Consider the following 58,464-nt stretch of genomic DNA (forward strand, 5'->3'; position numbering starts at 1 on the left):
AACAAATATAATACAAATAATAATGTCAAGCCCCATGTCACATTTCAAAATGAAATATAAAACAATCTTCAAATTGTCTCAGAATATCACTACCTACATCATACTAAACGTTAACTGAAAGGTAAACACCCCCTTTAAAGGCAAATAAAAAGATACAACCTTCTAAGTGCATATTGGCAATAGTGAGAAATCTCAGGAAGGGCACAACCAGCACTGAATATTGTACTGTCTTGCCTTTCACGGATGATTTCTTTTTTTTTAACCAAACCAAAAAACACTTTGGATTATTAACCCTAAACCTTGGACAGGCCGTAAAATCCACCTGAAAAAAAAATGTAGAAGCCAGAAATCAGAATGGTGTTTTGTTTCATATATAGAGTAACAAGCGATTAAAGGGGTAGCTTACCTTTAAGTTAACTTTTAGTAATGTATAATTTAAATACATTTATAATAATACATAATTCATAATCATCATACTTGTTGTTTTTTTAATTATTTGCTTTCTACTTCTGAATCTTTCCACCTTTTGAACAGGTCACTGATCCCAGGAGCCAAAAGACTATTGCTCGGAGAGGCTCCAATATTATTGTTACTTTATATCAGTGAGCATGTTGGATAAGTTGCAGATCCCCATACAGAACTGATATCGGCTTATTATAGCACAGGTGTGCAACGTAACACAATAAAATACTCCACCTTCTGAGCTTCCCATATTTGCTTGGGCAGTGGCTTAGTGACATTCAGCATATTCTCCTCCGTCATAGAAGTAGGGTAAGAGAAAGCTGAAAGAAAAAAAACATGTCACCATGTCGGCACACTGTTTTATACAATTAGAATTATAAGCACAGAATAATTATGCACGCTAGTCCAATATCATCAGTGTATAATGAAGTAGAATATCTGTGTTAAAGGAAAACTATACCCCCAAAATGAACACTTAAAGGAAAACTATACCCCCCAAACAATGTATGTCTCTATAAAAAGATATTGCATAAAACAGCTCATATGTAAAATCCGTCTTCATGTAAATAAACCATTTTCATAATAATATACTTTTCTAGTAGTATGTGCCATTGGCTAATCATGGTATGTTTGTGAGTACAGTGAATCCTACGATCCCAGGGGGCGGCCCTTATTATTTAAAATGGCAATTTTCTATTTATGATTACCCAATGGCACATACTATATTATTATGAAAATGGTTTATTTACATGAACAGGATTTTACATATGAGCTGTTTTATGCAATATCTTTTTATAGAGACCTACATTGTTTGGGGGGTATAGTTTTCCTTTAAGACGACACATGAATGCTAAAATACAATATGGAATCACTAAATAAAAAATGCCTTGAACAGCAAGACAGAACCTCCTCCAGTACATGATCCCATCTATATGTGCTGTTGTGTAGGATGCAGTCTCATCCCATGTTCATTCATCAGCAACTACATCTGGCATTGACCCACTAGTTATACACAGAATATACGCAAAAATGCTCACAAAGGGGTACAGAAGGCTAAATAAATGGGGTACATTTGCTTTGTGAAAGTAATGGAGACATTGGAATGGTGTGTCTACTGTGCAGCATTTTTCTTTTATAAAAAGTTTTTGAATTGTGCAATTATTAACATTAGATATTTAATTGGTTTAAATAGTCAGGGGCCACATGTGAGTCCTATCATTTATATATGGCCCAAGAACTGATAATTAGATTTAGCAAATATTCACCAGTTAAAGGAAAATTATACCCCCAAAATAAATACTTAAAGGGGGTTGTTCACCTTCCAAACACTTTTTTGGAAGGTGTACAACCCCTTTAAAGCTTCAGTTAAGCTTTAGTTCTCCTTTACCCACTAAGGATACAAGAAGATTATAAGCGAACCAGGACACCTACCAATCTTAAAGCCTTTCTTTAACTTACTACTTGTAAGTATGATCACTGCTAAACTCACTAGGAAATTGGATTGTGGGCTCTTGTGGAACTAAAGCTAGACACCACGGGTGCAATTTCTACTTTTCAATACCCTTTGTTTATAGGGGATTGTATTCCACAGAATGCATATGTATTAAGGTGGCATGCAACAAAAAATGTGGGAGTGAACTTAGAACAACTTTTAGAGTATATGTGGACATTTTACTCATAAGTACTACACTATATTATTTGTCTGTTTTTCCCCCTCAATGGTTTTTACCTTTGAGGTATACAGAAATCTTGAAAAGCTCTAACTGTAACAAGAAGTGTGGAAGTAAAAATGTATAAAAGGGATATAAATTTTCCTTTTATAAACTTTCCCTTGAGCCCCCTTTTATGTTATTCTCTATGCCATATTCTCTATGCTGCCTCGGAGGTCACCTGACCACAAATACTGCAGCTCTAACTGTAACAAGAAGTGTGGAAGTAAAAGACAGAACTTTGTCTGTTAATTGGTTCATGTGACCTAACATGTATGGTTTGTGTGGTTTGTTTGTTTGCACCGTGAATCCTAGGATCCCAGGGGGTGCCTGTTATTTCTTAAAATGGCAATTCTCAATTCGAGATTATCCAATGGCACATACTACTAAAAAAGTATATTTGTAATAATAAAATGTTATTAAGATGAAGTAGGGTTTTACATATGAGCTGTTTTATCCAATATATATTTAGAGACCTACATTGTCAGGGGTATCGTTTTCCTTTAACCAGGGCTTATATTTTGAAGTGAACATATGTGCACATACTATTGGTTTCATATAGTCAGACTCTTTCCAGTAAGATTATGTAGATATCGAATAGTTTTATCAGCTTTACTCAACAATTGCTGCTTTATATTCTAATTTTAATAAAAGTTGGACTGGGTCTAATATGTGAATAGGGTATTCCTGTGTGTAACAGATGTTGCTTGTCTGAGCAAGCAGGGCACTGAAAGATGATAAGGCCACAAAACAAAGAACTTATATGCAAACTGCACCTTCTCCAAAGTTGTTCATTTCACCATCTTGTAAACTTGCTGCAAAGAGAATGAAAATGAAATTAAACGTTGATTAAGCACATTCATACACTTCACTGTGAGGACATTGTGTAGCCCTTATTATTCTAGCTGCATTAGACTAGTAAAAGCCAACTGTTGATTCACTATGATGAGTTACAGGAAAGGGGCAAATGTTTTCTTTGTCAATAAATGCCCAGAACCTTTAAGTTAACTTCTACTATGTTATAGAATGTTTTAATTATATGCCTTCCTTTGTCTAGCTTTCAAATGGGCTGCTTTGTGGTTGCTAGGGTAAGTTGGACCCTAGCAACCAGAAATCTGCTCATGTTCCAAGTCCTGCTGAACAAAAAGCTAAGTAACCACAAAAAACGGACTGTCTATATCATGCTAAAACTTAATTTAAAGGTGAACTGCCCCTTTAATAGCCAAAAGAATAAACTGAAGCAGGGATGTCAAAAATGTGGCTTTATGATTCATGGCTGCGGTTGGCAATAGAATGTTAGGCTGTGCAAATGTGCGACAATGGTTTCACAAAAGGTTAGCTAAAAATAACAGTAGCTGTGCAAAATGCAAATTAAGGCAGATATGAGTAAAAACATGACATCACTAACAGGTTATACTAGAATTTAACACTTGTGCAGAATTCGGAGCCAACACTAGAGGGGGCAAGTGCTAAGAACTTTCCATAGCAACAGGACAGGAACCATAATATATCAAATATTACTACAAATATCTCACCAAAAAAAAAAAAAGGAAATCTTTGAGTGTATGGCTACCTAAGAAGTGCTGATAAGGCACCAGTGATTTTCTTTATCCGTACAGGTATGGGATCTATTATCCAAAAACCTGTTATCCATAAAGCTCCAAATTATGGAAAAGCCATCTTCCATAAGACTCCATTTTATCCAAATAATCCATTTTTAAAAATGATTTCCTTTTCTCTGTAATAATAAAACAGTAGCTTGTACTTGATCCTAACTAAGATACAATTAATCCTTATTGGAAGCAAAACCAGGGTTTATTTAATGTTTACATGATTATCTAGTAGACTTAAGGTATGAAGACCCATATTACAGAAAGATCCATTATCTGGAAACCCCCAGGTATCAGCATTCTGGATTATAGGTCCCATACCTGTACTAAAACAAATTATTTCTGTGCCCATACATTTAAGATGCTAATCTCTCCTCCAGCACCACACTTACCTCTGGGAGAACTGTCTCACACAAACACACACAGTGAAACAAGTTATATTTCTGTTATCTAGGGTGAGTTTATACACATATAATACACAAAAGCCATGAATACTTTGTAAATTATATCCTTATAAACAGTGAGTAGTGATGTCATCAGTTATAAACGGTGAGTAATGATGTCATTTCTGTCACATGACTCACTGAAACTTGTGTATTAAAATAAATAAAGTACCCCCAGTTGCAAAATATGAGGATATTAGAAGTTACCTCGGAGTTATATGACCTTCGGCCGCTTGCTTTTATATGGTCATGAAACTCCTCGGTAACTTATAATATCCTTATATTTTACAAGAGGGGGTACTTTATTCACTATATAATTCACAAGAGGGGTTACTTTATTCACTATATCTCACACTTGGGCATTACTGGATTATACTTCCACACACTGACATTCAATGCCACAAAGACTTTCTCTCACTAGAAAAAGTAAGCGCATATGTTCTATAAAGCTGATTAAGACTGTGTAGTATGCTTGTGCTCCATGTAAATCTTCTCTATACTACAATAGAATGCTTTTCTTGCAGGGAAACATCAAAATTCTAGAAAGCCAAAAATACTGGCTCCCAAAAACCCAACTGGAAAGCTAAGCACACACCTGTCTAGTAAGGCATGTGCTAATGTCATTCAATAGGATTTTTGCATGGCACATACAAAATGTAACAATGCTAAAGAATCTGATCCAGCTTACGGTTTCGTTGCGGGGGTTTTGGGGCGCGCAGCATAGCTTGGTTTCCTCCCATAAAAGCATCTTGCAATTTGCTACTTGAGGCGCTGGTGTGAAGGGCTGAATCAGAATTTGTTCTGAGAAAGAAAGAAATAGGTCACTGAGATAGAGAATACAATCTGTTTGAGAGATTAACTGGAGGGAGGTCAACATGATGCAATAAGACCCCAATGTAAAGCCATTTTCTATATTAATAGATTTCTACTACACAGCCATTTCTAACCAAAAACACTTCCACATTGGGATTCAAACTGTGAATATAATGGTCTCATGATAATCGTATCCATTTACTTTACAGTCTTTGCACTTCTACTGACAACAGAAGCAGACTCACTGAATAACTATTCATGGTTACCATGTTCCATCCCCTTCTCACCAAAAGAATAAGAATAATAAAAGAAGCCATTATAAAAGGAAATAATAAAACACACACATAAACAGTTTCCTTTGTGTATTAGTGTTAAATGAAAAATATAGAACAATAAAAGTTGGGCTAATGGTCGAAAAATGGGGAGCTGCTGCCATCAAGAAGCTTCTTCAGTGATGTATCTGATGGAGATCACATGCTTTTAGCTCAAATATATCCCTCTCTTTATATCTAGCCAACCCTTGAGGAAAACATTAGATGCAACAAAACTATAACTGGCTAAAGGGGTTTTTCACCTTTAAAGGAATAGTTCAGTGTGGAAATAAAAACTGGGTAAATAAATAGGCTGTGCAAAATAAAAAATGTTTCTAATATAGTTAGTTAGCCAAGAATGTAATGTATAAAGGCTGGAGTGAACAGATGTCTAATAAAACAGCCAGAATCCAACTTCCTGCTTTTCAGCTCTATAACTCTGAGTTAGTCAGCGACTTGAAGGGGGGGCCACATGGTACATTTCTGTTCAGTGAGTTTGTAATTGACCCTCAGCATTCAGCTCAGATTCAAAAGCAACAGATATGACCCATGTGGCCCCCACTCAAGTCTCTGATTGGTTACTGCCTGGTAACCAGGGCAACCAGTCAGTGTAAACCAAGAGAGCTGAAAAGTAGTGTTCTGACTGACATGTTCAAATCAAATCACTCCAGCCTTTATACATTACATTTTTGGCTAACTAACTATATTAGAAACATTTTTTATTTTGCACAGCCTTTCTATTTACCCAGTTTTTATTTTTACACTGAACAATTGCTTTAAGACTGCATGTGGCTTGATTCTGGTGTTCATGTCATGCAGTATCATATTGGATTTTTTACAGGCTTTCTGTATAATATAGAGTGATAATCTGAGACAATTTGCAGTTGATTTTCATTTATTTTATTTGTGGCTTTTAAGTTATTTAGCTTTTTTTTCAGCAGCTCTCCAGTTTGCAATTTCAGCAATCTGGTTGCCAGGGTCCCAATTACCCTAGCAACCATGCACTGATGGTAACAATAACCATAAATGTATAGCCTAAGAAGGCATTTGTTTTTGAGATGGGGTCAGTGACCCCCATTTGAAAGCTGGAAAGATTCAGAAGAAGAAGGCAAATAACTCAAACTATAAAAATGTAAAAGTTGCTTAGAATTCACCATACCAAAAGGGTGAAACACACCTTTACAGGATCAATGAATTTGAATTTGCTATACAGCCTGTGTTTTAAGTACAAGTGAAATCTTTTATTTGACAGTAAATGCATAAACATTACAAGAAAAGGACATATTTTGTTAAGCGTTTCCGGAGAATGACACTTGTTGAAGCTTTATCCTCTTCATAACTGAAGGAGCAGGTATTCAGCATCATCCTTCCAGTCCAACAGAAGCAAACTGCTCTCAGTAGCATTCCTTACATAAGGCAATCCCATCTATTCACTAGCAGGATGTGGTACCACAAGGAATACAATTATGCCCTAAAAGGACCGAAATTCTTGGGAGTTTTATCAAATTGCTGCCGAACGTCAACTACATTCAATACCTTACATCAAAAATTGCACTACATGGAATTAAACACACACATGGAGTAATACATACCAAATGGCATTTGAGGCTGAATATGGTTGAGGCGAATGTGCTGGATTGAAAAGCAAGGTTTTTTTTTTGAGATAAAGGATATTTTTTATATATATATAGCAAGAAAAATCTTCAGCTTTTACACTACAAAAAACATGGGAGACTATATGGGCTAGAAAACAAAGATATTCCATCTGAGCAATGGATAGAAATAATTCACCTGTTAAGAGCAGATAAAAGTCTAAATCCTGGCCGTTTCTCTTCGTTCCAAGGTGGCTGCTGCCTTCAGAGACAGAAGTAAAGAAGGGGAGAGGGGACATGTTTGACATCAGTTGTGTAATCCCATTAAAAAAAGACTCAACATCTGCACATTGTGTTGATCTCAGGTAGTTAAGAGTTCTGGCAAGAAAAAGGTACCAGAAAGAAGAGTTAATAAAGAAGAAGAAATGGGAATGATTTGAAAGAGGGTGGCACATAGGACCAATGAAGCTGAGTCCATGTGCTTGATTTGAAGGCGGATGGTTTCAAGTCAGGGAAGAGAATGTTATTGGAGGGTCTTCCAATGCAATGAAGTACATTACAAGCTTCTGCGCTGAAAGGAGAGCGTTAGGCAAGTCTGATATTCATATTAGTAGCAGTGATTAAGGAGAAGGATGTATATTCAACATTGTTTTTCTCATCCAATTTGCCTCTTCTGAAGTCATGGATTGTACAACCATCATACTGAAGCCATCCATTATACAACCAAGATACTGAAGCTAGCCATTTTACAACCATCATACTGATGCTAGCCATTGTACAACCATCATACTGAAGCCATCCATTGAACAAACATCATACTGAAGCTATCCATTGTACAACCATCATTCTGATGCTAGCCATTGTACAACCATCATACTGAAGCCATACATTGTACAACCAAGATACTGAAGCCATCCATTGTACAACCATCATACTGAAGCCATCCATTGAACAAACATCATATTGAAGCGATCCATTGTACAACCATCATACTGAAGCCATACATTGTACAACAATCATACTGAAGCCATCCATTGAACAAACATCATACTGAAGCTATCCATTGTACAACCATCATACTGAAGCTAGCCATTGTACAACCATCATACTGAAGCCATCCATTGTACAACCATCATAATGAAGCTAGCCACTGTACAACCATCATACTGAAGCTAGCCATTATATAACCATCATACTGAAGCCATCCATTGTACAACCATCATACTGAAGCTAGCCATTATACAAACATCATACTGAAACCATCCATTGTACAACCATCATACTGAAGCTAATCACTGTACAACCATTATACTGAAGCTAACCATTGTGTAACCATCATACTGAAACCATCCATTGTACAACCATCATACCTAAGCTAGCCATTGTACAACCATCATACTGAAGCCATCCATTGTACAACCAATATAATGAAGCCATCAATTGTACAACCATCATACTGAAACCATCCATTGTACAACCATCATACTGAAACCATCCATTGTACAACCATCATACTGAAACCATCCATTGTACAACCATCATACTGAAGCCATCCATTGTACAACCATCATACTGAAACCATCCATTGTACAAACATCATACTGAAACCATTCATTGTACAACCATCATACTGAAGCCACCCATTGTACAACCATCATACTGAAGCCACCCATTGTACAACCATCATACTGAAGCCACCCATTGTACAACCATCATACTGAAGCTAGTCACTGTACAACCATCATACTGAAGCTAACCATTGTACAACCATCATGCTGAAGCTAGTCACTGTACAACCATCATACTGAAGCTAGTCACTGTACAACCATCATACTGAAGCTAACCATTGTACAACCATCATAATGAAGCTAGCCATTGTATAACTACCACACCGAATGTCAAAAGGATGCATTTTGCTTCTGAGCTGCATTATCAGTTCCAAGGAAAAGAGCCAAGAGCTTCCAGTGGCCCAAAGCAGTCAACATATGCTTAATGAACTTTAACAGAAGGTTCCAGCACCATCCCTACCTTCCACTTATTTTTCCTGAATTGATTAAAAAAGAACAAAGTGTCTCCATGCTTATCAATGTGGTCTCTTATACTACACACAATGGAAAAGGCAACCAAATTACTACAAATTAAATGTGCTTACAAAAGTGGCTTTTGCCAGAATGAGTGTAAGAAGAGCAACATGATTGAAGAGACCGATTTAATTATTATTATATTATTCATCCAACAGCCTGTTTCAATAGAGAAAAGATCAGTTTAAGCTTAATGAGGGCCTGTCTTTGTAGCAGGGTGATACTAGTAGGCCTGGGGATCTTACAGAAGCACTTTCTTCTTCTGGTGTTGATTTATTTTCTCTGTAAGTTCTTTGGCAAAGACACAGTTTCCAGTGGGAACAAGTGACACTAGGCATTGAGAGCGTGGGACATAGAGCCACTTGTCCAGACCAGTTGCACTACTGACCTCTTCACTGGAAATCATTAGATTGCAAGAGTTCACTTGCCAGGGACACTGGCTTTTACCATCCAGAGCCAGGTAACAGCAGGGATCTTCTATCTTTACTCACATTTAACTCTATGTAGGACCAATTTCCACTAAATGTGTTCAAGTCCCTTAGAAGAGGGAGAGGGCTTACTGTAAAATATCATTTCATTGTACTGAATTATCAGGCTTATGGCATGTCTCCCCAAAAAAACAAAACAGGGTTTGCAAAGACAAGTACCTAAAAGCCCCTGATTCTCGGAGTAAAATGGGAGTTGTTCAAACAGTTCAATAGCTAGGCAAGGCACTTAACATTCAGAAAAGTTTTCTTTATTGTTTGAATACCTGATCAGAACTGATTATTTATACTTATATACACACATGCAACTTGGGTCACAACAATGAAGATACAAAGCAGTAGTAGAAACTGCTATAAGTGGAAAATAAAAATGGCTATAAAATAAGAACAGATGACGGGAAAAGAGAAAAGAAAAAGGAAGGATGGAGAGACATATTATGCAGGAAATATAATAGGGGGAAGGAGAGTGGGGATTCCTGTTTATGTTTTGGTTATTACTTTGATGATTGAATAGAATCTCCCAAACCAACATGCTAGCGTTGGGGACTGCCACAATGAAATTTGGGATATCCTATACATTTGGAGAACAATTAAGAACACCTTTCCCAAAGGCATAAATGTAAGGGCTCAAACTCATTTATAGACCTTATGCATTGCTTTTTCTTTAAGCAGGTAATACCTTTCTGACCTTCCCAATAGTAATGTAAAATATTGTACATAAGAAATACTATTTCACTGGGAAAGAAGATTGTACTTTAGCTATAATTTGTATACTTGACTGACTGTAAGCCTGAGGTAGCAGGTTTTGGGATGCCACTGTAAAGATCTTATAGGCTGTCGACATTGCGAAAGCACTTTAGTAAGAAATCATATATTCTGCACAACTCGCCTCTAGCTTTAAAGAACTAAGAAAGCTCTTCCGACTTCTTGCATTACAATATTTTAGGTTGTGTGCAACACTCCAGACTAGCCCCTGCTCACCCTATTTTTCCCTCAAGTCAACATCAAGCTGCCAAATTGAAGCCACAGTCACCTCTGTACTATACATCCCTGCACACACAAACACATTCCAAGTGTACGGACAGCCTTTGATTTACTAGGAATAAAACTAGAACTCTGGCCAAAGTCAATGAAATTTGGATCTGATGTCTACACAGATGTCTAAGTCCCCGAAGCTACATGTTCAACACCTGGAATGAAAGGACAATAATGCTCTAAGTGCACTGCAGGCTGAATATGCCCTTGTTTTCTTTGATATTATTCGCAAAAGAAAAATCATGTTAGGCATTAGAAAACGATTAAATCTGGAGAATGAAAGAACAGCTGTTAGTGAAAGAAATGATAATCAGAGTGAGTTTGATTCATATAAACATGTAGACACATGTGTGCAAGCCTGATTATATAAACATGGAAATGTAGACTTACTTTCATATCAGTTACAATTTAAACATTTGCCATTGCATGTAGGCAGTGTTGATATAGGTGTTCAAACCTAAACATTTGCATCCATATACATGCAGATTATATATACCCACACTTCTGTAAACATGAACGTTTGTAAGAATAGGCAATTTACCTACTTACAAATAGGAGTGGTCACATATATGAAAATAATGGTGTAAAAGCAATATTAAAACGCGCTCATTTACCAACACTGGGCAAATTTGATATTTTGCAGTAAATCCATAGCAACCAGGGATTAGCTATTTTCAAACCAACTGTCAAAACTGCGACTGGGCAAATTTGTGCCTGGAAAGTAAACCATGCCAATCAGTGTTGATAAAGGAGACGTACCTTGTACAAACTTGAAGTCAAATACAGTAGAACATCTATTTTACGTTTTTCAGGGGACCAGAATAAAATGGTGTCAATTCAGGGAAATTGATAATGCATAATACTGTATATAGGTGGGATCACAAAAGAAAATGATGTAATATGAGGGAAAACTTAAAATGAGGGGATGTAAAATTGAGGTGCCTAGATCACCTGCTTGTGGCACATTTGTATGGATTTCAGAGTGTTGGTGATTTCTTTCATTTTAGATCAGAGTGTACTGATCTCGGAATATTATAAATGACAACCCTCTCTACTAAAAAATGCATATGAATATTCTTATAACTCAAGAGATTTGAGATAAGGCTGTCTAAGCTACTAACAACAGAGAATATTATTACAGAAGATAAAATGAAAGGTCAGTGTACTTACCTTCTCCAGTTATTATCAGGTGGTGGCGAGAGATAAACAGATCCATACGGAGAGCTGTCACAGTGATTAGGAGTTAAGGAAAAGCAGAGGCTTAGCTATAAACTAGGCACGCACCATCACAGTGTCATTCTATTGGAATCACGGTCTAGCCCAGGAGCAGAGAGAGTAACTAAAGGGCCCCTTTTAATGATGGCAGGAGGGCCACTACAAATCATTGGTGCTGCAGAACTGAACGTTCCTGTCAATAATATTACAGTATAATCATTTAAAAACATGAGAGAGCCAGTGCCCCTATCCTGTTGCACAAGCTACATTTCTGCCCCTGTCCTGTTGCACAAGCTACATTTCTGCCCCTGTCCTGTTGCACAAGCTACATTTCTGCCCCTATCCTGTTGCACATGCTACATTTCTGCCCCTATCCTGTTGTACAAGCTACATTTCTGCCCCTGTCCTGTTGCACATGCTACATTTCTGCCCCTATCCTGTTGTACAAGCTACATTTCTGCCCCTATCCTGTTGCACATGCTACATTTCTGCCCCTATCCTGTTGCACAAGCTACATTTCTGCCCCTGTCCTGTTGCACATGCTACATTTCTGCCCCTATCCTGTTGTACAAGCTACATTTCTGCCCCTGTCCTGTTGCACATGCTACATTTCTGCCCCTATCCTGTTGCACATGCTACATTTCTGCCCCTATCCTGTTGTACAAGCTACATTTCTGCCCCTGTCCTGTTGCACATGCTACATTTCTGCCCCTATCCTGTTGCACATGCTACATTTCTGCCCCTATCCTGTTGTACAAGCTACATTTCTGCCCCTGTCCTGTTGCACAAGCTACGTTTCTGCCCCTGTCCTGCTGCACAAGCTACATTTCTGCCCCTGTCCTGTTGCACAAGCTACATTTCGCTACATTTCTGCCCCTGTCCTGTTGCACAAGCTACATTTCTGCCCCTGTCCTGTTGCACAAGCTACATTTCTGCCCCTGTCCTGTTGCACAAGCTACGTTTCTGCCCCTGTCCTGTTGCACAAGCTACATTTCTGCCCCTGTCCTGTTGCACAAGCTACGTTTCTGCCCCTGTCCTGTTGCACAAGCTACAAATCTGCCCCTGTCCTGTTGCACAAGCTACATTTCTGCCCCTATCCTGTTGCACAAGCTACATTTCTGCCCCTGTCCTGTTGCACAGGGGCAGAAATTTAGCTCAGTGTGGTCACATACAAAGTTGCACAATTTGTCAAATCTGGTGCAAAATGGATGTAGAGTGTCACCTGAAGCACGTGTGTATAAAAATGGCTACCAGACACATCAGGGATGGCAGATGCTCCTGTTTTTTTTTCTGGCTGCAAACAACAAATGCATACTGCAAGTTGCTGACAGATTTCTCCTGGTCCAGCTGGCTGATTCCTGCATGAGCAATGCATTACCAACAAACTTACAGACTTGATTGCAGTAGAGAAAAAAATGTAAGGTTGGGGAAGCACATTTACAAACCAGTTTTACTATATATCTTATAAACTGTAAAAGGGATTATAGTATGTATTCACCAGGGAGAATACTCAGCCTGACTGAAGAAATATATCAACTAATAGATCATATTGAAACTGTTAAAGGGGCAGTAAACTTTCTTTTTCATCATGAGTATAAAGAATGGAACTTTTGCTGAACATTTAGTTTTGCCTATTGTTTTAATCATAAAAAGTATGTTTTTTTGTTATTTCTTGGGCTATAACAGGGCAACTGGGAGATGTTTGTTCCTTGTGGGGTAGATCATTACAGTCACAATGTATGGGGAAGGGGTTGTTTACTGGTAATCCAATGATATACGGGTTTGCCCTGTTTAGCTCAAGAAATAACAAAAAACATATATTTTCATGATTAAGACAATAGGTGAAAGCCCTGCTTGTTGCATTCATTTTAAGTGAGGAGTTATACTGCCACGTTATGAAAGATGATCTGGTTTAATGAGTTGGCAATGGCAAACATGAGAGGGAGAACATTAAACCAATGCGTTTGGTGAAAAATAGAATGTAAAGAGCAACTGCAATAAGGTGGTATACTATTTGAAAAATCTTAGGTTAACAATAGCCACACAACAAGCAGTGTAGAACTGCTAATATTATCACAACAAAAAGATTAGTAAATGTAAAGGAAGCAACTATAAAAAAAAATATATATTATTTCTGGTGTATTGTTTGAAGTGAAAAAAACCTAACTAAAAGATAGAGTTTAGAAGGTGAACAAGTTGTTTTAAAGAAATATTTCAGCAGGAGTCATGCAGGCACACCCTGTCCCTGAAGCCTGAGACAGCAGCATGAATCTCATTGTATGGTGTTACACGACAGAGCAGTAATGCTATATATATGTGGCCAGCCAAACATCAACATAAATATATTTTAAGACAGGAGCACCTTGTCATTCAGAAAAGCAATTAGTTCAATAGCGCTGTATGGGTTAACACTTTATGACTTTTATGCTGATTGTGAGGGTTACTATTATTTACGTAAAACAGCTATAGTCTGGTTCAATAGGACACTGAGTCACATAGAATGAAGGACACAACTCAATGAATTGCCTAAAGCTTGTCAGCCAGTCTAGTATCTATCTCAGCTGTGATGTCAGCATTGGGGCAGTAAGAGGACTCACGTGTGTCTGATCAGTCCCCACCCTAGGAATAAAGGAATAACTCCACACATTCAATACAGCCTCTTTCAGTGCTAAATATCTGTGACAAAAGAGTATGTCAGCTCCCACATATTTTAGCAGATACAAATGTTCAGACGAATAGTGTTCTGCATAGAGAGAAGCCAATCACAAAAAGTAAACCATAATTATCGAGGTGAATCTTAATCTGCAGAAGTATTAAATGAGTGGTTCAATTTAAGATTTAAAAGAGAAAAAAGTACCCCACTAGCTTCAAAACTCGCTCAGCAGTCTCTAGTAGTTTAAACCTACCTAATTTAAATAGTCTCAATTGCGTCTACCGCAGGATAAATTTATCTAACAAGGGATCACCTTTTTGTTTGATGGTTCAATTTAAGGTTAACTTTAAGTATGTTATAGAATGGTCAATTTTACGCAATATTTTATAGTTTTTCATGCTTTGCCTGTTTATCCTAAAGCTTTCCAGCTTTCAACTGACCCCATCTAAAAAACAAATACTTTCTAAGGCTACACAATTATTGTTAATGCTAGTTCTTATTACTTTCTAATCACTCCCTCTCCTATTCATATTCCAGTCTCTTACTCAAATCATTGCATGGTTGCTAGGGTAATTTGGAACCTAGCGACCTTACTGCTGAAATTGCAAACTGCAGAGCTGCTGAATAAAAAGCTAAATAACTCACAATTAAAAGAATGAAAACCAATTGCAAATTATCCCAGATTATCACTCTCTACATTATCCTAAAAGTGAACTCAAAGGTGAACCACCCCTTTAATTACCTTTCTGGACCATTGCTTGTAACAGATTCACAAATACAAGGCATAGCATCTGTAATAGCAAAGACCACAGATGGTTTTCTTCTGCTAGCCAGTTATTTATTGCTGCAAGCTCATCAATCACAAGGCAGACAGCTGTTGCAGAATATATACAAACTCTTGTTTCTCAGCAGTTGTATGTGACATGACACTTAAAACATAACTTAGCCACGTGGTTCATTCTCTTTACTTTGCATTTGTTTGACTTCTAAGAAATGGCAAACTGCTACAGGCCAACAGCTCCCAAGCACAAAACATGCCATATGAAATATGCAATGCCAATAAATGTCATGTTTAACCCTTTGCCGACAAGGGCTCATTGATCTTGACTATGGTTCTACTACAGGCACCCAGTGCTATAGATTTATTGATTTATGGCAAGCACTTAAAGGAATTGTCCAGTATAAAAATAAAACTGGCTAAATAGGCTATGCAAAATAAAAATGTTTTCAATATAGTTAGTTAGGCAAAAATGTAATGTATAAAGGCTGGAGTATCTGGATGTCTAATATAAAAGAAAAGAACACTACTTCCTGCCTTGCAGCTCTCTTGGTTTCCAGACAGTAACCAATCAGTGACTTGAGGGGGGGCCACATGGGTCATATCTGTTGCTTTTGAATCAGAGCTGAATGCTGAGGATCAATTGCAAACTCACTGAACAGAAATGTACCATGTGGCCCCCCTTCAAGTCGCTGACTAACTCAGAGTTATAGAGCTGAAAAGCAGGAAGTTGGATTCTGGCTATTATGTTACACATCAAGTCACTCCAGTCTTTATACATTACATTTTTGCCTAACTAACTATATTAGAAATTGTTTTTATTTTGCACAGCATATTTATTTACCCAGTTGTTATTTTTGTACTAAACTGTTCCTTTAAAAGCATAGAAATGTTTTTACTGTATTATCTAGTATTAGGTTTGCATAGCAGCCTGGTGTTTCAGAAGCATACAGTCAGAATGCTGTAGATTTGAACATAAGAAGCATTCAGGATGTACATCTGTACAGAGCTTACACTTTGATCTATTCCGGACTAGAACTAGAAGAGACTACTTTTATGGGACCAATTAGCACTAACATCAGACAGCAGGCTTCCTGTAAAAAATCCAATATGATACTGCATGACGTGAACACCAGAATCAAGCCACGTCTTAAAGAAATTGTTCAGTATAAAAATAAAAACTAGATAAATAGATAGGCTGTGCAAAATAAAAAATGTTTATAATATAGTTAGTTAGCCAAAAATGTAATGTATAAAGGCTGGAGTGACTGGATGTGTAACATAATAGCCAGAACACTACTTCCTGCTTTTTCAGCTCTCTTGGTTTCCACTGGTTACCAGGCAGTAACCAATCAGTGACTTAAGGGGGGGGCACATGGGTCATAACTATTTGCTTTTGAATCTGAGCTGAATGCTGAAGATCAATTGCAAACTCATTGAACAATAATGTTCCATCTGGTCCCCCATCAAGTCGCTGATTTACTCAGAGTTATAGAGCTGAAAAGCAGGAAGTTGGATTCTGGCTATTATATTTCACATCCAGTCACTCCAGCCTTTATACATTACATTTTTGCCTAACTATATTAGACATTTTTTTTTATTTTGTACAGCCTATTTATCCAATTTTTATTTACACTAAACTGTTCCTTTAATGTATGTAATTATTGGAGCTGCAGTGGGTCCCTGAATGTGAATGCTATGCTTCAAACAGTAAAAAAAAATATGGAGCCCGTCTCCCAATGGTTAGCACTGCAAGGATAGAGACTAGTTGTGAATGCAGTCCTTGTTCTGATTTCCATTTGGTTAGCGTATGCCTCCAACCATCGCCATTGGTACAAAGTCACAGGGATCAATGCATTAGCCTAAAATCTGTTTTACAGCAGCTATAAGCACCACATTGCAGCAGAAAATAGGGACTGACCTGAACAGCAGCGGTTACTTGCCCTTAGAGTTCAATCCTGCTTCGAGCATGCTACCAAGCTTTAAGTGTCATATTTGTTTAATGGGTGACTGGCACTTTTCATATTGGGATGTTTGCCTAGAATAGATAATGCCTGCATTAGACAGAGAACATGCAGTTATCATGCAGTTATCGCAACCAGGACTGGACTGGCAATCTGTGGATTCAGAGGGGCTGTCATATACGGTCACTTTTTATTCAGCTGATGGGGGTCTGTTTGGGCCTCTCTGCAGTTGAAATGCCAGGGCCTAATTTAAATCCCAGTCCAGACCTGACTGTGACTCACTAGAGCAAAACACTCGCTGAACATCCATTAGTAGATATGGACCTGGCACTGGCAAAACAACTTTGTAGTAAAACCAGTGACCAGCTGGTATAGTTTTGGTCTTACAGCAGCACTGCACATACAGCTTACAAATACCAACTGTTTGATAAAAGTTGTTGGTTTTGTGGTATAAATACAAAGTAACACCAACAATCTAGATTTTGGCAGATAGCTTGATTACGGAGGTATGAAAATGAAACACATCCTGACCCCTGCAGCAAGCTGTAATCATGGTGCAGCACATGGCATGGGCAATGGAAAATTAGAGTGATCTGTAATGCTTTGTTGCTCCTTGAAATACAAAGCTAAAGGAAGGACTGCTCAGGGAGGAAGGCTGGTAACAAGCACTCATTACTGTGGATAAATCCATCAGCAGTTGCATTGGTTACCATTGATAAAAAATATTGGTAATTGATAAATTAACTAAAATATAAAGGTAAACATCCACTTTAAGACAATGTGAAAGTCAGACTGTCTGAAGTGTTCCAACATAACACAAAATCACTTAAGTCTGCTAGCAGCAGCTGCAATGACAGCAGAACACTAAGTGCTGACACAGCAGAATGGACCGACATGTCCAGTGGCTTTGGCAAGAAAGATGGGGAACTATTCTAAATTATTTACTAGCTACAAGAAAAAAATAAATATACCAACGTGCCACTAACCTTATTAATGACCAACGCACGTGTATCGCTTTGTCTTCCCACCCACTGCTAACAGAACTGTTACAACTACCGTATATACTCGAGTATAAGCCGACCCGAGTATAAGCCGAGGTACCTAATTTTACCTATGAAAACTGGGAAAACTTATTGACTCTAGTATAAGCCTAACATCCAAAGAAAACTGTAGCACACCGATCAAACTTGTCTTGTGAAGAAAAGTGTTTTTATTGGCTCACGGCAGACATAAAGTTTGGCTATCAAGGCTTGATAGCCAAACTTTATGTCTGCCGTGAGCCAATAAAAACACTTTTCTTCACAAGACAAGTTTGATCGGTGTGCTACAGTTTTCTTTGGATGTTCGAGTTATTTGGACCTTGAGCAGGAGGTCCTGTGGACTGTTTAGCACCCGAGAGGGTAATTACGTTCAGGTGAGCACTCTAATTCTGTCTAGTATAAGCCTAGACACAACTACAGCCCTGTCTCCCAGCAGCGCACATTCTGCCAAAGCGACCCCCCCAGCGATCAACCGGACTTCTTTGCAAAGTTGATGGTGACAGAGAATTGCCAAACGGATTACTGTGTGCATTGTCCCACTGTCCCACTACCATGTGCAGAGGGTGCTGTTTGATATTGCCATCACTGTTAATCTTTCGTATAACCAACAGAGGGCGCTGTGTGATATTACAGTCACTGTTATTCTTTCATATAACCAACAGAGGGTGCTGTGTGATATTGCAGTCACTGTTATTCTTTTATATAAACAACAGAGGGCGCACTGTTATTCTTTCATATAACCAACAGAGGGTGCTGTGTGATATTGCAGTCACTGTTATTCTTTAATATAACCAACAGAGGGTGCTGTGTGATATTGCAGTCACTGTTAATCTTTCATATAACCAACAGAGGGTGCACTGTTATTGTTTCATACAACCAACAGATGGCGCTGTGTGATATTGCAGTCACTGTTATTCTTTCATATAACCAACAGAGGGCGCACTGTTATTCTTTCATACAACCAACAGATGGCGCTGTGTGATATTGCAGTCACTGTTATTCTTTCATATAACCAACAGATGGCGCTGTGTGATATTGCAGTCACTGTTATTCTTTCATATAACCAACAGAGGGTGCACTGTTATTCTTTCATATAACGAACAGAGGGCATTGTGGGATATTCCAGTCTCTCCCCAAGTGTACTGTTGGTATAGGAATGATTAAAAGTGACTGCAATCTCAGCTACTCGGGTCGGGTACCGCTGACCCGAGTATAAGCCGAGGTACACTTTTTCAGCACATTTTGGATGCTGAAAAACTCGGCTTATACTCGGGTATATACGGTATTAATGAGTATGGTACTGTGCATTGTGTCCACAAAGTGTCCTTTCTTTGTATATAGAATTATACTGTTAACCACGGTCTTGGATAATTCAATTCATACAGGTATGGGATCTATCATTGTATTTCTTTTTATTTTTTATCTTTTCTTTATATAACATCAACACATTTACACAGCACCTTACAGAGATTATACAGCATTCAAGTCAATCACATTCACATACAGTGGGGTCAGTTTTATTAGAAGCTGGTTGACCTGCCTTTATGTTTTTGGGAGTGTGGGGGAAAAAAATACTGGTATGGGATCCGTTATTCCGAAATACGTTATCCAGAAAAAACTGAATTACGGAAAGGCCATCTCCCATAGACTCCATTTTATCCAAATAACTAAGTTTTTTAAAAATGATTTCCTTTTTCTCTGTAATAATAAAACAGTACCTTGATTCCCAACGAAGATATAATTAATCCTTATTGGAAGAAAAGCCAGCCTAATTGGCTTATTTAATGTTTAAAGGAGAAGGAAAGGTTAAAACTAAGTTAAGCCTTATCAGAAAGGTCCATCTAAATATACCAGTAAACCCTCAAAGTAGTGCTGCTCTGAGTCCCCTGTCAAAAGAAACACTGCATTTCTTTCCTTCTATTGTGTACACATGGGCTTCTGTATCAGACTTCCTGCCTTCAACTTAAACCTCATTGCCCTGGGCAAGAGCATGCTCAGTTTGCTCTTCTTCCCCCACCCCTCCCTTCTCTACTGTAATCTGAGCCCAGAGCAGGGAGAGACTCAGGCAGGAAGTGATGTCACACCACATTAATACTGCAGCTCCTATTCTAAACAAACAGAGAGTTTCTAGAACTTTTTACTCAGGTATGGTAAAATATTCTACAGAATAAATATAGCATTCTAGCTTGCACTATTGCAGCTAATCTATTGGCAATAAAATGCCTCCGTAGCTTTCCTTCTCCTTTAAATGATTTTCTAGTAGACAATGTATGAAGATCCAAATTCTGGAAAGTTCTGTTATCCAGAAAACCCCAGGTCCCAAGCAGTCTGAATAACAAGTCCCATACTTGTACCCACAAGAAATCCATGCAGACACAAGGAGAAATTAAAAACTCTGTGCAGACATTGCCAAGATGGAAACTCAGGACCCCAGTGCTGCAAGGAGAAGTACTATCAACTGAGCCACCATCCAGACTACTTGAGTCCTTGGGTTTTTCCAGATAAATGATCTTTCTGTAATGTGGAGTAGAGGCATGGGATCTGTTATCTGAAAACCTGTTATCCAGAAAGCTCTGAATTACGGAAAGGCCATCTCCAACAGATTAAAATTTATCCAAGTTATCCAAATTTTTTCTTTTTTCTCTGTAATAATAAAACAGTACCTTGTACTTGATCCAAACTAAGATCTAATTAATCCTTATTGGTGGCAAAACAATTCTATTGGGTTTATTTAATGTAGACTTTAATTACAAATGATGGAAAGATCACTTATCCCAAGCATTCTGGTTAACAAGTCCCATACCTGTAATATGCCATCAAGTCAATATCTGATTAACACAAAGAAACCAAAAAAAACGAATTGGCGAGACTTGAAGAACTGCAGGTTTTGCCGCTGAGAGGTTCATCCTACAGGGGTACAAGCAATGTGTTTGAAATGTAGGATTGCTGGTGACTTACTTCCTGTGCAAAGCATTGTGGGTCCAGCAGACCCAACACCCACACACTGTACAAGAGACAGGAAGGAAGAGTTTAGTGAAGTGTGAATGTGTTCCCACTGAGGGCTCCAGCTGTGATGCAGGGATTGGGCTGGAGCTGTACAAACAAGGAGTGCCTTTGGCAGGCCAGTCACTGCTGTGTCAACACAGGCTGGAGATTTTGTTGTTGTCTGTAAGAAAGCTGCTAGCAGACTGCGCAATGCACAAGCCCTGTATTGGCCTCATTTGTGGCCAGAGTTGTGCAAAAAGGAGCTGAAGCAAAGGAGCTGGGAGCATCTGGCTGGAAGTGGAGAAGTGACTAAACAAACATGTTTTACAAGTCTCTACAAAAAAAACACAAACTTCCCCAAAGCAAAGAATTTCCCTCATACCCAGCACACAATAAAGACAGTATGTCACACTCTCAGGCTGGCCTCACTGCATTCTCTCTGCCAGAAACACTTCAAAGTGTTCTACTACAGACTCTGCTAGTGATTTACTCTCATACACTGCTACAGCTCACAACCCCTCTACACTGCCATGGGTGAACTACGGCTCCCACCAATCTCAGTCATGCTCTCAGCAGCTGATTGCCCATCCAACCTCTGACTTTATGTAATAAAGGGTCGTTATTTTGCAATTGTTATTCTAGTACAGGTATGGTCGGGACCTAGGGTTTTTCCGGTTAACAGATCTATCTGTAATTTGGATCTGCATAATTTAAGACTACTAGAAAATCATGTAAAGATTAAATAAATGTAATAGGCTGATTTTGCTTCCCGTAAGGCTTAATTATATCTTAGTTTGGATCAAATACATGGTACTGTTTTATTATTACAGAGGAAAAGGAAATCATTTATATCAATTTGGATTATTTGGATAAATTGAGTTTATGGGAGACAGCCTGTCTGCAATTCTCAGCTTTCTGGATAATGGGTTTCTGGATAACGGATCCCATACCTGTACTGTATAAATATAATTTGCCATATATAATAATTGTATAACATTAAAGGTTTAACTTTTAGTATTTTATAGAATGGCCAATTCTAAGAAACTTTTCAATTGGTCTTCATTTTTTCTTCTGACTCTTTCCAACTTTCAAATGGGGTTCACCAGCCCCATCTAAAAAAAACAAATTCTCTGTAAGGCTACACATTTATTGTTATTGCTACTTTTTTTTTTTTACTTATATTTCTTATTAGGCCCTCCCCTATTCATATTCCAGTTTCTTATTCAAATCAATGCATGGTTACAAGGGTAAGTTGGACCAGACTGCAAAATGGAAGGGCTGCTTAATAAAAAGCTAATTAACTCAAAAGCCACAAATAATAAAAAATGAAACCACATTGCAAATTGTCTCAGAATATCTCTCTATATCATACTAAAAGTTAATTCAAAGGTGAACAGCCCCTTTAGAATTATGAATATGTTTATTATACAAATACTGTATCCCCATTAATAAAGATAAACAATGACAGCTATGTAGGGCATTGCAAAGTATTTAGAAAGTTGGGATACTGTAAAATGTAAATAAATATAAAATGGAAAGATACTAATTGAAAATAATACAAAAAGACAACATATCAGATGTTGAAACTGAGACATTTTATTGATGGCGCTGTGTGATATTGCAGTCACTGTTATTCTTTCATATAACCAAAGAGGGCGCTGTGTGATATTGCAGTCACTTTTATTCTTTCATATAACCAAAGAGGGCGCTGTGTGATATTGCAGTCACTTTTATTCTTTCATATAACGAACAGAGGGTGCACTGTTATTCTTTCATATAACCAACAGAGGGTGCTGTGTGATATTGCAGCCACTGTTATTCTTTCATATAACCAACAGAGGGCACACTGTTATTCTTTCATATAACCAACAGATGGCGCTGTGTGATATTGCAGTCACTGTTATTCTTTCATATAACCAACAGATGGCGCTGTGTGATATTGCAGTCACTGTTATTCTTTCATATAACCAACAGAGGGTGCACTGTTATTCTTTCATATAACCAACAGAGGGTGCTGTGTGATATTGCAGTAACTGTTATTCTTTCATATAACCAACAGAGGGTGCTGTGTGATATTGCAGTCACTGTTATTCTTTCATATAACCAACAGAGGGTGCTGTGTGATATTGCAGTCACTGTTATTCTTTCATATAACCAACAGAGGGCACACTGTTATTCTTTCATATAACCAACAGATGGCGCTGTGTGATATTGCAGTCACTGTTATTCTTTCATATAACCAACAGATGGCGCTGTGTGATATTGCAGTCACTGTTATTCTTTCATATAACCAACAGAGGGTGCACTGTTATTCTTTCATATAACCAACAGAGGGTGCTGTGTGATATTGCAGTAACTGTTATTCTTTCATATAACCAACAGAGGGTGCACTGTTATTCTTTCATATAACCAACAGAGGGCGCTGTGTGATATTGCAGTCTCTCCCCAAGTGAACTGTTGGTATGGGAATGATTAAAAGTGACTGCAATCTCAGCGACTGCCCGCTGACTCGAGTATAAGCCAAGGTAGACTTTTTCAGCACATTTTGGATGCTGAAAAACTCGGCTTATACTCGAGTACATACGGTAAATAAACATGGGAAGGGGAACACCATATTGCAACATACCTCAATGTAAAATTACAAAGAACTCAGGGATTTCATCACCTACAGTAAAATCATTGAAAGATTCACATATCTGTACCCAAGATTCACATATCTGTACCCAAGGGACAAGGCTGAAAGACAATATTGAATGACCATGATCTTTGGGGCTTCACGCAACACTGCATTAAAAACAGACACAATTCTGTAATGGAAATCACTGCATGGGCCCAGGAATACTTCCGAAAACCACTGTCTATAAACATAGTTCAAAGCTGCATACAACCACACATACAAATGTTTCAGAAGCACATGTAAGATGGACTGAGGAGAAATGGAAAACTCTCCTGTGGTCTCACAAATCTAAATTTGAAATTCTTTTTGGAAATCATGGATCTGCATCCTCCAATATAAAGAGGAGAAGGACCATCTTGTGTGTTATCAGAGCACAATTGAAAAGCCAATATCTGTGATGGTATGGGGGTGCATCAGTGCACATTGCATGGGAAGCTTGCACATCTTGGAAGGTACCATTAATATTAAAAGCTATATACAGGTTTTGGGGCAACATATGCTTCCATCTAACAGCATGGATCCATAGTAAGAGTCTTACTGCTAAACTGGCTTGCCTGCTGTGCAGACGTATCCACCACTGGAAACATTTGGCACATTATGAAAGGATACCCCTCTTGAGCAGCTGAAACCCACTTATCAGGCAAAAACTGGACAACATTTCACATTCACAATTAGAGCAATTGGTCTCCTCAGACAGAGTGTTGTTAAAAGAAGAGGTGATGCACCACAGTAAGAAACCTGCCTGTCTCAGCTTTTTTTGAAATATGTCGCTGGCATCAAATTCAAAATGTTCAGTTTCAACATTCAATATGTTGTCTTTGTACTATTATCAATTGAATATAGGGCTTAAATGATTTGCAAATCATCCCATTCTCTTTTTTTATTCACATTTTAAACAGCGTCTTAACTTTTTTGGAAACGTTTTTTTTTTTTTAAAATGATATAAATAATGGCATTGTTTACAGTACATTTTAATATTCCTCATGAGCTATAAAGATAGCAAATCTCCTCCCAACAAGTACAAGTGATACATTCCCATGCTCATGCCAAGATTTCCTCTGAGAAATAATCTGTTTTCACAAAAGAGTCTACAAAAGCCACTTGCTAGAATAACACAGGTCACGCAAGTCTAAGGCAACATGAGCAGAACAATATCTGGCTGCCAAGGAATACAGTTTTTGCAACAATTACAGAAATGCAGCTTACCAATATACATTTAAATAAAATTAATTTTTTTCTTGTAAATCTATCTACAGTAAGCATTTTTTCCCACTTTCAGCACTGCTGGCTCGGACTCCTGAAATAACGCAATGGAAGCCAGCTATCCTCCAGCCAAGATTCAATGTCCCGCAATGCCTTGCATGCTTTTTCACAGGTCTGTTAATCATCCGGCTTCTGCCAGAAAGAGACAGACAGACAGATACTGCTTTCAACAGCAATTACATTTACAAATTGCTTTGAAACTCTAGCTGTTTTGAACTTTTTCCTTTTATATGCAAATACATTTTTGGGTGTAGTTCCCACTCAAGATTTAATGTAAATCACAGCTGGACCATGAAACTATAATATAATTAAAGGGCCTCTCTCATAAAAGAGTTTCATGCTGAAAGCAGACACTATGCCACCCTGACTGTCAGTTGTTTTACATGACAAGCAACACATAAATAAAGCATACCAATCTGCAAAATATACTGATTGTCTCTGCTTTTGAAATGTTAAATCAGCTGGTGTTTACGAGATTAAAAGCAAATGATTATTTTCTTTGCAACATTCTGACTGGTTTCTTCCTGGGGCTTCCCTCCCACTAAACTATGGGAAATCTTGCTGAAGAAAAACAAATGCCTGATGGGTTATTTATCACTGTATAAGGGAGGGATTCAAGTTGTTATGTAGGTACCACTCCTATGGTGCTCAGATGCTAAATGATTTCCTGGCCCTTTTTTCATCTGATAAGGGATAAAAGTGTCAGTAGTTGGAATAGAACTATGGATAGTTAGTTACTCAGCAAAATAATTTTAGGTCCTCCTTAATCTTTGGGAAAAAAAGACGCCTTCATGAAACAGTTTTTCAGTAAGTGCTCACAGGCTCCCAGAGGTCTGCTTCCTCATAATATATTTTTAAGCAATATATGTTTAGACAGATCAGATGTGTATGTGGGATACTCGTGTTTAAGAAGAAAGATGTTCCATACTTGTTCCCCTGTAAAAGCATAGACAGATACTTTAGCATTTCACCAACTGGCCTCAGACCGAATAGACCGTATGAAAGACCTTACACGAGTTGTACAGGGTTAGTGAAATTCCCAAACTTTGTCCTCCATAACACAACCCTTCTTAACCAGGGACCACCCAAATGAAAAGCCCAATGCTTTATTTACCAGTAGGTCTTTCCAACTGACACGAGGTCACCCATTCCGATTAGAAGAAAAGAGGTTCCGCCTAAATATTCGGAAGGGTTTTTTTACAGCGAGAGCTGTGAAGATGTGGAATTCTCTCCCTGAATCAGTTGTACAGGCTGATACATTAGATAGCTTTAAGAAGGGGTTGGATGGCTTTTTAGCAAGTAAGGGAATACAGGGTTATGGGAAATAGCTCATAGTCCAAGTTGATCCAGGGACTAGTCCGATTGCCATTTTGGAGTCAGGAAGGAATTTTTCCCCCTCTAAGGCAAATTGGAGAGGCTTCAGATGGGTTTTTTGCCTTCCTCTGGATCAACTGGCAGATAGGTAGTTAATAAAAAAAAATAAAAAAAAGGTTGAACTCGATGGACATGTGTCTTTTTTCAACCTTACTTACTATGTTACTATGTAAGTCAGCACCCACAGACAACTTCAAAGGGGGGCACAGGAAATAGGCAACATTATCCCATCAACAAAGTAATGGATGAGGAGTCTAGCTTATAGCACACAAATGGCAGGAACTATGCACTACAGTGGGAAGTTTTACTTCAACACTAAACCTGAAGTGGATGCCTGAACCCACATGACCAGAACAAGTGTTCTCTGCCCTGGACCCAATCGAGTTAACAGACCAATGGCTGTGGCTTAAGTGTCATACATCTGCTTGGTTGCGAGGTTGCCAATCAAGCAGGTCTTTCACAGATATGCCCACCTTGTGGTGGGTAATATTGGGCTTATTTGAACCCTTGGCCCTTGGCCCAACAATCAGATCATAATTTGCTGCTGATCTAGGCCGTTGAGACAAGGACTGCATCAATGCACAGACTAGGAACTGGCAGCTTTCATTAGCCTGAGTATGGCTCCCTTTACAAACACTAGAACAGCCGATTAGTAAAATTATTCACGTTCTGATTAAACCATGAAATAAATGCAAGTCTGAAACCCAATTTCTCATTTTACATCAGCTGCATAAAGGAAACAAAGATTGCTTCTATAGTAAACACTTTTATTTTATGTCAGGTGTCTCATGAAGACAAAAGCTAAATAAGCCTACATTAAACCAGCAAATTCCAACTACAATCTTTTCAGCATTTTCTAGTAACAGCCTGTACTAGAGGTCTTTTTCACTTTGAACAACTACAACTCTTGCACTAGCAATACACCAGTCAACAAACACAATTAATGCTCAGGTAATGAATGAAACATAACTTATCAATGTATGAATGGTACTAAATATTTTCTTATAGAACAGCAGTTGAATAAGCCATTAAATAAACTGTTGAATAAGAGACTGCAGCTTAGAAAGCAACCCACTTAATGCAACAATAGCCGTAAGGATATGTAAAAGCCAATAAATAGCTGGAAACATTCCTTGAGCCAATTTGCATTTTGCTTTATTCTGTAACCTGAAAGGATATTTGACGTCCATGCTTCTCTACAGGTCTGTGATGAGAAGAGTGAAGGCGATTACGGGAAACTCTCTCCACAAGTCCATGGTGGCGCATACCTCGTATATTATCCATGGGGTGAAAAGAAGGCTGGAAAACAAAGAAGATAAATTAGCAACTGACACAGTAAAATGACACCCACCCCCTAGGATACATAGCTTGCATGACCCTTGCTGTCCCAGAGTGTGCAGAGAGTGTGGTTTGGGTGTGTGGTTTAGTGAGTGTCACTCTGTAAACATGCCGATTTCCAGGTTTTACTGTTATTATTAAAAGCATATTTTATAAACAAGCAGTGCAGAGCTTTTACATACAGAAATTACGCACAAAAGCACAGCCTGACTTCTTTATACGCATGCGGTTTATTTGGGTTTTAAATTAACACCACAGTTGTTTTATTATAAATATGCCCCTATATATTTATGTTTTTGTTCGTGTGTGTTCTGGAAATGTGTGTTTAAATGTCACTGTGCTTGCAACTCTATACGTGTGTGTTTCTTCAGAGATTTCAAATGTCAGCGTGTATTTGTGTTCTGGAAAGGCGCTTGTGTGCAGGTATTAACTTTCAGTGTGTTTTTCTGGTCACAGCAAAGAATGGATGGGGTTTTCTACTACTGCTATACACAGGGATAACTTGGCAATGATGTGTATGTAACTACAGTTTATTATTTGTATTCTCTTGCTGTTGTTACATTTCTTTGTGTCAATGAAAGAGATTTCAGGTGTCTGTAAACTCATAGAAGATCACTTAGTTTTGAGGAAACTAATTGAAATATGGTCTGAACAGGCAGCCGTAAGTGTGCTCCCGTACTGCCATGTAAATCTTTAATTCTATACAAGTACAAGTGCTGTAACTTTTAACTTTGCAATCCACCACTAAATCATTGAAATGTCACTCACTTTTATCACCAGAAACAGGAGAATTGTATAACTACATTATTAATGGGTACATTGCTTCATCATAACCATTTTTGGTTTGGCTTATCGTGCTTTATAACACAAGGGTATTCTCATGCCGAAGAACCACAGCAGAATAAGGAGTGTGGTGCCACATACACCAAATTAATACAGATAAATCAAAGTATATTTAAGGGAAAAATACCCGTATGTCGAAGCCCATCCCTTCGACATACGGATGGGCTTTAAGTAAAAAGGTGCATACATGGTTATATTTACTGCCAAAAATAAGTAATTTACACCTACAGGATTCATAAGGTTATGTAGAAACCTAACCTAGGGTGTCCTAGCCAGATTTCAGTTTGCAAGTTTTATGTCCATCTTATATTGTGTCCATTCAAGGACCATTTCCCCACACCCAGTTAGGTTGGAAGAGTCATTCAGCTCTTTCCTAACCTTGTTCCATGTTGAAGAGATGGATTCTAGAACTTAAAGTCCTCTGTTGTCCATGGTGGGCAGATCACATACTCTCTGGAAAGCAGAGGTACATCAAGTCCCAAAATCTGTCACAAGCTCTATTAATAAAAGTCTCATCAACTGTATCACCTCAGAAAGTAATAACTTCAAATTCACCAGCAGGGCAGTGGTAGGAAGCCCTAATTCTGTTCTTCTGTTATCTAGAGTGGTACTGTTTAGTAACAACCATAGATGTGCAGTACACTGCCTTTTCTCAAGCCATGCATCATCTTCTTGTGATGACAGGTGCCTTTTAAGGCAATGACAGACATGTTGCCTGCATTTTGACGCAATAACTAAACACCCAGAAATTCCTTTTTATTGTGGGAAGTAGGACTCCCTGCAGGTAAAATACGGAAATACATAATTATACAAGAATGACTAAGAAGTCATTTTTAGCAATTTAAGTAGACAATGTAATAAATATCATAAATAACATTTATGGGTTTGCATGAATTTAATTTAACGTTGCAACTTTGAAACTGTTTAGTGGCCATACCCCCAGTGGAAGAAAGATTGGCAATTAGGGTTAGTTCACATGAGGAGATTTGGGGAGATTTTGTCGCCTGGGGACTAATCGCCTCGTCTTCTGAACTGCCTCAGCGTTTTTTCCCGTAGGCTACAATGAAAAGTCGCCTGTGATAATGCACACGCAACTTCGGGCAACTATAGAAAACGCATAGCCGCGTGTGCATTAGCGCAGGCGACTTTTCATTGTAGCCTATGGGAAAAAACGCTGAGGCAGTTTGTGGAAATAGTCGCTCAGAAGATGAGGCGATTAGTCGCCAGGCGACAAAATCTCCCCAAATCTCCTCGTGTGAACTAACCCTTATTGAAAAAGTTATTTTGCCACTAAAAGAGTACAGTACCTTAAGGGCAGAGACACATGGGGCAATTCGGGGAGATTAGTCGCGACAAAATCTCCCCAAATCTCCTCGTGTGAACTAACTCTTACTGAAAAAGTTATTTTGCCACTAAAAGAGTACAGTACCTTAAGGGCAGAGACACATGGGGCAATTCGGGGAGATTAGTCGCGACAAAATCTCCCCAAATCTCCTCGTGTGAACTAACTCTTACTGAAAAAGTTATTTTGCCACTAAAAGAGTACAGTTTAAGGGCAGAGACACATGGGGCAAATCTCCTCTTCTTTGGGACGACTAATCTTCCCAAACTGCCTCCCCGCCGGCGATTTTCATTCTAGCCGGTGTGAAGGCAGAAGAGGCAGTTTGGGGAGATTAGTCACCCAAAGAAGAGGAGATTTGGTGCCAGGTGACTAATCTCCCCGAATTGCAGCGTGTCTCTGCCCTTAGAAAGTTGTTCACTTCCAACACTTTTTTTAGTTCAGTTGTTTTCAGATAATTCACTAGAAATAAAGACTTTTTTCAATTACGTTTTATTTTCTACTTGAAAATAATAATATTGAAGAGTAAAGTTATATTTTTCACCTTCTTATGTCTTTCTAGAACAGCTTGGGGGGGGTCATCGACCCTGTAACTGCTATTCATTGATACATTTCTTTGGCCCTGCTGAGCAGAATCCCTGTTATAACGGATACAACAGTTGCTCACAGATGCTGCTGAGAAATGTATCAACTAATGAGCAAATTGTAACAGTTCAGAATCTGCAACTGAATTACTGAACTGCCAGACTCAAACACCAGAGACAGGAACATTACAACTATCCAGTTACTAGGGTCCAATTTACCCCAGCAACAAGGCAATGATCTGAATGAAAGACTGGAAGATGAATAGAATAGGGCTTACAAGAAAGATAAGTAATTGTATCCTCACACAGAAATAGTTCTTTTCTGCTAGGTTACCCCTAACAACCAGAGAGCATTTTAAATTGCCAGAAAGACAGGAAGATATAAAAAGAAAGCAAATAATGCAAAGCAAATAATGCAAAAAAAAAAAAAAAAAGTAGACCAGTTGAAATGTTGATACAAACAGTAAAGGTGAACCACCTCTTTATCTGTGTTCCAAATGAATCCACACACATCTTGTTCAAAAGTGTCTGACCTTGTTTTAATGAGACGTAGACAAAACTGTTTTGTGCGGTTATTTTATTATGGTATTTGTCTTGAAAAGTAATTACATTGATCCCTAATGTGAGTTGTTTGCCTAAATCTAAACTGCTTATTTAATAGTACAAATGCCCTGCATGTCATGTTAACCAATGCCATATACAGCACAGTGTTATTTCCCTTCAATGACTTTATATAGAGAGCTTGGATTTCTTTCCCTCTTGCCAATGGTTGCACAGAATGGAGAAAACTATTGCTCCTAAACAACTTTCAGCCCTGTTTGATAGATCTCATATTTAATTTATCTCTTTTAAAGAGGTTGTCCACTCTCCAAACACTTTTTTCCGATTGATCACCAGAAATAAGGACTTTTTTCAATTGCTTTCCATCTTTTATTTTTTTATAAAATCTAAGTTTAAAAGGATTACGTCATGATTTTTATGATGTATTTTTATTTCTAAATTACACTGTTTACACTGCAAATAATTCACTCTACAATATAAATTTAATTCCTGAACCAGCAAGTGTATTTTTTTTAAGTTGTAATATTGCAGTGTGTAGGCAGCCATCTCAGGTCATTTTGCCTGGTCATGTGCTTTCAGAAAGAGCCAACACTTTAGGATGCAACTGCTTTCTAGCAGGCTGTTCCTCCTACTAAATGCAACAATGTGTCGCAGTGGGAGCTGGCTTTTTCTATTGAGTTCTGTTCTACCAGGCAGCTATTATCTCTGTTATCTAGTATTAGGAGCTGCTATCTGGTTACCTTCCCATTGTTCTGTTGTTTGGCTGTTGGTGGGGAGAGGGTGAGGTGATATCACTCCAACTTGCAGTACAGCAGTAAAGAGTGACTGAAGTTTATAAGAGCACAAGTCACGTGACTTTGGGCAGCTGGGAAACCGACATTATTACTAGCCCCATGTCAGATTTCAAAAATAAATATAAAAAAATTTTTTTGCTCTTTTGAGAAATGTATTTCAGTGCAGAATTCTGCTGCAGCAGCACTATTAACGGAAATGTTTTGAAAACAAAAAATGTTCCCGTAATAGTATCCCTTTAAAGTTTATTATTCCTGTCTCTTGTGTTTCAGTCTGGCAGCTCAGTAATCCAGTAGCATTCTACACTGTTACAATTTGCTATATTAGTTGATACATTTTCAGCAGTATCTGTGGAATATCAGCAACTATTGTATTCTGCTCAGCAGGGTCAAATATAACAATTGTGTCACAGTTTACTCAGTGACCCCCCTCTCCCAGATCTGCTTTGGAAAGACATAAGAAGGTGAAAATTTTAACTTTACACTTCAATATTAGAAAAACAGTCCCAAATAGAAAAATAGAAAGTAATTGGAAAACATCTTTTATTTCTAAAAACTACTGAACTGAACAAAAGTGTTTGAAGGTAAATAACCCCTTTAAAGAGTAATTTTGTCTAAAAGGATTTATGGATGGACAGACAAACAGTCAGATAGGTTGGCTGCAGCTACAGGGGATTCAGTTGAGAAACTGACTTATGGCCAATCTTGTTCAAGAAAATCTGATCTACTGAGCTGCAATGCTAGCCAAGGCCAATACTTGCTCTTTGAAACATAAACAATATAATTGTGCCACAAAAATTCATGAGCAGAATTAAATGCAAACTCAGGGTGATTATATCACCCAGTGCCACAGTGTGCAAAGTAACCCATGCAGCCTTGGTCTTAGACTCTTTATAACCCTTTATTCTGTGGAGAAAATTGACAAATAAAGGAATGTAAATTTAAAAAAAGCCCTTGTAACCCAAAAACTGTATTTGTGTGAAGCACATACACAGTCAAACAACTGTTGCATTATTTCTTTATAATGGTGGCCTCTGGGTTCCCTCAGAAGAGCAGTGCCAACATTTTAGATAAACTGCTTTCATATCACAGTGAAGAACTGTAACTAGAAGCTGTGGTGTTGCCTTTTAAATCTGAGAACCCTAGATATAAAATGGGTCATTCATACTCATATTAATATCAGGTTACTTTGTAACCAATAGCCTTGGAGGAGTCTGGCCCCGGTGTTGCAGTGTAGGTAAAGAAGATAAAAGACAATGCATTCCTGTGGCACAGCATGAATATGCTTACATTCTGCTCAGAAACATAGGTGAAACATCTATTTCTCCATATGAAATGAGAATGCTGTTCAGCTGTACAAATATTTATACAAAAAAAGGTTATTCAAAACCTGAATGTGTAACTTCCATATCTGCACTGGTGTAGGAATTAAGGCCATACTTACATTAAACATTAAACGTGAACTAATCACCTTGACAGCAACATTGAACACTTAAAATAAAAGTATCAATTATAAATGGAACCTGCAGAAATAAATTAGTACCAAATGTTAGGAAGCTGACCAGGCAATTTACCATGTTGCTTGTGTAGCTCAGTGAACACAATTAACACTGCCCCCTTTGGATGCTACTGAAGAACCGCAAAGTATTATTTTTATTATTTCTGTGTCCCCTAGATGTTATGATAGCTAAGACAGTAGTTAAAGTCTTGCCTTTATGCAATGGCATGTTGCCCATTTGTTGCCTGTGGAAAACTGAACCTAGAACATTAGATATTCAAACACTTTACATGTGGCTAGGGTTGCCACCTTTTCTGGAAAAAAATACTGGCCTTCCTATATATTTATCTTTTTTCCCTATTAATAACATTGGGATCAACCATCATTTTTACTGGCCAGGCCGGTAAAATACCGGCCAGGTGGCAACCCTACATGTGGCAATCACAACTAATTACAAGAAAATTGCCCTTAGGCAAGACAAACTGCAAGTTTAGATTTATAACAACTACAAAACACAAAGAAAGAAACAACTTCAGCTAAATGCAGTTACCTAGGACAAAAAACAAAGTGCTTAAAGATTTGTCTGACACCACTGTAGGGTCAGTAGAGACAGCTGAATTATTTTATCAGAGCTGACTGGGCATGTTGGGTTAACCTGGAAGCTAAGTTAAGGGGGAGACCAGAAGCATAACTTTTCGTTTCTGTTTCTAAGGAAGTGGTACTGCAGACTTTTTCTAGAAAATATCTTTGAAGTAGTAGTATTGAATATGAAACTCCACTAGAATTCCACTAGGGGAAACCAATCTTCATCTTGCTGATACATGTGATCCATATCTAGATTTCATGTGATTCAACCAAGACTTAACGTTATATAATAATATTCTATAACAAACAAGGGAAAGTTGTGCTCACCACTAATTTTTAAAACCATTAGGCAGGGTGCAATGAGGCATTTTTGGCATTTTTTAGTAGCAGTATGCACATAATGTCTCTGTCTTAAATATATTGATAATGGGTTGAGTGCAGAGGACTCTTGTATTTGTCTATATGTATTTTGTGGTCACAGCCTCATTGTACCCCCGCCTAATGGTTTTAAAAATTAGTGGTGAGCACAACTTTCCCTTGTTTGTTATAGTTATGCAGTGACCAGCTCCATGTTGTAGCTCCCACCCTTCCCAGCTATAGTCTTGTATGTGTATATAATAATATTCTCCCATTTTTTATTCCACTTTTCCCAGTAACCCAAAGAACATCTAATTTTCCCTGAAGGTACACTTTTTACCATGCTTATGTCCCCAGAGAAGTGTAAAGTCAAGGTTCTAATGTATTATGCATGGCACTGTAAAATAGATGGAAGATGAAATACATTTTTGATGACTGCAACTCCAAATGAGCAAGCCATTGAACCAAATGAATCACATGTATCGAGAGCAATGCAGAGGGACAACTGTAGAGTTATATAATCAGAAAGTGCTTGCATGTAGTTTAGATTACAAATACTACTTCAAAGCATTTACATTTATATAAATGGATATTTCATAAATTAAAAACATTCTACACTGTCCAGGACCCTGTCTGTGGGAGAATAATGAGCACCCTGTTAGTATGAAAACAAAGATAAGTCAGGGTGTATTATTTTACCACACTAGGCAGCACATAGGTTTTCTGCTTTTTTAGGTTTAGGCATCCCTTTGCAAGTCAAAAATGATGCTGGGCTCTTCTTTGCTAATAACAAGGTTACATTTATATGAAAACATGGTCATAACAGTGAAGGTTCCAGGCATGCTGAAGACATAAGATTTCATCTATATAAGCCTTCATCTTCAAACTTCACCCAAACTGGACTTTAGGTAAATCCACCTTCTGCTTTCTTGGATGCCAAGCTCTGCAGTTTCAGAACTGTAGCCCTGAACCATCAACCTGGGTGCCATGTTGCCCTTGTGACACAACTTTAAATGTTTTTCCTCTCCATGAGCAAAGCAAACTTCCCACCTTTGTTTTCACATTCTTTTATGCCTTTGTGTGTTTTGCTATGCTGTATTCTAATTCTACAAGTTCTTCTGTGTTTGCTTTACATTCCCTTTAGAAGGAAAATATTACTTGGAAACACACCAGGGCAATAAGAAAATGCTGTGCCCAAACCCCCCAGATACAGTATTCAATCTGCTGTCTGTACAATGCCTGTAGATTATCTTTGGGGCAGCTGTGGACACTTAGTGGATGTCTGCAGATACACTGAAGGTCTGGGGGAAAAATATGTAAAAAAAATACTGTAACGTCAATCAGTTTCTGTACTTTGCAATTAGCACTTGCTCAGGAGTGGTGTAGTTGGTTCTACCAGTCACTGTAGCCGTTTCAAAATAACCAACTCCAACAAAAAGCTAGTAGAGACAGTAGAGAGACAGACTGCTGAGAGAGGCATAGTGACAGGCAACTTGATTATTTCAGAGATGGTACAGAATTTTTTATTTATTTTATTTAGAAAGTTTCTTATTGGCATGAGATGAAGCGAATGTAAGACATTTATTTTCATAATAGTTCCACTTTAAAGGGATACTGTTATGGGAATTAAAAAAAATTCAGAATGCACTGAAATACGTTTTGCAAAAGAGCAAACAGATTTTTTTATATTTAATTTTGAAATCTGACATGGGGCTAGACATATTGTCAGTTTTCCAGCTGCCCCCAGTCATGTGACTTGTGCTCTGATAAACTTCAGTCACTCTTTACTGCTGTAATGCAAGTTGGAGTGATATCACACCCCCTCCCCCAGCAGCCCATCAGGAGAACAATGGGAAGGTAACCAGATAGCAGCTCCCTAACAAAAGATAACAGCTACATGGTACATATAAGAACAGAACTCAATAGTAAAAATCCAGGTCCCACTGCGACACATTCAGTTACATTGAGTAGGAGAAACAACAGACTGCCAGAAAGCAGTTCCATCCTAAAGAGCTGGCTCTTTTGGAAAGCACATGACCAGTCAAAATGACCTGAGATGGCTGCCTACACACCAATATTACAACTAAAAAAATACACTTGTTGGGATAGGAATTATATTTTACATCCTAGAGTGAATTATATACAGTGTAAACAGTCTAATTTAGAAATAAAAACACCATAAAAATCATGACAGAATCTCTTTAAAAATCTGCACCATTGACACTGACAAGAAGGGAATGGATTGGTTCCCATTTACATTGCATTAAACTGTAGCATGTGGCAGGACTCCTTTCCTTACGCCATACCATTTGGATGCAACTGTCTTGCAGCACTTGGGTCATAGTTCCAATTCCAGTATATGCAAGGAGTCTGTATGTTTTGCTCAGGCTTCCGTGGGTTTACTCGAGGTACTCCGTCATCCTCCCACTCCAGAACCATGCAGCCTGACAAAACGACCCCTGTATGTTATGAATGTGATGGGGAGTTCACACTGGGCTGGGGACTAATGTGAATGATGTATACACCCTATAAAGTGATGTGCTATATGTCTGCACTATATAAAGAATAATAATTAAATATGCTATTCTTTAAACGGATTAACCATGTTTTAATGAACCCTTAAACGTTCTTTTTTCCTTCCTTCATCCTTATTACAAGAGAAAGATTATGTGCTTCTAGTTTTCCCAGCTTCATGTTTTTTGCAGATGTTTAGAATGTTCTCCCACGCATTTTTTTTTATCATTATAATATTAACTAGCCCAGATGCAAATTCTTGGAAAAAAAGACGACCTCCGCTGTGTCACCATCTAATCTAAGACAAGAACATACTGTATACTGTGTTTGTTTCCCATTGCTCAGCACTGCACCTGCACTTCAGCTTAAATACAGTTTACAGAGAGAATGGTTATTCTCTGTATAATACTAGCACTGCATCTCGTCTTCTAGGGAAATAGATTTTATTATGCCAGGTTGCAAATGATTAGGTTAGCTTATAATATGTAGCTATACTAGCAAACTAGTCAGCTTTGTCAAGTCATTTTTTACATGGCAATTTTTTTTCACTTTTTACCATTATTCACAAACTTAAAAATATACTAACAATATAAAGTGCGAGTGTGATTGCTTATGTATACTAAGGGCCATATTTATTAAGGGTCAAACTGAAATTTCGAATTTTCTAGATTTTTTTTATGGTCAAAACTGTCAAATTTGACTAATGAATTATCCAAACTCTTTTCGAGTTTTATCATCAGTTTTTAAGAACTCAAATTCGACCATTGCCACCTAAAACCTGCAGAGTTCATGTATAAATCAATGGGAGAGGTCCAATTTGAACATGTTGGTAAAAGACTCGAATCAAGTTTAGTCTAATTTGATTTGCGTTTTCGAGTCTGTAAAATCCGACCTTTAATAAATGTGCCTCCCAATGTTAAAGGGTTTGTTCACCTTCCAAACACTTTTCATTTCAGTTTTTTTAGATTGTTCACCAGAAATAAATGTTTTTTGCAATTGCTTTTCATATTATATTTTTGACTGTTTTTCCAAAATTGAGTTTTATTAAAGTTTAATGTTCTTGTCTCTAGTGTTTGTGTCTGACAGCTCAGTGATCCAGATGCAGGCTCTGAACTGTTTGCTTCATTTCTCAGCATCATCTGTGGAATATTGGCAACTATTATATCAATTCTAATAGTTGCCTTTAAATTAAATTTTAGTATGATGTAGAGAGTGATATTATGACACAATATGCAATTGGATTTCATTTTTTATTATTTGTGGTTTGCAAGTTATTTAGCTTTTTTATACTGAATTGGCCATTCTATAACATACTTAAACTTAAAGATGGCCAACCCCTTTAATGAAACTCTGGGATTCTCCTCTGACTCATTGTTATTTAGAACCTAGACAGTAAATGAAGTTCATGCTTTCCACAGCCCAAAAATGATTTAGCCCACTGACTAAGGTTCCAGATGCAATGCAACTGATTGCTTTTAAAAAGGGTTATACTGCAAGCACAAGACTTACACTCCAGCTAATGCCTCAGCCTCCTTACCAGCTGTGTGGCCCAAAACGTCACAACCCCTTTATTCAGCATCCTGCATGGAAGTGTGTGCAACAGTGTATTTTAAGGCTATGGACGCACATACGTTTAACTTTGTCTGGGGTCCGCACCACGGTTTTTTTAAAAAAAGCAGATTGCTGCGTATCGTTTTCAAGTTAAGGCTATGGCACTTCCGCTTGCGTATTTATGCAGCGGTCGGCTTTTTTAAAAACCGCCGCGGTTAAAAGTATGTGTGTCCATAGCCTAATATGACTAGGTTAGAATGCCTTAAGCAAGATATTTTCAGAGAGGATCTAGGAGGGAAGTACTTTCAAAGAATGTTTGCAATAGTATAGGAAGCACATATCTATTACAGTGCTGTCCAACTGGCAGCATCCGGCCCATGACCCCCCCCCCAACCTTGTGTAGCCCCCACATTAAAGACTGCATGCTGTGACTGCCTAACTTGTATAAGGTTAAAAGGTATCAGTACTGAGATTTACTGGCCCTGCATTGTTTACACCTCAGATTTAGACAGTAAAGGTGGCCATACATGGCCAGATAAAAGCTGCCGACAGACCGAGTCTGCTTGTTGTCCTGTGTGTGGGGCCCTCCAATGCGCTTCCCTGATCGATATCTGGCCAAGGGGTAAAATTTTGGTTGGATCGTGGTTCGCATCTGTTCGTTGATGTGGTCCCGCAATCCGACTGCCCGTACTCCTGCATTATAACCGGATCGTTGGGCCCTAGGGCCCACAATCGGATCAGTCGATATCACACACCTCAAGGTCGGCATGTCAGGGAGAGATCCACTCGTTTGGTGAAATCATCAGACAAGCAGATCTCTGTGTATGGCCACCTTAAACTCCTGCATTGTTCACACCTTTAATCCTCCCTGCATTTTTCACTCCCTGCATTGTTCACCCCCTGTGAACCTGCCCACATTATTCACATTCATACAAACCAGCAATGTGTCACTGTATGTAGCACAGTATGAACTGTTCATCTTAGAGTGATTCCATATCTCCTGCTGTATTCTGCCTTCCCTATGATCCCTGTGTGTGCCATACTCTGCCTTCCCTATGCTCCCTGTGTGTGCCATACTGTGTCTGTGTGTGCCATGACCTGCCTGTGGATTGTATTGGAAATACTTGTTAGGGGGTCCCCAAGGTGTTAATTCATGTGCTGGGGGTTGCTGTGCTATCTACAGGGGTGGATGAGGCATATGGATTTAAGGGTGATGTGCACACCAACCATTTGGTTTTCTTGTGAGCTCCCACCATTAATATGGACATAGTCTTAAAAGTTTTTGTGGTAACATGGGTGTGGTTAAAGTAGGAGTGGTTTTAAAACAGGGAGTGGTCAACTTCCATAATCGGCCCTCCACCACGTAGGCCCGGAAAAATTCCAGCCCTCAGTACCACAGAAATTGGACAGCACTGATCTATTATATTTATATTTTAGATAAATGAGACAAAAACGTCACAGTCCTTATTGGCCAAGAGCCAGCATGTGCGTAATACATGAAAACAACAAAAGGCATGCAAATCAGTTAATACACCAGGCAGAGAGATGTGCTAGTACAGTTCAAATGCTGTATTATTTCCCAATCACATGGGAGCTTTAGGCTGAACACTCATGATAGACTGGCCCCGTGGCTACGTCATTCCTACAAATGTGTCTTCGAGCAAAAGGGTTCTAAAAGGGTTGTTTATCCGGAACCCGTCAATTATGTGAGTTTCACAGAAATTATAAAATGTACATCAGAAGGGGATTATTCCTGCCACCCCCTCAATGGTGAAGCATCTTGTCTTTCTTCTAGTGAAAAGAAACAACTGCAGGATTGTTTTCCATGAGTGCTTTTTCTTTGTAACTCAGCCAATGGCTTTAGCACAATATGACACTCATGCTGTGTTTTACAATTTGTAAACCAGTCTCACTGCATGTTCTCATTACTACCCGATTCCCTCATGTTTTTGAGTTTTTCAGTAAAGATAATTATTGTGAATTTTACCACAAAGTGTTAACATATACAATTACTTTTAGGTATCTCTACAAATCTGCTGTATAACTATACCCCCAAAATGAATACTTAAGCAACAGATCTCATATTAAGTGGCATATTAAAGAATCTTACCAAACTGGAATATATATTTAAGTAAATATTGCCCTTTTACATCTCTTACCTTGAGTCACCATTTGTGATGGTCTGTGTGCTGTCTCAGAGATCACCTGACCAGAAATACTTCAACTCTAACTGTAACAGGAAGAAGTGTGGAAGCAAAAGACACAACTCTGTCTGTTAATTGGCTCATGTGACCTGACATGAAGCAGGGTTTTACATATGAGCTGTTTTATGCCATATCTTTTTATAGAGACCTACATTGTTTGGGGGGTATAGTTTTCCTTTAAAGTGCTCGTTCCTTGGCCAAACCAACATGAGATAACAATATTCCCACGCAGCCACTGAATTAATCTACTCTTAAAACATCACAATATCAATGGGCAACCTGCAAATTTGTAGGTGTTGGCAAACTACAGCTACCTGAACCTCCCCCCAATAGCCTTCATTTGAATGTGTTTTGTGAGTCGTAGCAAACCACCACCTGAAGGGCCACAAGTTCCTTTACCTGTTACAAACCTTACCTGGAAATCGTTCGGACTGCTGCTAATCTGGTTGACATTTGGCAAAGAGCCGCCGTAATACTGAGCCCTAGTCTGTGCAAGTCGCAACTGTTGCAGCTTTTGGAACTGGACCTGTAAAACAGAGGTGGAGACACAAACATAAGAGAAAGGCTTTACACAAAGGTTCCTAACTTTAAACATTTAAATACTACTGACTCCCTGTTTTCGGATTGTTTCTGAATCTTAGACAAGCATTTACATCAAGAACAGCTAATATATCATTAACAGCTTACAAATGCAGTAACACAGGGTATAAACTAACTTGAAACATAGTATAGGTGAGCTAAACAAATCCCATCACTAAAAATATACAATATACAATTGCATCATTAAAATAAGAATGTAATATAAATATATCTTATGGTAATAACAACTTTATATATATATATATATATATATATATACAGGTGCAAGGTGGGACAGCACTCCAAGGATTTGAAGACAAGGATATAATGTCAAGAAAGTGAGCAGGTTTATTCAATCCGACGTTTCAGTTCCACACAGGAACTTTCTTCAGGGAAATCAGTATTTCCCTGAAGAAAGTTCCTGTGTGGAACTGAAACGTCGGATTGAATAAACCTGCTCACTTTCTTGACATTATATCCTTGTCTTCAAATCCTTGGAGTGCTGTCCCACCCTGCACCTGTATCCATTTATCTTTTGGATTAGCACCCAGGTCTTTTGCCACTTATGGTGTGCGGAACATCTGCATCTCTATATATATATATATATATATATTCATCAATAAAAATTTTGTATAGTCACACGTCTCTATGCCCCTCTCAGAAATCGGTCACTCTAAATGCAGCTATTTGTCAGAGTCTGTTATTTTAACGTTCTATTCCAATACATTGTCTTGGTAAAGGCAGCACACATCAATGTTATTTGACCTAACTGTCAATTAAAATCAGACGTAGAAAGAAAGATTGTTAAGAGGCGGGTACTAAAGAACTTGATTTCAGAAATGGAAAAGACTGTTTTACTGGTTATGTTTAGAAAGTTCTTTTGAGGTGAAGCTCATATTAAAATGAGATCTACTTTACAAAACCATCTATAAACTGATCCAGAGGAAAGCTAACAAAATCCCCAGCAGGCCAGCTAACCAGAAAAAAACACAACTGGGTTACTCTCAGTTAATTACTATATATTGTTCAACACTTCATTATTTTTTGCAAAAATATGAGTAATGAGCCACTCCTGGGATTGATTCAGACAAGGCTTTTGTGCGTTTCCCCCAAGACTGCATTGATTTCTTCCAAGTACTTGGATTTCCTCTCACAGCCCAAAAACATACAGACAGGTAATTGGTTCCTGATGAAATTGACCCTAGTGTATTTGTGTGTGGTGGAAAAGTAATGCGGACCTTAGATTGTAAACTCTTATAGCAGGGATTCATGATCACCAATCCCTTTAAAGCGTTAAATAAGCTATCGGTGCTATAAAAATATGGAATATTAAAATGAATAACAAAAAACACCCAAAAAGATGCCTTCAACAAGGATTTGGTTTAGCTTAATTAAACATGAAATAAATATAGTGCACTGTTACTCGTCACTGGTAAGAATGGTATTTTGCTTTATAAAACAGGGCTGAAAGGGTTAAGCTGACTACTTTTGGTTTGCGTCTGATGACAGCAGAGGGCGTGTGCTATTATTACAAGGAATATACGCAGGGGTCAAACGTCATTCAAGGCTCATAACAGAACTACAGAACGAACATCTAATATAAAATAGGAATTTTTTTGCCAAGAAATACAAACAATAAAAAGGTATATATCTCCTGTTTTAACATTACTGGTCCTTTTACATCACCTGCTAGGTACTTGTTTTATTACAGAGAAAAGGCAAATGAATCAATAAGAAATGGTTAGTACACAAAGGGAAATTGCATTTCTGTAATTCGGAGGCTTCTGGATAATTACTTTCCCAATACAGGTATGGGAACCGTTATCTGGATACCCCTTATACATAAAGCTCCGAATTACGGAAATTCCGTCTCCCATAGACTGCATTATAATAACATTATGCAAATATTGAAAAAGTATTTCCTTTTTCTCTGTAATAATAAAACAGTACCTTGTACTTGATCCCAACTAAAGGTGGCCATACACTATAAGATCTGCTCTTAACCCAATATGCCCAACGGCTGGGCAATATCAGGTGAATCCCGATTACAATGCTGTGAATGGGCGCCGACAGTATCGATCTGTCAAGTTTGATTTTTTTCTACAATCCAGGACCGCATCGGCTAGTTGATGCGGTCCTGGATCTTAGAAAAAAATCAAACTTGACAGATATAGATCGGGAGGACACGTCGGGAGCCCCACACATGAGCAGATAAGCTGCCGAATCGGTCTAAAGGATCAATATCGGGAGCTTTAATCTGCCCGTGTATGGCCACCTTTAGATATAATTAATCCTTATTGGAAGCAAAAGATCCGCTACCCAGAAAACTCCTGGTCCCGAGCATCTTGATAACAGGTCCCATACCTGTACTATAAATGTAATGGCAAACAAGTTTTTCTACAGGGTTTCCTTCTCCTTTAAAATACAACTAAAGGTGGCCATACACGGGCCGATAAAAGCTGCCGACAGGCCGAGTCGGCAGCTTATTGGCCCGTGTATGGGGCCCTCCGACGGGCTTCCCTGATCGATATCTGGCGGAAGTCGGCCAGATTTCGATCGGACGCGACTAAAAATCCCGTTGGATCTTGGCCGAATCAGTTCGTTGATGCGGTCCCGCAATCCAACCGCCCGTTACCCATCATTAGGATCCACCTCAAGATGGGCATATCGGGAGAGAGACGCTTGTTTGGCGTCATTGCCAAACGAGCGGATCTCTCCGTGTATGGCCACCTTTAGACATTTAATCACAGCACTGATGGGACTCCTAACCAATATACACGTGTGCTTGCATTTGTATTCCTACCTTTCTCAAGATCTTGAGGTGAGAGAAATAACTAAATAGAAAATAAAAAAGGATGCTGAATACAAGTCCTGAAAGTGCTACTCTTTACTGTTTTGCCATGAATTTGAGAGAAATCTAGGAAGCCCTGGTTGTACAAGCCTTAAAACATGTTAAAATGGAATGTGTCCCATCAGCAGCCAGTAAGAAATCAGAAAGGTTCTCTTGTTGAAGATGAAGTACAGGAAAGTCTGTAATGCTTAGGGAAGTCAGGAAGTACAAACAGGGTCGGACTGGGGGGCCCGGGGCCCACCGGGACTGCTGGTCCAGGGCCCCCCGCCCCCCTACAGCGACGCGCAGAACTCGGCACAACTATGCGTACGCGCCGCTCGAACGCCGCCATGCGCATGTGCGAGCGGCGCTTCTCGGTGCGCATGCGCGAGGGCCGATACGCATCGCCGAAAACTTTTTTTTTTCCAAAATTTTTATATTGGTAAAGGGGTCTGGCCCGGCGGGGGCCCACGAGGGTCGGGGCCCACCGGGTTTTTTCCCGGTGTCCCGCCGGGCCAGTCCGACACTGAGTACAAAATAACAAGTTGTGTTAAGGAATAGTTGACTATAGGAAGGATGTAGAGAACCTTAAAGTAGACTGTCGTGTGTTGCACATCAGACTTATGCAACTGGTTGCATGGTAGCAATAATAATATAGGAAATAAGAAAACTCAATTACCTCTAAGTTTAAAGGGTAACTAAAGCACCAATTAAATATTGCTCATTATAATAAATGTATGTGCCTGCAGCAATATGTCATTTAAGTTAAACCCCCTATACAAAAACACACCCATTAATTAAATTTAAAAAATGAAATTACGATTAAAAAAAAAGTTACAGTAATTGTCAAGTCGATAAGAGAAGTGGTTGATAGACTTAGGGGCAGATTGATCAAAATGTGAGTTTAGAGTTAAATAAATAAAATCTCACACACGTTCTATTCATTCCTATGGGACTTTTAGAATTGTATTTATCAATGGGTGAAGGTTAGAACTCACCATTTGATAAATATGGCTCTATAAATCCCATAGGAATGAATAGAATGTGGGTGAGTTTTTATTTATTAAACTCCAAACTCACATTTTGATAAAGCTGCCCCTTAAGCTGGCCATAGACGCAAAGATCCGATCATACGAATCAACATACGATCAGACTTTCCCATCTCCCGACCCTCCACTAACCATAAGTAAGGTAAGTCTTACCTTTCCGACCAAATAAGAAAAGATCACCCAATGTTCTGCCCCTGAAAGCAATCGTACGATACTTATGTCTGACAACACTAGTGAAAGTCTCCCTCTGAAAATCGTACGATCGGCAATACACGCAGAGATATTATCGGCAGGCGACAGAAATTTTCTAACCTGTCCGATCGACCAAACGACCGATCTCCGACGGACGAAAAATGTCGGGACTCTCCACACATGGTCCGAAAATCGTACGAATCCACGATTTGTACGATCGGATCGTTGCGTCTATGGCCAGCTTTAAACTTACTTTGCACTTCACAAGGTACTGCAGTGCTTCACCTAGATGAATGCCAGCTGTGTGGCACCAACTGATCTTGGAAAGGCAATCTGGAGAAGGTAGCGCTACTGAATACAAGTAAAAGCTCTGGGGTGTGCAACTGAACTATCTACTGCTATAACAGATGTTGAACTGTGATCTTTTTATGAGACCTTATCAGAGTGTGCAAGTACGATTAAGGAACCCATTATTATGCCTTGAGTTAGGAGTGTGTAATGTTATATTTGACCCAAGATAAAGTTTACATCTTAAGTTTGCTTCTTTTATATTTTAAGTGGGTGCAACTACTGGTTCACTGGGTCCCAGTAACTGGAGACACTAGATATTAGGGTAAAGGTGTGGGATCCGTTACGCAAAGAATTACACAAAGGCCATCTCCCATAGACTCTATTTTATCCAAATAATCCAATTTTTTAAAAATGATTTCCTTTTTCTCTTTAATAATAAAACAGCACCTTGTACTTGATCCAAACTAAGATATAATTAATTATTATTGGAAGCATAGCCAGCTTATTGGGTTTATTTAATGTTTACATGATTTTCTAGTAGATGTAAGGTATGGAAATCTAAATTATAGAAAGACCCCTTATCTGGAAAACCCCAGGTCCCAATCATTCTGAATAACAGGTCCCATAGCTGTACCAAGTACCTAATCTTTCCTCACACCATTGATTAGTACAGGAATGCTCCAGTCAGCAGCTATCCACCCTTCTGAAGCATTGTGAGTCTGTTACAGGTACAGGTATGGGACCTGTTATCCAGAATGCTCGGGACCTGGGGTTTTCCAGATAACGGATCTTTCCGTAATTTGGGTCTTTGTGCCTTATGTCTACTAGAAATTCATTTAAACTTTAAATAAACCCAATAGGCAGGTTTTGCTTCCAATAAGGATTAATTATATCTTCGTTGGGATCAAGTACAAGCTACTGTTTTATTATTACAGAGAAAAAGGAAATCATTTTTAAAAATTTGGATTATTTGGATAAAATGGAGTCTATGGGAGACAGCCATTCCGTAATTCGGAGCTTTCTGGATATCGAGTTTCCGGATCCTATACCTGTACTATCACCAGTAGTGCAGATGGTAAGAACTATAAAGATAGCACAGCATAATAGCATATCTAGATGACATTCGTTGCTGAATGCATAAAGCACATAGTGCAAGCAACACACACCCAACCTTTGCACAAATAGCTTTTCTAACCCTCTGGTGGAGTCCTGCACGGGTCCATTTTATGGGAGCCGTATCCGCAACCTGCAATCCGCAACCCGGACCCACATTCTTACCCGCTTGGACCTGCTACCCGACCCGCAAGTACCTTATCCACAACCCGGACCCGCTGACCATCAAGAATCAGAAAGTACTGTCATTGTAAACCGGAAGTGACATCATCGGAAGTAGGCGTCATCAGAAAAAAGGAGTAAAAATCGCTATTGAGAAGACCCGCGGGCCGCCCCGCAAACCCCGTACTAAAAGTTTTTGCGGGTAATCCGCGGGTACCCAACCCGCTGCAGGACTCTACCCTCTGGGCTGATTGTGTTCTTGTAAGTCAAGAACTGTAGGGCCTTTAAGCATCATCAGTGGATATGATAAAGCTTTATTTGAGAGCTATGTATTATATAATAAACAGCATAATACGGATGCTCACCAAAAACAAAATGGTAGTGCCTGGGTGCAGGGACAGGTATGGGACCTGTTATCCAAAATGCTTGGGACCTGGGGAAAATCTTTTAAATATCAAATAAATCCAATACGCTGGTTTTGCCTCCAATAAGGATTAATTATATCTTAGTTTGAAACAAGTACAAGGTGCTGCTTTATTATTACTACAGATGCATCAAATACACTATTTTGGATTTGGCCAAATCCTTGTACTTGATCCAAACTCAGATATAATTAATCCTTATTGAAAGCAAAACCAGTCTATTTGGTTTATTTAATGTTTACATGATTTTCTAGTAGACTTAAGGTATGAAGATCCAAATTATAGAAAGATCCGTTATCTGGAAAACCCCAGGTCCCGAGCATTCTGGATAACAAGTCTCATATCTGTAACAGTTTTGATTTCAACAGGTAGACAATGTATTACAATATCAGGGGTGCTTTCGAATGATAATTTAGAATTCACAGTAGTTCCTGTCCCAGTAGAGCTTAGAGTCTAAAGCTGGCAATAGACGTGCAGAATTTATTCTCTGTCAGATGAATGCTAGTTCGTTTCAGTTTAACGATCTACCATTAAGAGTAAAATAAGCAGGAAAAATAAAAAATCAGATGGTGTTTTGGCCACAGACAACAATCATATGGAAATTATGTCCGACAAATAATAGCGACAGTCACCCATTGATATTGTCACATAGGCAATACATGCCGAGATATTATGGTTAGCTTATATAAATCTTTTAACCTGTGCGACTGACTGAATGATCGATTTTCATGGTACAAAAAATGTCGGGAAACTCCATGAAAATCGTAAAAATCTTCATTTTATATGACTGTATCTGGAGGATATTGAATGAATCTTCATTTTGTACGACTGTATCTGGAGGAAAATGAATGAATCTTTGGAAAGAACGGTATCTTTGCGTTTATGGCCAGTTTAAAGGGGAACTATCGTGATAATGAAAATGTAATAGCTTCAGCATACTGAAATAAGAAACTCTCTAAATACAATTAATTAGAAATTCTGCTTGTGCCTAGAAGATGTATTAGAGCTCACCCTATTAAAATCACCAGAAATCCTGTCTCTCTTCAAGCAGAATTTATGCAAAAGGCAGTTATTTTGTTAGATTTTGTTTGTACTGGAATCAGTTATTTGATTGAGCTCTAATTTATCTGCTAGGAAAGGAAGCCTCCCCTATAAGATATATTGAATCTAACTGTCATGGAATCTGACACCCAACTGCTGCATGAAGACAGAATGAAGAGGAGCAGATGCTGAGAGAGGGATAGTGAACATAAACTTGATTATTTTATAAACAATGCAGAATTTTTAATTGATTGTATTTAGAAAGTTTCTTACTTCAGTATGAGGAAGTTTATATTGAATTTTTATTTTCGCAAAATTAAGGTCCTGGAGGAAATTGAAGCCTACACAGAGAACATATAGACTCCATGTACTGTAGATAGCAACTTTGTCGGAATCAAAGCTAGGACACAAAAGGCCAAATTGGTAAACATTATAGAACTATCCAGGAACATTCCACGACATGTATAAAAGCATTCCGGCTGCTGCCTCATGCCGGGTCATCGAACTACTCAGTGACATGTGTGTATATTTTACAACAGGGAGATACAAGGACTTTAATGGGAAAGGGGTGCTATAAATGTTTCATGGTCTCCAAGTTATGTAACTTCCTATTCTCAGTCTCAGTCTCCAACCTGGAATCTAAACTTCTTATGAAAAGGGTCAGTACAATGAACAATAATAGATATTTCATGAAACCTTCGTCTATGGAGCCTACCATTTCAATAGCATTCTGGGAATAGGCAAAATTAACAGTCCGCAAGGTAACATCAACAGTCTGCAAGCATAGTTTCTCATACATTTATAATTAAGCACAGCATTTGCAGATAATTAGTTTTCCTCTGTGAAGAACAGAGCAGTTTAAATGTGTTTTAAAAATTTATTGAATTAAACTACATATATAAAGCTTATTTTATTGATACCAGCTACATAGATGACAACTAGAGGCTGTTACATATAAAAATTTGCCTTTAGTCCAGGTTATACCTATCCAGCAGATATGCTACCGGGGTGTCACAGGCCAAACATTGTTTTCCTTTAAGGTGGCCACACCACTAAGGTAAAGCTTAAAGGGGCGGTTCACATTTAATTTATGATTAGTACATAATTCAGATTATTGGTGCATGGCAGCTAAGGAACCAACACAGCATCAGAATTTAATAATCAGCCCTCAAGCATCAGCTTCTATGACAGGCAAATCTTATTTTCTGCTTGATTATTTGCAGTGACCCTATAAACGTAGCTTTTCAACAGCTGCTAAAAGCACTATGAGAATGGGAGTGTCGTGACACTCCAAACAAAAACAAAAGATGGGAAACTACTGTGACAGCTTTGAAGGCCTGGATTTTTACAACTTAGAAAAGCTGAACTATTAGGCTGGTTCAATAAGTTCAGTATATAAAATACGGCATTTCTAGCCATATTAATTTTTAGGGTTTAGTTCTCCTTTAAAAGTTCATTTTTGATGCATTGTTAATTTATGGGCAGGGGCACACGGGCAGATTTGGGGAGATTTAGTCGCCTGGCGACTAATCGCCTCTTCTGCAGGGCGACAATCTCCCCGAACTGACTTCCACCTGCTATAATGAGAAAATGCCAGCACATCTGCACTCGCGGCGCTTCGATTTCACCAAAGTTGCCTCATGAGGAAACTTCGGGTGACTTTGGAAATCGAAGCGCCGCGAGTGCATTGGCGCAGGCGATTTTTCCTTTTAGCAGGCGGAAGGCAGTTCAGGGAGATTGTCGCCTCGCAGAAGAGGCGATTAGTCACCAGGCCACTAAATCTCCCCGAATCTGCCCGTGTGCCCCTACACTAAAGACTAAAGTGTAGTTTGCAAATCATTTTAAAATAATATTTGAAATACAAATGCTTACTGATTGACTAAATAGCATTTATTTTATTACAGGGGAAATTGAATGCTAAATAAACTTTTTTAATGTTATAGATGAAACTGAAATTATCCTAAGCAATCTTTCAACTGGTCTTTTCTGTGCGGGACCCGCTGCAGGACTCTAGCGGCAGCCCTTAAAGCTTTCATATGTTATTTGCAAATTCTACAATAATGGTGGTGGGGGGGGTGTTGGTTCCCAGATACATTTCACTGAAAAGGTTAAAGCAGTATTGCAGGGTGCTAAGCAACTCATCATTTCGCCTATCAAAACTGAAAGTCAATTAGATTACTGTACATGCCAATCTTTTCCCGTGGAACTGATTCACAACGCTCAACTAAAGAATCTCATCAGACAAGTTTTCAGCAAAGGGCAAAACAATAACAGTTCATTAGTAGTAAAGCGGAAAATAATTTCCCGGTGGCATTTGCACGCAGAGCATGATAAAAGAACATATAATGTACCACCACTCAACATCTACATGCCTGTGCACATTTCAACATGTCTTTAAGAAAAGTGGAGTGGTAACTATGAGTGAAAGAATATTACAGGGGTATGTACTATTACGCATCGCTCCGAACTCTTTTACTCCAAGGGACTGATTAAGTACAGAGATCAGCATCAACCAGCAGGAAACACTCATTAACACCCTGGCCCCCTAGCCTCCCTGGAGCTTCTCAATAGCAGTATGTGAGCAGGATTCACATCTTTACTCGTAATGTTCAGGACCTGGGGTATTCTGGATAAGGATCTTCGTACATTAAGACTACCAGAAAATCATTTAAATATTAAATAAACCCAATAGGAAGGTTTTGCTTCCAATGAGGATTAATTATTAAAATCTTAGCTAACATCAAGTACAAGCTACTGCTTTATTACTACAAAGAAAATTGGGATATTTGATTATAATGGAGTCTATGGGAGATAGCCTTTCCGTATTTCAGAGCTTTCTGGATAATGGGTTTCCGAATAATGGATCCCATGCCTGTATTTGAAAATGTAAAATTTAGATGTTTTAGATTAGAACATGCCCCAGATCCCACCCAACGGCACCCACACACCACTGATTCACACAAAACCCTGCCCACTTCCCAGAATGCCCTAACCCCTTTCGGATTAGTTATTTGGTACTGTTGCTGCTAAATCAGAAAACTGGGGATATGAATGTTAAAGGAGAAGGAAAGGTTAAAATTAAGTAAGCTTTAGTAGAAAGGTCTATATAAATACACCAGTAAACCCTCAAAGTAATGTTGCTTTGAGTCCTCTGCCAAAAGAGACACAGCATTTATTTCCTTTTATTGTGTACACATGGGCTTCTGTATCAGACTTCCTGCTTTCAGCATAAACCTCCAGGGCTAGGGCTTGAGCATGCTCAGTTTGCTCCTCTCTCCCTCCTCCCTCCTGTAATCTGAGCCCAGAGCTATGAGTGAGCAGGGAGAGACTTAGGCAGGAAGTGATGTCACACTAAGGTAATATGGCAGCTGCTATATCCTAAACAAACAGAGAGCTTCTAGAGCTGTTTACTCTGGTATGGTAAAGCATTCTGCAGAATAAATATAGTGTTATAGCTTGGACTATTGTGGCTAATCTATTGCCAATAAACTGCTTTGATAGCTTTCCTTCTCCTTTAAGTAAAGCTGTATATAATGAAAATTGTATTAGAATACCACTATTTACATAATTCTAGTTATTAAAGTTCTACATATGGAGAATAAACTGTTCCCTTATGACCACATTTTAATTTGTAACATTCTCTCAAGGTAAGTGAAATGTCATATCTATTATTTAAACATATATAATTCAATGGTGTTAATATACAGTGTATATCGGTCATTATATAGAAAATATGAGGAAATTATAAGCCATTGAGCAGTTACATGAACATATAAATTAAGTTTATTCTAAAGATATAATACACAAGAGCCATGAATATCCTGTAAATAATATCCTTTTAAAGGGTGCTTAATGATGTCATTAATAATCTGATTTTAGGGAGGTAATTTCTGTCACATGACTCACTGAAACTTGTGTATTATCATGAAATACCCCCTTTTGCAAAATATGAGGATATTAGAAGTCACCTCTCAGTTCCATGACCTGTATAAAAACCAGGTGCTTTTATAAAGGCCATGGAACTCCTTGGTAACTTATAAATATCCTAATATTTTACAAGAGGGGGTACTTTATTCAATATATACTGTAATGCACAAGAGCCATGAATATCCTGTAAATGATATCCTTATAAATTGTGCTTAGTGACCTCATCAGTTATAATCGGTGCTTAGTTATGTCATTTATACAAGTTAAACCTGTGTATTATAATAAATAAAGACCCCCCTGTTGTAAAATATGAAGATATTAGAAGTTACCTTAGAGTTCCATGACCTTTATAAAAGCACCTGGCTTTCGGCCTTGTGTTTTTATATGTTCATGGAACTCCTCTGTGACATATAATATCCTTATATTTAACAATAGGGGGAACTTTTTTCACTATATTAAGTTATAATGATGTCCACTGCCAAAACCGAATCTGTGGCAGATTGTCTTCCTGTAATTTGGAGGTTTCTGGATAATGGGTTACCAGATAAGGATCCCATTCCTGCATCAATATTGAATAATATGACCTATATAACATACATCATACTTTGGGCATATGAATTTTCAAAACACATCAAGGAATTATGGTCAATTCAGGTCTTCATCCGGAACAACTTTGTAGCAATAGTAAATGTAATGGGTTCAGCTACATACAGTAGAGGTGTCTTTGGGACAACCGTTAATTTTAGTTTCCCATGGGCAATCTCAAAAAGACAGAAGATGATGTAGGTTTGACATCATTAAATGCATAAAAACATTTTGCTGAATGAAGAACCCCTTATCTGTATTTTAAAACACAGTGGCAGATTTTGGCTTGAAAATGTTTAAAGTGTGCATTATTATGCCAAATTTACTACAGGTATGGGATCCGTTATCGGAAACCCGTTATCCAGAAAGTTCAGAATTACGGAAAAGCCATCTCCCATAGACTCCATTATAATCAAATAATCCAAATGTTTTAAAATGATTTTCTTTTTATTTATAATAATAAAACAGTAGCTTGTACTTGATCCAAACTAATATATATTTAATCCTTATTGGAAGTAGAATGAGCCTATTGGGTTTATTTAATGTTTACATGATTTTCTAGTAGACTTGAGGCATGAAGATCCAAATTAGGGAAAGACCCATTACCCGGAAAGCCCCAGGTCCTGAGCATTCTGGATAATAGGTCCCATACCTGTACTATCATTATGGCTCTCTATACTCCTATTGGGATGTAAAACTTTCACATGCAAAATAGCATATCATTAGCATCTTAAAGTTGGTATTCTTTTTTGTATAGTCTTTGAACTATTTACCTTCCTGTTCTGCTTCTTTCCAGCTTCCAATTAAAAGTCTACCTGTTTCTTAGGGGGTTACACTGACCCCGGCAACTACACATCCATTGCCCTCTAAGGCTACAAATTTGTTATTGTCAATTTCTCTTTCTGTTATAGCCCTCGCATACACTTCTTCCAATTTGCAATTTAAACCATTGCCTGGTTGCTAGGGCAAACTGGACCATAGTAACCAGATAACTGTTGAAATTGCAAACTGGAGAGCTGCAAATATTTAAAAAAAAAACAAAAAAATAAAACACACAAAAATTGAAGATCTGGCTTCTCAAAATATTTGTCTAAATCATCCTAAAGGTTAATTTAAAAGTGAAATATCCCTTTAAATTGCATATATATTGCATACAGGAGGAAACAACCAAACAGCATAAAAGCCTGGAAGAAATGTGCTGTATTGGTGTAATGGTTGGAGAGGAAAATCAAACAAACCGCCACATTCAATGACAGACTGATAGTTTTGATTAATGTTCTGTAAACGTGGATCCCTAAATGCAGTTACATTTCAACTCCCAGCAACCTCTAATAAAAAATGAAGGGTCAAGACATGCTGAAATGTTACTGCAACAACTGGGGTCCGACCTTTAAAGAGACAGTAACTCTAAATGAAAGACGGCTGAATACAGCAGAGGAGATAGCAAACACACAGCTATAGAAAGCAGGACTTCCACTTCAGAGAAAAAGGCATTGCATGTACAGTATAGAAATCAAGATGCATCACAGATGAAATTAATATTTTTTTGGTGTTAAAGAAACAGGGGGTGTGTACGGCCACTGAAAAGGTTTCCAAAATCAGGATTGTGCATGGTGATTAACAATGAGAAGCGATCGTTTCAATTCTATGGCACACAGGAATTAAGTGTCGCTCATCTACTACTGAATGAGTATACAAATATAAATACAACATTCATTAAAAATAAAATATTGAAATGTCTGTCCATAACCTCATGTTAAGCTGGCCATAGATGTTGAGATTTTTAAAAGATCCGATCGTCATCATCATGAGACCACGATTTTCTCAGAACGATCGTACGAATTGACCATCAACTAAAAAGACCAATTTGCCAGGAAAACAAAGGGGAGCTGCCTGCTTGGCCCTGCAAACATAGATACATTGCACTGGGACTGACAAAGATTTTTTTAACCTGGCCGATCAATTTCCTGACAGATGTCGGCCGGAAAATCGTAAGATGTTCGATCGTTCGAATCCTTCAAAGAGGATTTGAGGGGCACACACCTGGTTAATTTTCTCAATTGCTTGGGTGCACCTCCCGCAGTCTCCTTCCCCACTGGAACACATGAATCAGAGACTAAATGGGCAGCACTCCATTGGAGTGCTGCCCATTTCGTCTCTGATTCGATCGTTCGAATCCCACTAACCGCACAATATTTTTGAAGGATTGGTCGGACTTCCCTAAAATCGGTCGTTCGGCAAGAAGAATCACCGCGTCTATGGGGAGCTTAAGCTGTAAACTAGAACCTTCTATATCAGATCACTGCTGGCTGAACAGTCACAAAGTTTCTCAAAAGGATATACACAAAGGGCAAGTAAACAGGAGAAAAATCCAGCCAGTGAAAAGCCAACAAAGAGTTGATTGCTACCACCACCAATGCCATTGAGGGTTAATTCAGCCAATAAAGTAGATGCTAAACTACAGGGGTATTGTCTTTGTTGTGGCCCCACAATAAACCTTACAATAGGTCATGGGCAATGTTGTCGTGCAATCTCTGCACGCTGTGTGATGATTGCGCAGGTCACATTTGTATATACAAGGAAGTCATGTGTACTGGAAACATGCCGAGCTCCTATCAACTCAACACACATGGCCTCAGCGTCATGCCTGCTGTTAGCGCGTGTCTGTGATGGGACCCCCCCCTCTCTCTCTCTCTAGGAACTGTCTATACCAGGATCAAGTCCTCCAGCACTGCGCTCTCACACATACAAACATGGATCCTCCAGCACTGCACTCTCACACATACAAACATGGATCCTCCAGTCTTGCACTCTCACACATACAAACATGGATCCTCCAGCACTGCGCTCACACACAAACATGGATCCTCCAGCACTGCGCTCACACACATACAAACATGGATCCTCCAGCACTGCGCTCGCACACATACAAACATGGATATATCAGTGCATTTCACAAACAGAGTAACCCCAGCGTTGATACTGTAACAGGTATTTCATCATTATTGGTAAATACAAAGTGTCATCCTTCAGGCTGTGACTAGCTGTCATTCCAGCAACATGACCCTTACCTACTTAGCAATGTCAGCAGCAGCAGGCTTGCACTTTAACCCCTTGCTTGACACAGCTCAGGAAGCACAGCTATGCAGTGAACCCATCCCAAGCCCTTACATTAACAAACTACAATTATTAACATTCATATAACTGCAACACAGACATGGCGGGCAGAGGATGCTGGGAGTTTGGGCTCGCAGATTACTAATCCTATTTAAAGTGGCTACTTAGGAAACTTTGGGCCCTGGGGAATTTTGTTTATGAAAGTGGCCTTCCAGCTGTCGCCGCACTACAACCCCCATTACTCTCCGCAAGGTTTCCTGGGGAATGCCGGGAGTTGTAGTCGTAGAGTATGGGCAGGCTGATGGCAGGCAGCTGTGAGTAGCCGTGTTCTTACCCGGGACACTGTCAGGTCTGACATGAGCTCATCGAAGGCGCGCGTCTCCTCGGCCTGTTTCTGGTTGTGCAGCGCGATCTTCTCGCTGAATTTCCTCGGGTTGGAGCCGCTGTTGGCCGGGGTGGCAGTCATGGCGCAGCTCAAGTTGCTCTCCCGAGAGGGGGGAGGGATACTTGTAGGGGAATTGAGTCCGGTGGTTACTCGCACTTCCTACAGTCCCTGCGGGACCGACACCGCTCAGTCCGTCATGGGGGTCCGGCTGCTGCTGCTTCCCCCTCACTCGTGGGAGCGCTAGGGAAGGCTCAGGAGAGGCCCGGCCTGCTGCCGTCCCACAGGTACAGCACAGCCATCCGGATGAGTAAATCCACTAGCGGAAACAACTACGGAACCTCCCCCTTCGGTACAATCCAGTCGCTGCTAATGTCAAACGTCCGGCGGCTCCGACTGTACAACCACTCCCTGACAGCACAACTCCGGCCTGGAACCGAGTGACGCCCACTCAGTCTCCCCCAGGACTATGGGCCCTCCCCGGATAGTATCCGCCCTCACTCACTGGCAGCAAGAGACAGCCCACTGCCGGATAGGCTCCTCCCTCAGACCTGGCGCATCGCTAGCAACCTCAGACAGCCTCCCTCCAGATAGACTCCTCCCCAAACGCTGGCACGCCAATAGCAGCCAAAGAAAACTCCCCCGCCCTGCGAATAGTCTCCTCCCCTAGACACTGGCACATCCAGGCTCTCCCCGGATAAGCCCCTCCCCCCATGCCCCGGGCAGCGCCCCTCCCCTGACAGATTCTGCCCTCAATACCCTGAGTGAGTGAGCGAGTGAGTGAGCGAGTGAGTGAGTGAGTGCTGTATGAGCAGTGGAGTGCCAGTCAGCCTGGGTTTGGCCGGAATGGGGAGCTGCTCAGTTGTGGGACTGAGAGGCAGTGTTTCTAGGCGGGTCAGGCTGTGTGTCCTTCTATATAAAAGATATCTGACCTGCCTTTAAAGGGGATTTTCTTTGACTTTGATGCAGAGAGTGAAATCCAGGGACAGTTTGCAATTGGTTTTATTTTTTTATTTGTGTTTTTTTTTAATGTAGCATTTATCCAGCAGCTCTCTGGTTTGCCATTTTTGTAGTCTGATTGCTAGGGTCCAAATTACCCTGGCAACCATGATTTGAGGGCCTGAATAGAAAGATAAGTAATAAAAAGTAGCAATAACAATAACTGTGTCGCCTGACAGAGCATTTGTTTTTTAGATGGGCTCCGTGACCCCCCGACATTTGGAAAGAGAAGAAGTCAAACAATGAAAAAACGATTTAAAAAAAGATAAAATGAAGGCCAATTGAAACGTTGCTTAGAATTAGCCATTCTATAACACACTAAACAAAGGACAACTTCACTCACTCACTCACCCCATCCAATGTTACGGACAGGAATGAAGCAAGTGGGCGTATGTGATAGTGGTCCAATGCTGCTGGTATATGCGGATGTTTGCTAGGCTTCATGTTGAGGGCATGATGGTGGCATATATGGACTGGGTAGGGAAGCAGACATCTGAGTCTCATTTATAAACACTGGGCAAATTTGCACCTGGGCAGTAACCCAAAGCAAATAATCGGTAATTATCTTTTTTTGGCAGCCAGCGGCAAGTAGAACAACAAAAGCAAACATACTATTGGTTACTTTGGGTTACTGCCCAGGTCCAAATTTGCCCAGAGTTTATAAATCAGCCCCATATGTGTGCCCGCACCCCCAGTTCCAATATGCCACCATCATGTCCCCAGAATGAAGCCTAGCAAACGTCTATACACCCCTACATTCATGACTATTCTGCTCTGCAATAAAGAATAAAGCAAAAGTATGTTAAAAGTCATAGATTAGGATAAATGACTTTATACTTTTAATACACTTTTGCTCTTTGAATTTTTGGGAAAAAGCCACCATACATTTTTATTCTTTAATGTGACATACACCCTTGGACTGGGGTGGATTGTGGGATTCCCTTGGACTGTGTGGTGCCTTAGCTTTTTTTTTAAACCTTACTATGGGCTAAATATGCACCACTTATCAGTTTTTTCTATTCTGCTATTCTATCTATTCTATCCATACTCTGTATGGATGTGTAGGAGCAATGCAATGCACAGCCATATATGTATCCTGCTCTGCAACCAGCCCTGCGGC

General features: G+C 39.0%; 1 protein-coding gene across 1 annotated transcript; it reads right to left on the reverse strand.

Annotated features, from left to right (window-relative positions):
* Window positions 1–280: 280 nt before the first annotated feature.
* MGC132236 (uncharacterized protein) lies at window positions 281–56,763 on the reverse strand (the record flags this gene model as incomplete). Its single annotated transcript, NM_001096345.1, is given in 8 exon segments — window positions 281–782; window positions 2,948–2,986; window positions 4,913–5,025; window positions 7,140–7,202; window positions 11,712–11,773; window positions 27,670–27,789; window positions 41,071–41,181; window positions 56,298–56,763. Coding segments are annotated over 8 exon segments (768 nt in total).
* Between the last annotated feature and the right edge of the window lie 1,701 nt (window positions 56,764–58,464).

Source organism: Xenopus laevis, chromosome 3L, assembly GCF_017654675.1.
Source record: "Xenopus laevis strain J_2021 chromosome 3L, Xenopus_laevis_v10.1, whole genome shotgun sequence".
Taxonomy (NCBI): Eukaryota; Metazoa; Chordata; class Amphibia; order Anura; family Pipidae; genus Xenopus; species Xenopus laevis.